The sequence below is a fragment of the Gigantopelta aegis genome, chromosome 2 (genome assembly GCF_016097555.1).
Source record: "Gigantopelta aegis isolate Gae_Host chromosome 2, Gae_host_genome, whole genome shotgun sequence".
In the NCBI taxonomy this organism is placed as follows: domain Eukaryota; kingdom Metazoa; phylum Mollusca; class Gastropoda; order Neomphalida; family Peltospiridae; genus Gigantopelta; species Gigantopelta aegis.
In genome coordinates, this window is record NC_054700.1 from 9,827,998 (window position 1) to 9,900,086 (window position 72,089).

At 38.4% G+C, this 72,089-nt stretch overlaps 1 protein-coding gene across 1 annotated transcript; it reads right to left on the minus strand.

Moving 5' to 3' along the window:
* Positions 1 to 2,999: 2,999 nt before the first annotated feature.
* On the minus strand, positions 3,000 to 58,939 carry LOC121379916 (neuropeptide receptor 15-like). Its single transcript, XM_041508595.1, has 2 exons — positions 58,597 to 58,939; positions 3,000 to 3,738 (listed from the first exon to the last, which is right to left on the minus strand). The coding sequence occupies exons 1-2, from the start codon at positions 58,923 to 58,925 to the stop codon at positions 3,000 to 3,002; spliced, it is 1,068 nt and encodes a 355-aa protein (XP_041364529.1). The 5' UTR covers positions 58,926 to 58,939.
* Between the last annotated feature and the right edge of the window lie 13,150 nt (positions 58,940 to 72,089).

Genomic DNA, 72,089 nt, shown 5'->3' on the forward strand with positions numbered 1-72,089 from the left:
AAAAAAAAAAAAAAAAAAAAAAATTATTGAAGATGGCCTACTTGCCGGATACGAGAACTCTAATTCCAAACTTTGCAGAAATTGATTTTTAAAAGCGTCAATTTTCGATGAAAATTGTTTACGAAAATTCGAGGTAAATATTAGCGCCTGAAAGTAAATGACAAAATTGATACAGAAAATATACCTAACAACACAAGTATCGCGAATATTTTAATACGTTTTTTTTTTTTTTTCATGATGAAATTAATTCGATAAATAGACTGTCCAAATGGGCCTAAAATAATTAAAGCGACAGACACTAGTTTTTAATCACTACGGCGTATTGATCATTAATAGAGTCGTTTACGATAATCGATAACATTTAATTGTTTAGAATATCCATTTCCGTACATCCGAAGTGTTTATGGTCATCCTGGTATTTGTAATATAAAAAAACCCTGTTTTTTAATTTTTCTAAAAAACCCCGCACGTGCGTCTGAGAAGCAACGGTTGTGGATATTAACTCTGTTTTATTTTGTTTAGGGAATTTCCCCTTTTCAACGTCACAGACTCTTGTTTCAATCTGTTGCATCGTTATTTACCGTCTTGTTGTCAAGGGTTTAAACTAGGGTATGCGGCTTTAAACGACATTGAAAGTTTTAGTATACACAAAAACGTATGGGCTTCGCGTTTCTTTTATTCTTGTGTATATAATAAATAACATTCACAATGGAATTAATACAAATTTCCAGAACAAAATTCAAACCATGATAAACGATTTACAAGACACAACGGAAATTAGAATCTACCTGAGATGGGGGGGGGGGGGGGAAGAAAAACAAAAGGGTCGAATTTTCGAAGCCTGTTTTTCCTAAACGCGGGTGTTTAAGCATAGTAAATGTGTGTATTTAAGCATAGTAAATGTGTGTATTTAAGCATAGTAAATGTGTGTATTTAAGCATAGTAAATGTGTGTATTTAACCATAGTAAATGTGTGTATTTAACCATAGTAAATGTGTGTATTTAAGCATAGTAAATGTGTGTATTTACACGCGTGTAAGTCTAAAAGAGACTTTGTGAATTCCGCCATTAGTGATTTTGCTCATCGACTGGGTGGCAGTCCCAGTTTTCACAGCCTGTTGACTAGAAATCGCATAAAGACAATAAATATTTGAAACGTAAACAAGAACAATTATATCACCAACAGAAATATGGAAAGAACACAGATTTTAGCGGTCACTGAATAGCTTGCAAAATGTATTGACATATTATGTAAATGGTTTAGTGCTACTGATGCCATATACTCTGGAAGACAAAGAGTCGAATTAACATAGTCTGTTTACCTCTTATTCGTGTATATCAACATAATATAATGCATTAAAAAACCCACAATCATTTAAAGGGAGTATCCTGTGTTTTTTAATTGTTGTTTGTTGTTTTTTGTTTTTTTGTGCAACTAAAATATTTTTACATTGCAAAAATTACAATGTACTTATATTATTACATGTTCTTGTTTAGAATATGAAGATCACTATAACCAATATATATCTAGATATGGAATATTCTTTAATGTTTCAATATCGATTTTTTGTTTGTTTGTTTGTCTAAACTAATTTCGTACATACAAATTTATTATATCTTCCAATGGCTAAACGAAATTTGAAACAATTCGACCAAAAAGCATTTCAAATGTATTTATCCGTATAATGCTTTATATTTAAAACATATAACGTAAGACAACTTTATTTGGTGGTGGAACAAACGGAAGTCTTGCTAGAATCGAAAACTCAGGATAGTCCCGTTTAGAAAACCGGGCTCTGTAAATTCGTCCCACTATATTTATTGACATAATAACAAAATTAATGAGAATGTAGTCCCAAAATCAGCCAGCTAACGTTCGCGAACTATTTTATTAGTTCCGAAGTGGTCATTTGCTTTACCGTGAAGCGCATAAACCAGACTAGTGGACGGTTTTCTGCTGAACGATTGAGTTTTTAGGTGTGCGCTAGACATTTGGGCTTTTTTTATTTTTTTATTTTTACAAAACAAAATATTAAATAAATTATATAGAAGTCTTAAATAATTTAGTAATCGAGATATCAATGATCTTGATTTGTTGACGTAGCAGACGAACATCTGGAAGAGAATTTCGAAATAAGCGCATATAATATCGTACAATCTGACATTTGCGGCATAAACAATCGTGACATTTACCAGAATCAATAAAGGATGTTAATTACATATTGTCACAATGCCACCGGATGTTTTAGTTTTAAGAATTATCGATGTATTTTCATACAGATATCTGTCTGTCCTTGATGAAGCAACTGACGTAAACACATACACACCCACGCCCAAGCCCACGCCCACGCCCACACCCTCGCCCACGCACCCTGGTAACACATCGTTTGTCTCTCCCCCTCCCCCCCCAAACCATCCCACCCGGGGCATATTACAACATACGTTTGTTCATAGAGGGATATTTATGTTGCATTCTACCAAATCAGAAACTTCCGCGTTAAATTTCGAGTTGCAAATATTTACGGAGTAAAAGCAGCTGTCGCTCTTATTGGTGTGCTCTATCTATTAATTATTAGTGTAAATACTATTATCTGTTGACACTAAATTAATACATCTGTATTTAGTATACAATTGTTATTCAGTATACTCTAAATGTTAAAACCAGTGCAAGGTACTGCTTTAAAAATGGAATTGCGATTGTCAACAAAAAAAGTGTTGTTAAAACAAAATATTCATTAATTCTCTCAAATGACATGTTCTCAAAACACAAAATAATAAATCGATAAAACAAAAAGCTTGGCACCGATAGTATAAAAGTTATTAGTTTGTGTATATCGGGTATTATTAGGCCCTTCATAAAATCGTTCGTCTTCAAACATTTTGTATCGAGAGTAGTTAACACGTTGTGTATGCCGGGCATTAAATCCTTGGTGGACTCATGCTTCCGGAAAATATTATTATTATTGTTCTACAGACAACAGTGTACAACAAATTCAATATTACACTCTTGACGTTGTTGTTTTGGAAGTACTGCTGCGTCGGGAAACTCCCTTGGAGTCGAACGAATCAAACCGTGTCCTCCTATAACGGCGCCTTTCCAGCCGGTAGCAGACGAAACAAAGGCAACGCTTGAAATTCCTACGAAAGTTCTGGCTGAAAATACTGTAGAGGATCGGGTTGGCGGCCGAGTTGAGGTGGGTGATGATCATGACGAACACGAGGAACTCCCAGTGTTCTGGGAGGGGCGAGTTGGAGAAGGCGTTGTACAGGAAGTGGATCTGGTGCGGCGAGTAGCTGGTGAAGTAGATGAGGACGCTGGCGACGAGCATCTTGACCACGCCCTTCCTGGCCCGTATCGTGTCTGTGGCCCGGCCGCTGCGGCAGTTGGTGTCGGGACGCATCTGGAACTGGGCGTGGAGTTTCTCCGTGCTGGCGTACAGACGTCGTCCTATGATGGCGTAGAGGATCACCTGAACCACCAGGGGCAGGAAGTAGAAGAGCAAGGATTCCATGTACTTGAAAACCATGAAGTACTTCTGGTGCTCCGATCTGTCCCTGGAGAACATGATGCGGCACAGAGACACGGGGTGGTTGGGCATCACAGGCACGACTTGGTTGAAGATGAGGGTTGGTAGTCCACACGCTATCGACAGAGGCCAGATGCAGGCAATCACAATCATTATCTTCTTCCTCGTGCACACGATGTGCGCCTTTATGGGAAACACAATGGCGACGAATCTGAAGAAAAAAAAATACATCAAGGATCAGCTTTAATAAATCTGATCGACACAACTGTTATGACAATCTAAAAATTGTATGTCTACAAATAGCAGTCAAAGGGAAACCCTAGTGGTATATGAGCACGCTAAACTAGTTACCTACCTACATACCTTAACAATGTGGTGACTCCTATCATGAATTTTGAAAATGTAAAAGTCGTATTCTTACACACAATATAATCAAAGGGATATTTTGAAAAGGTGGTGTCTACTATTATGAATGCTGAAAATGTGAAAGACGTATTCTTACACACAACATAATCAAAGGGATATTTTGATAAAGTTTTGACTACTATCATGAATGCTGAAAATGTAAAGGTTGTATTTCTACACACAGCAGAATCAAAGGGATATGTTTACAAGGTGGTGACTACTATTATGAACGCTGTAAATGTATCCATCACGTCAGGTCTTTGGTGTTGTTGTTTTTTGTTTTTGTGTGGGGATTTTTAATTTTTTTATTGGGGGTGGGGGTGTGTGTGTTGTTTTTGTTTTTTTGCTTAGCAAATAATTAATCTAGAACGACAATGTTCTCACCTTAAATACTGGTTGTAAATGCGTTTATTATTAAAGAACTGCTTAGGAAATATATGCGTAGATTGGTAGTTCGAGTGAATTGGATGGATAGATGGATGGATGGAAGGATGGATGAATGGATGGATGAATAAATGGATGGATGGATGCATAATTGCATGGATGGATATATAGCTGGATGGATGGATAGATGGATAGATAGATGGATGGAGGGAGGGAGGGATGGAGGGGTGGATGGGTGTATGGACAGCGTTTGGATAGATGGATGGTTGGTGTAAAGATGCCAGAAGAGACATGAAGGTTATCTTGTCTATCGATCACACACACACGACTAGACGTAATACATCAACAGATATATCAGTTACCGGATAAATCGCATATCCGGCTTCGACACTGAAGGAAGGAAATGTTTTATTTAACAACGCTTCGACACTGTGTCAAAGAAGTAGTGTTCAAACCATTACAAGAACTTTCTTTAACGTTTCTTCTATTTTGTACGACGACTTAATGCAAATTTAATTTTAGACAGACTGGCACGCTAAAGAACGTTCTTGCAGAAAACAATGATTCACGCAGACACATCTCCCCTCAGGGCGCATTGTCCCCATAGCAATACGTCAATAGTCACCTGCCTCGTTCGAAATGCCGAATGTAAAGACAATAGACTACAAAAAAACCAAGAAACAAAATGTCTAGGCACACCTGACGTGAGGGATACATCTGCAGCGTCCAGGATAGCTGTCACCACCTTTTCAAAACATTCCTTTGATTTTGTTGTGTGTAAGAATACGACTTTTACATTTTCGAAATTCATGATAGTAGTCACCACCTTTTTAAAACATCCCTTTGATTATGTTGTGTGTAAGGATACTTTTACATTTTCAGCATTCATAATAGTAGTCACCACCTTTTCCAAATATCCCTTTGATCATGTTGTGTGTAAGGATACAACTTTTACATTTTTAGCATTCACGATAGTAGTCTTCATCTGTTCAAAATATCCCTTTGATCATGTTGTGTGTAAGGATACGACTTTTACATTTTCAGCATTCATAATAGTAGTCACCACCTTTTCAAAATATCCCTTTGATCATGTTGTGTTATCATAAAATAGATGACCTGTGTTTTTCAAATGTAAGAGTAGACCAGCTGATTTTATTGTTGTTGTTAGTTTTCGGGTGTTTTTTACCCCAAATAATTTGAAATTTTAACCAGGGATGACTCATTACCTGTATAGGTATAGATAGGTATAGGTGTAGGTATAGGTATAGGTATAGGTATAGGTATAGGTATAGGTATATGTATATGTATAGGTATAGGTATAGGTATAGATATAGGAATAGGTATAGGTATAGGAATAGGTATAGGAATAGGAATAGGTACATGAATAGGAATAGGAATATGTATAGGAATAGGTCTAGGTATAGGAATAGGTATAGAAATAGGAATAGGTATAGGAATAGGTATAGGAATAGGAATAGGTATATGAATAGGTACATGTATATGAATAGGTATATGAATAGGTATAGGTCTAGGAATAGGTATAGGTATAGGAATAGGTATAGGTATAGGTATAGGCATAGGAATAGGTCTAGGTCTAGGTCTAGGTCTAGGAATAGGTATAGGTATAGGTATAGGTATAGGTAGAGGTAGAGGTAGAGGTAGAGGTAGAGGTAAAGGAATAGGTAGAGGTATAGGTATAGGTAGAGGTAGAGGAATAGGTAGAGGTATAGGTATAGGAATAGGTATAGGAATAAGTATAGGTAGAGTTATACAATTATGCATGTATGAGCGCACGCGCATTCATGTACGAGCGTATGTATGTATATGCTAGCTAAATATATAGATAAATAGATAGATATACAGATATATAGACAGACATAAATAAACAGACACACATACAGATGTAGATAGATAATGCCTTTTTCATACTATAGAATTTACTACAAGTTATTTATTTCTGAGGCGATTTGTTTTCTAAATGGCCCACAAAAGTGATATTTTTTGTTATTTCTAAAACACTTTTTACCTTTTTTCTTACTTCAAACCAAACTGAAATTATTTACAAATACATTTTTGTAAGAGGATGGGACGGACTATAGATAGATAGCTAGAAGGCTAAGATAAATAAAATAGATAAAAATAGACAGACATACATACAGACAGAAAGACAGACTAACATTGATTGATAGACTGACTGACTGACTGACTGACCGACTGACTGACCGACCGACTTGACTGAATGACTGACTGACTGACTGATTGATTGGTTGATCGATCGATCGATCGATTGAGTAACCGATCGATTGATCGATTATTCCTAGTGAGTGTCAAGCCAAAAACAGAGAATACGTGATCCAGACATTAGCAATGTTTGATTACCCGTTTCCAGAATAGCCCAGATGACACCAAGTGTGAATCACAGCCCTGTCTGATACTTCTCTTTTCATTTTCATTTAACCAAATACGGATTTTTATTGCGTAGGAGTTGCCGCATTTGTATTGCCACCGCTTGCGCACACACAGCATTAACTTTCTTTGACTTTAACGTAAACTAGGTTGAACTCAAATAAAAGTTCCCTCCGCCCACTACGAACCGGGTTAATTCTGTGAAGAAGGAATAAAAAGATCAATGGGGTCAAAATAAACAGCTTAGGGTGTAATTGATCATCAGGAAATTGGCATCACTTCAGCACATAGTGCAGCTTTGTTCTTTGGGATCCTTTGAAGAATGCAATCATGGTTTCATTTTCACAAACCATATTGACAACAAATCTATCCTGGAGGCTTACAGGTTAAAGGATCTAAAAAAACACCAATAGTTGCATGTCCTTGAAGGAAACAAAGTCATCAACAGAAGACAGGGGGGAAAAAAAAGAAAAAAAAGGAAAAAAAAAGGGCCTGGACTGAAGAAAAAAACCCAGGTGATTAACTTGGAACAAAAGCGATATATATATATATCCTATAACTTACCCATGATATCCATGTCATAAGCCCATGTGAAAATTTACTTTATTAACCCGGTTAATAATAGTATGCAAATTTGCAAGGTCTCTAGGTAATGTGTTGCTGTGGATGGGTCATTTGCTTACAAGCCAACAAGACCCGTGTACCTGAGCGTAAAGTTTTCAAAGATTTTTTTAAAATGCGTGACGTCAAACTAATCTGTGCTAATCGTGATGACGTAATATTATCGATGGCGGCGACTTTAGTACTGTGATTTACTAAACAATTAATTAAAATGTTATTTTAGAAGTGTTATAGGATAAATAGAATTCGCTACTCGTCTAGTTAATCGGTATTTGTCGAGGCTCAGCCGATTAACATAGACTCGGTTGATATTTTCCATATTAATAAATCCTCTATATATCTATACACATATATACTGAACAAAATAAGAAACTTCCGCTAACTTTGCTTGAACATAACTTGATGAAAACAAACCGGGGGAATAATTGTTATATATGCGTTTAAAGAGTGTTCCATGATACATCGTTTGGTGCAAAAATCATGGCCATAGGTTAACAGAAACTGGGAGAAATTTTGACCAAGTGTGGTAGGGGTTAAAAAAAAAAAAAAAAAATCCCACTTAATAACGGGTATGACCACCTCTTGAATTGACCACTGCATTGCATCGCAGGCGCATAGAATAGACTAAAGTGTTGATTTCTGCCTGTGGAATATTGTTCCATTCCTGAATGAGCGATTGACGAACTTCGTTGACGTTAGCGGGTGGGTTGGGACGACGCCTCAATCGTCTGTCCAGACTATCCCAGACATGCTCGATGGGGTTGAGATCAGGAATTTTGCGGGCCAGTCATCAATGAAATCAATGTTATTTGTCCTAAGAAAATTTACAGTGTCTCTAGCTGTATGAGAGGTGGCATCATCATGCTGAAAAATCGAGATGTTGGCGTTGTTATGGAACAAGAGGAATGACGTGATGAGCGAGAATGCCATCGCGGTAATGTTGAGCATTTAACTTGCCATCAATGACGACTAGTGGAGAACGATAACCATGGGCAATGACTGCCCAGACCATGACACAACCCCCACCCCCGAAACGATCTCGTTCAAGAACACAACAGTCAGCATAGCGTTCATTTCTCCTACGGTAGACGCGCACCTTGCCATCACCACGTTGTAAAGAAAATCTGGATTCATCCGAGAAAAAAACCGGTATTCCAGCTTCGCCGTATCCAACGAGTGTGTACACGTGCCCAAATAAGACGATTTAGACGATGACATTGCGATAAAACGCATCCGACGTAAGGACGTCGTGCATGTAAACCGTTCTCCCGCAGACGATTACGAACAGTTTGCCCACTGATTCGGTTATTAGCAGCAGTAGCAGTGGCAGTTTGGAATCGATTGCGCAAATGCTTGTTCATGGTATAGCGGTCTTGACCACGCGTTGTAACATGCAGACGTCCACGACGTGGCAAGTCGTTGGTGCTTCCTGTCGTTCGAAATCTTACGCGAAGATTTCGTATCGCTCGACTAGAACTCCCAACATGCCTTGCAACGTTTTCTATTGACATGCCAGCATCAAGCATGCCAATTGCACGTTCGCGTAAATTATTGGGTATTCTTGGCATACTAAAAATGCTACAATGTAAAAAACGTTAATTTGTTTACAAATTTTGAAGCATTTTCGTTCACTTGACAATGTCAGTAAGACAAGTAAAACAAATTGACCCAATACTACACGGGACATGTCGAACCATGCATGCACGTGCAAATTGAATTTCACGTTGTCGACGATTAACAGTGCAAAAATAATCGATAAAATTCATGAATCCTGATAATACAGCTCAAGGCTAATACTACCTATATAATTTCATTACACAATGAATTCTTTAACACAACAAATACTATATGTACAAATCGGAAGTTTCTTTTTTTGTTCAGTATATATATATATATATATATATATATATATATATATATATATATATATATATATATGTATGTATATATATATATATATATATATATGTATGTATATATATATATATATGTATATATATATATATATATATGTATATATATATATATATATATATATATATATATATATATATATATATATATATATATATGTAATTCTAGTCGTTGCCAAATGTTATTAGTCGCAAACATCTTACAATGCAGCAAACTTGGGGCAGTCCCTTTAAAATAATAGTGTCCTGCTTCTTTAACGCATTTGCTGCGTGTGTCCTTTTTCGGATTTACAGTCAGAATAAAATGCCCGTCTAAATCATCATCAATGATTTGAAAACTTGATTTTTTTCAGTGGGGTGCTGTTCAATAATTGCACAAATATAACTGGGTCTGTGTCGACAATTACATCATGCCAAATCGTCCCTTGAGAAAATAGTTCATGAGCCCTACAATTTTCGTGGGTCCAATGGTCTATTTTCCTCCATTCTATCAACCATGAATGTCTAACACTATGATGTAATACTACGCCTCAATGTAAATTGCCAATACTATCACAATTGCCAGTATATATGTAAATGTTCTTGCCAAAGTGAATGAAAATAGAAAGATAGTAAAGTAAAGTGAAGTAAAGTAAAGTTTGTTTTATTTAACGACACCACTAGAGCACATTGATTTTTTATCTTATCATCGGCTATTGGACGTCAAACATATGGTCATTCTGACACTGTTTTTAAGAGGAAACCCGCTGTCGCTACATAGGCTACTCTTTTACGACAGGCAGAACAGGATCTTTTAGTTGAGCTTCCCACAGGCAGGATAGCACAGACCATGGCCTTTGTTGAACCAGATATGGATCACTGGTCGGTGCAAGTGGTTTACACCTACCCATTGAGCCTTGTGGAGCACTCACTCAGGGTTTGGAGTCAATATCTGGATTAAAAACCTCATGCCTCGACTGGGATCCGAACCCAGTACCTACCAGCCTGTAGACCGATGGCCTAACCACGACGCCACCGAGGCCGGCCTAGAAAGACAGATGCCCAAATCTATAAATCACGAATTCTTCCAAATAGAAACTAAAACAAATTATAATTTAGAACGTCCATTATAAAGTCCTATATCAAAGTAAGGAGTTCAGTAGTCACTATCAGTGTAATTATTAATATGGATGTAAATGTAATTATCAAAATTCAAGGTTTTTTTCTTTACCAACACCACTAGAGCACATTGATTTATTACTAGATGTCAGACATTTGATAATTTTGACACATTGTTCCATTAGTAGCAAGGTATTTTTTATATGCATTTTCCCCACAGATAGGATAATGCATACCACGGCCTTCTGATACAGCAATAGTGGTGCACTGGCTGGAGCAAGAAATAGTCCAATGGGACCACCGATGGGGATCGATCCCAGACCGTCCAAGCATCAAGCGAGTGCTTTACCGCTGGGCTACGTCCAGACCCTCGCCCCAAATTAAAATTAGTCCCCATTTCAAAGTATGACACACTCTGTGTACTGGAAAACGCATTGTAATTAAAACAAAACAAATTAGGACTCTCTCAAAATCGTCGCACGTTGTAAACCGCCGTTGGAGAGAGAAAAAGAAGAGACAATATTTCTCTGATCAGATGGATCACGCGAAAGATGCGTTTTTTGAATAACCAAATGAGTTCTGTGTTCTTTTTTATTGGCATGTGATTACGACAGTTGAATACACTGTCAGGAATCTCATTGAGTTCCACGTACGCTGGCTGTGAAGAATGCATTCACTCAAGTCAATGAGCTCAAACTGACATGGGACAAATTGAATATGCACGTGTGGTTGCTTCTTTGGCTTTCGTTTTAAAATCCGAGGAATTAGATGACAAAATGCAATTCTGGTCAGGCGTGTAATCTCGCAATAGAAGATCAGGGCCGAATCCAGCCAGAAGGTAGTATTAAACGAAATAACATCCGGATGGGTCAATGTTCGAGGTGTACCTTAGTTTTGAAGGAGCAGTTATATATTGTTTGGTGTACTGCTACCTATAGATAAAAACAATTGACTGTTTACCAGTGTTGCGGTTTCACCGAAAGTCTACAGCATGCACTTGTAGGTAGTACTAAACCAAATAACATTCGGCTTGGTCAAATGTTCGAGGTGGATCGAAGTTTTGATAGAGCAGTTAATGTTGTTTGATGTACTGATACCTACAGGTAATAACAATTGCCTGCTTACCAGTGTTGCGCTTTGACCGAAAGTCTACAACATGCACTTCTAGGTAGGACTGAACAAAAATAACATCCGGCTGGGTCAAAGTTCGAGATGCACCTAAGTTTTCATAGAGCAGTTAATACCACAAGTCCTGCCATTAGTGATAAATGTGACAGTGTTTGTTGTGATAAAATGTTGGCCTATCTGACCAATAACTTCTTGTATTTTAATTTGAAATGGTGTCAATGTGCCAACTACCAGTATGCTTGAAACAGGCGAGGGGTCCTACTGAAAATAGCATGATATTTATGTGCGGAACTACATGTAGGTGTAGTCATAGACGCTACCCGTTATGTCTGGAATGAGCAGCTTAACCCTCATTTTTTCAAGGGTGAGTTGTAGTAGTATTTATATCCATGGTGCATATGTCGATTGATACGCTGCACATAGGGGTTTTAGCCACATGTGTTACTATTGTCGTTTGTGGTATTTGATACCCTGACCCAGAAAAAGGTGGAAAACGTCGGCTATACTGGTGTATGCGCTTAAAGTGATAGGCCTTAGTCTTTAAACACAACAACGTATTGTTCTCTATTAAAGCCGTTTTTAATATTTTAGATTAAAGTACAGTCGAGATTGTGTCGATATTGTGGGGACCACATAAAAATATCAAGTTAACCAAATATCGACTCAAACGTTAAGTTAAATATGTAACAAAAAATGTACAAACTGAAAAGGGGTGATATAAAGATGGAAAACGTCGGCTATACTGGTGTATGCGCTTAAAGTGATAGGCCTTAGTCTTTAAACACAACAACGTATTGTTCTCTATTAAAGCCGTTTTTAATATTTTAGATTAAAGTACAGTCGAGATTGTGTCGATATTGTGGGGACCACATAAAAATATCAAGTTAACCAAATATCGACTCAAACGTTAAGTCAAATATGTAACAAAAAATGTACAAACTGAAAAGGGGTGATATAAAGATGGAAAACGTCGGCTATACTGGTGTATGCGCTTAAAGTGATAGGCCTTAGTCTTTAAACACAACAACGTATTGTTCTCTATTAAAGCCGTTTTTAATATTTTAGATTAAAGTACAGTCGAGATTGTGTCGATATTGTGGGGACCACATAAAAATATCAAGTTAACCAAATATCGACTCAAACGTTAAGTCAAATATGTAACAAAAAATGTACAAACTGAAAAGGGGTGATATAAAGATGGAAAACGTCGGCTATACTGGTGTATGCGCTTAAAGTGATAGGCCTTAGTCTTTAAACACAACAACGTATTGTTCTCTATTAAAGCCGTTTTTAATATTTTAGATTAAAGTACAGTCGAGATTGTGTCGATATTGTGGGGACCACATAAAAATATCAAGTTAACCAAATATCGACTCAAACGTTAAGTCAAATATGTAACAAAAAATGTACAAACTGAAAAGGGGTGATATAAAGATGGAAAACGTCGGCTATACTGGTGTATGCGCTTAAAGTGATAGGCCTTAGTCTTTAAACACAACAACGTATTGTTCTCTATTAAAGCCGTTTTTAATATTTTAGATTAAAGTATAGTCGAGATTGTGTCGATATTGTGGGGACCACATAAAAATATCAAGTTAACCAAATATCGACTCAAACGTTAAGTCAAATATGTAACAAAAAATGTACAAACTAAAAAGGGGTGATATAAAAGATAATATTTATCGAATCATAATTTTTATTTTATTTAAGCCGATGAAAATTGTTATGCTATGAAAAGTAAATTAATCTATTGTACCGTTGTGCACGTTCTGAACAAAGTTAATCTTTTAAAATGTCTATACATTGTGAAATTAAAATCACTGTGGACGTTAGAACAATCTAAATTTTGTTTTAACAATGAATTTATAAGAAAGTTATACTAACAAAATACAGTTACACGAAATGTTTTGTAGAAGAACAAAATTAAAATTCGACACCTAACAAAGTATAGGAATACTATTTGTCGCGTATTGGTTTGTGGCACCAAAGCTGCAAAGTTCAAACGTTTACACATCGACGTCTCGTCATTTTCAGTGACAATCCTTACATCAACTTCAGATACAACAAGGCCACGGGCAGTTAACACCTCTTTGACAATGCTATCGTCCGGGTCATACCCAAATCTCTTGACTCAGTTGCCATAAGAAAATCACCATAGTGGAAACAGTGGTGTCACTTAATACACAACGAGATCGCTACCTTCTTTGTCAGTTAGCAACTAGTTAACCTATCAAGAAAAATTTGTCCATAATTTCTCAAAGCCACAAGTCATATGACTAGTTGCATTCCGTAACAATCGTCGTCTGCTAGCGTTTTCTTTTACGCTCGATAAGTCCATTTTAGTACCTTTTTCAATAGTTATGATATTTTTATTTGTTCATCTTACACGTGGACTGTTACAGCACTTACATGTACAAATCATGTGTTAACAGTCAGTTGTGGGCAACTCTTTTGATGGTTGGTTACATTCTCACAATACCGATAGGACAATGATTTCAGATCGCGCAATTCATATTTACCTTTTTAAATATTTTATTTATTTTAACACAAAATATGAATATTGACACATAGAGATATTTTCCCATATAAACGTCTACTTTGGGACCAAAAAATATATGGACACAAACGTAATATCGAATCAAACGTATCGAAGAAACCGAGATAAAAACATTATAATTAATACACATTTTACCCGGGACCGGCCAGTCATATCGACACAAGCCATATATCGACTCAAGCAAGTTCGACACAACGGTGCTCGATTGTACTTACATTTTATTATTTATAATATTTATTTTCGTACACCTGGACTGGTTCTGGTCATCTAGGTTTTTGTAATACCCCAAAATGCATTTTTCATAATTTTAAAAACGCTCGTTTGTCTGAGAAGTAATGGTTATTTAGACCAACTATAGTTATTTATAGAAGATATTTTCCCCGTTTAAAAAACACAGACTTTAGCTTCTGTCTGTTATGATCTTATCCAAATGAGTGTGTTGCAGGTTTGTAGATTAACTAAACTTAGTGTTCATTTCCTCGAGTTGAAACTAGAGTCTACTCCTTTAATGAGCAACGCTGGAAGCAGTTAAAGAGTTCGAGAACGCTAGTGTCGGTCGATCTCGCTGAACACAGGACTGAAGTGAAACATTATGATTAATAATCAGCATTAGGCAACCATAGCTTTAAGGTAACGTGCACGTTGAAATGATTCACATTAAATTCGAGCTTTCTGAGAACTTCATTAACTTCACGTCGTTGCATGTACTCGTAGGCCCACTTATCCTCCTTGGGGGAATTTCCACTTTTGTTCTGGAGTTGGTGATTAACTAACGTTAATGTATTTTTAGATGGAACTAACACGCTAATTATTCCATGCTTTGACATTTACGTTTGGAAACGCCGTTTTAGTGCTGCTATTCAACACAATGCATCGATCTGGGCAATGGGGTACGAACTCAGTACCTACCAGCTTTATAACTACATGTAAAATGTACTTTACCTTCTAACTAACAAATATGTCTGTCAGATACTTGCATTTCTATTCATGAATTATTATTCACTACACAGCCGTGCGCATCTTCAGAAGCCTGGCGCGGATTTAGCTCAGTCGGTTGAGTGATCGCTTGAGGTGCTTGCGTCGCAGGATCGAACCACCTCGGTGGATTCATTCAACTGATTTTTTTTCTCGTCTGTGCGCCACAGCTGGCCAAACGTCGTGGTATGTTCTTTTCTGTATGTAGGAAAGTGCATATAAAAGATTGCTTCCTGCATTAGGGACAATGTAGCGGGTTCCTTCTGATGACAACATGTCAGAATTACCTAATGTTTGACATCCAATAGCCCATGATTAATTAATCAGCCAATGCGCTCTAGTGATTTTGTTAAAAAAAAAATTTTTTTAACTTTAGCTTCAGACTCATCTTTGTTTACGGAGGCCAAAGAAAGTTTTTGACGTCTGTTAATGGCACGCACTATAAAGTGGCTGTCCTCCTATATTATGCAAACCTATATTAGCTCTGGAACTTACCTTCTGGCCGACCGTTCAAAATTGCGCCCAATTTCCTCAACCCAAATTGCGCACCTTTTCTCTTTGGCATAATACTTTGCTCCATTTCAAATTCAATTGCACCATCACCCCCCACCCCCCACCCCCCCCCCCCCCCCCCCGCCTCCGCCTGCTACCGACCACGGTCGGGCTGCTGGTGCTACCTTGCACCTGCCAGTGTAGGCGGTCCCTCCTCTCCCCCTCCCCCACCTTTCCTGTCCTGGACGGACAGGCGTGCGCTACAACAGCTTGCTCTGAATGTGCACGTAAAGCCCTATGACCTGACCTGACCTGACCTGACAGGCAGAGATGGAACCATATATCCTAGTGAAGACAGTTTATCCTCTGTAGACAAAAACCTGGCAGTGTGTACATACCCTCACGACTCTTATCATATATCAAAACATCTCTTGGAATTAATCTTGTGCAGAGATACGGTTTTCAATAATGCTCATGGCAGTCCCAATTGTCATACATATTGGGAATTATATACGCACTTTCAAAATATTATATTGTGTTTGTGTATTGCTGGGGAGTATATCGACGAATTTATCGAAATCACCCCCCCCCCCCCCCGAAAAAAAACAAAAAACAAACAAACAAATAAATAAATAAATAAATAAATAAATAATAATAATATATATATATATATATATATATATATATATATATATATATATATATATATATTTAAAATACAACAACAACAACCCCGCAACATCTTCTGTTTGAGGGTGTAAACCTTTAATGTCGATAATTGAACACTAAACTATTGAGTCCGGTAATTAGGATTCTAGGTTTTGTATCTGTCTGTCTTTCCGTCCGTCTGTCCCACAAGTACCGGGCTTTTTGTCCTTTTTTTTCAATCTGCATCAAGATACTGAGCTGAGATTTTGCATGCAACTTTAAAGGTATAGATGTGCTAAATGATTGCACATGGCATTGGAGACTGCGTTTATTCTAAGACGGTTGGCCCGAAGGAAGAACAATATTATTCAATATGAGCACATTGATCAATTCAGAGAGAGAGAAAGAAAGAAATGTTTTATTTAACGACGCACTCAACACATATTATTTACGGTTATATGGTGTCAGACATATGGTTACGGACCACACAGATTTTTAGAGGAAACCCGCTGCCGCCACTACATTTGCTACTCTTTCCGATTAGCAGAGAGAGAGAGAGAGAGAGAGAGAGAGAGAGAGAGAGAGAGAGAGAGAGAGAGAGAGAGAGAGAGAGAATGAGCGCGAGAGACAGAGAGAGAGAGGGACAGTGAGAGACAGAGACAGAGAGAGAGAGAGAAAGAGAGAGAGACTTACAGAGAGAGAGGGACAGTGAGAGACAGAAACAGAGACAGAGAGAGAGAGAGAGAGAGAGAGAGAGAGAGAGAGAGAGAGAGAGAGAGAGGGGGACAGAGACAGTGAGAGAGAGAGAGAGAGAGAGAGAGAGAGAGAGAGAGAGAGAGAGAGAGAGAGAGGGGGAGAGGGGGAGAGGGGGAGAGGGGCAGAGGGGCAGAGGCAGAGGCAGAGACAGAGAGAGAGAGAGAGAGAGAGAGAGAGAGAGAGAGAGAGAGAGAGAGAGAGAGAGAGGGAGAGAGGGAGGAGACACTATACACTCAGATCAATCGTGTCTTTGGTTAATCGTTTTGTATGATAAGTTTTGTAAAAACTAAAGACTGATGAACTCTAATACAAGTCTCTATGGTGTATACCACGAAATGAAATCACATATATGACAATAGTAACATATGTGGCTAAAACAACACGCAGTGTTTCAGTCAACAATTATTTTGCCTTGTTTCACCCTTAAAGTAAAACAGAACAAGAGTATAGGTGAGGTACATGATACGCCCGTCAGCAGTTTGATGGATAACCGTAGACAATCCGAACAAAAGTACCGGTGAGGTAGATTATAAGCCCGTCAGGAGTCTGATGGAAAACCGGAGATATTAATGAATATATTACGGGTATGTTGTTTCTGTATGCAAGATATGATCCGGACAAGGATTTACTGTTGTGTGCAGTAGACTGTAAAACGTAGGTCACACTGACCTAGTAATAGTACGCGACACACCGCCATCCCAAGTTGTTCCTACTTGTGATGTTTGATGGTCCTTTATGCATCTGTATGCAAGATATGGTTCGGACAAGAAACGGACGGACGGACGGACAAGGCCATACCATAATACGACCGATCATAAACTGGCGCATAAAAATGCTGTTTAGGCAAAGGTGTAGTGTCTTTGACTACTGTAGTTCCGCACAAAAACTCTCATCCTACTTGTAATAGAACACCGCACATGTTTTAAACAAAACAGTAGCTAGTACACTGACAACAGTTCAAATTTAATTACAGGAATTTACTGGCTAGATGAACCAATATTTTACGACAACAAACAATGTCACATTGATCAATAAAGGCAGGACTAATAGTGTTAACTGTGGCATGAAACGTTGGGCGCGCTTCAAAACCTCTGTGATACTATGTGGTGTACGAATTTAGAAAAAAAGATCACAATAGATCATTTATTTTAGATTCGATTAAATATTCAAGGCAGAGAAAGTAAGACTTGAGCGTCGTTGGAAGTTAGAATGGGATGTGAACGAATTCAATCTGCTTGGCATAACTTTAAAATAAATTTAAATAAAATTATAGAATCTAATTCCGACTCTTAAACAAATGGGGATAGTGATAAAAAAAAGAGGTCTTTTAGAAAACTTATAGCCTTAGGAAGAGTTATCATTCTCAAAACTTTAACAATGCCCAACATTTCTTATTAACTAATAGCATTACCAAACCCACCGAAACGTATTATAAATAAAATGTTTTTCATTAAAGGGACATTCCTGAGTTCGCTGCATTGTAAGATGTTTCGGACTAATACAATATTTCTACGATTAAACTTACATATTAAATATATTTTCTTGTTTAGAATATCAGTGTTTGTATATTCAATGTGTTTCTGATCGTGTTAATATTTGTAAGATGCCAAAACTGGATTTTGCCTTCAAATAATTTCGTACGTACGAAAAAAAATAATTTAGGAAATAAAATGAAATTTAACCTAGTACAAATATTAGAACGATCAGAAACACGTTTAATATACAGCCATTAATATTTTATGCAAACACATATATTTCATATGTAATTACAATCGTTAAAAAGTCTCTGTTAGTCGATAACATCTTAAAAAGTGCAGCGAACTCAGGAATGTCCCTTTAAATTAAGCGAAATGTATTAATACAAGACTGCAAATACGGTGGTATAAAAATGCCAAATATACAGCATGTTATCGTCGTGGATAAAAAATATTTTTTTCTAAATAATCAAAAATGTGTAAATGTATTTAAATCTACCAACAATCTTACTATAAAATATATTATAATTCATGGAGACTATTTTATCACATTAAAAAAACGAAAATATGCTAAATCGCTTTTGGAGAGACGTATTATTTAGTTGGGTGTTACTGCAGCAAAAACCAAAACCTCGACAATACTGAAGATATACAAGGATTGAATATTTGCTACAATACTAAAATATTGAAACATAATAAACCATTTCTGAACAGCAATTATATAAAGAAAGGTATTGTTTTCATAAATGCTTTACTTGATAATGAAGGAAATACTTTAGACTTTACGACTTTTAAAAACATATTTGATCTGAAGACAGACTTTTTAAATTACGCATCGCTAGTTTATGCCGTAAACTCATTCGTATTCTCATTAAACAATATTAACTGTACAACATTTATTCTTAGCAAAAGACCTATCTTGTCATTTAAAATGAAACTACTGTTAAATGAGGTTACTAGAAGTAAAGATATATACAATATTTTGAATAATAGTAATACTCATGTAATACCAAAGGCACAAGCAGAATTTGCATCTAAGGGTTTAACATTTGGTTGTTATATGTGGAATTATTTCATACTATACCCTTTTAATGTACAAACGATACTACCTTGCGTTGGTTTCAATATCGATTGCTCCATAGAATCTAGTTACTAATACCTTCTTGCATATGATTCACTATGTTGGTTCAAATAAAGGTAGTTTTTGTAAAAAAATTCTTGAAACCTTACATTTGTTTTATGATTGTAATAAAGTACGAAATATGTGGAAAGAGTTGGAGAAATGGATATTTAACAAAACTGGAGTCAGACTTTCACTTAATAAACATACAGTTATGTTTGGTATGATAAATATAGTGAGCTAAGCGATGTAGTTAATTGATTTTAATCAATATAAAATATTACATTTATAGTATGAAAATACTTAACAAGAGTCTTCATATTAATGTTATAAAAAACATATTGAAAAATAAATTTCAAATAGAAAGATATATTTATCTTTAAAATTGTCAACATGACAAATTTAATGAATGCTGGGAAAAGTGGTTTAACCTTTTCAATATTGACGCATAACATCAAGGAAGAAAGAAAGAAAGAAATGTTTTAATTAATGACGCACTAAGCACATTTTATTTACGGTTATATAACGTCAGACATATGGTTAAGGACCACACAGATTTTGAGAGGAAACTCGCTGTCGCCACTACATGGGCTACTCTTTCCGATTAGCAGCAAGGGATCTTTTATTTGCGCTTCCCACAGGCAGGATAGCACAAACCATGACCTTTGTTGAACCAATTATGGATCACTGGCCGGTGTAAGTGGTTTACACCTACCCATTGAGCCTTGCGGAGCACTCACTCAGAGTTTGGAGTCGGTATCTGGATTAAAAATCCCATGTCTCGAGTGGGAGCCGAACCCAGTACCTACCAGCCTGTAGACCATCTTCTTTAACAATAGGTTTGGACCCTTTCCTTTGGTTTCTTTGCTTATTACTTTTTATTTACATAAATAACAACTCTAGATTTATTTATTATATGAATCTTAAATCTATCTACCATATCTACTGGTAACTGCTTTTTCTGTGTATGACATTAAGTGTGGATAATAATTGTTGGACACTAATTTGCTTCACTTATTAAATTTTATTATTATTTTTTTTTTAATTAGCCTGAACCCCAGTAAACACATTATTTCTTTCTCCCCTTTGTCTATCGTGACTTCATTTCTTTTTCTTCCTTTCTTTCTATATGTTTTTTCTCTTTTCGCTTTTAGACACTCAGATCAAAATCATTTCAGATAATTATGGGTGTACATATACATTAATAGTATATGGCTATGTTTGAAAGTATATGTGAAGTATGGGTATATGTAATATGCATGCGTGCTGAGTGTGTGCGCGCATGCATATATGTATGTATATATGTATGTATGTATGTATGTATCTATTGATGTATAAGTATTTATATATTGTTTGCATGTCGAGGTTGACTGTTACATACATAGATATTAACGAACTGGCGCAGGGGATAATTAAATCCTTTCTGGCCTCACGAATCGCCCGCAACTTTGCAGACTTGCCACGATACCTTTTGAGCTACTGAGGCATGTATGTATGTATGTATGTATGTATGTATGTATGTATGTATGTATGTATGTATGTATGTATGTATGTATGCACTACGTATGTATAACTATTTGTAAATCAATGTAAGATAATAATTCATTGCCAGGTATCTGGGGACAATGAATCGTATAAAAAAAATACTTGAGCGTCGTAGCTTATTAAATATACACTACCATTAGGCAAATTGCACATGGATAGGGAATACAAATCGTTTGTAATCACGGTCCACAATATTTTTGTTACAGAAAAATGTGACAAAAAGGCGAGAGAAAAAAACCCCCACGAAAACAAATCGCGAAAAGTGAAAAAGAAAACAAACAAACAAACATACACAAAACAGGTGTTTCTCAATTTAACGTTTTTACAATGGGTAGCCTGTATATTGTGTGTATAGGTAGATATATATCCAGACAGACAGACATACAGACAAATACAAACATACGTAGCTTTTAGGCCCCACATATATAGTCTGTTAAAGAACATTCTTTATTAAAAATGCCTCAATAGCCGACAACGTATTGTGGCGTATAGTTAACCTGACAACCATGTGTCTGTGACGCGTAAGTCAGCTACAAGTGCAACAACATTTAGTCGAAAAAGATGTTACAATTTGTTTAAAACAGTGACTGCCGTTTGTAAAATCTTCAAGGGCTAAAAAAGAACTCCTGATTTTTAGCAGAAATTAGCATACCTTAAATGTTAAAATGTAAATGTCACCAAACCGATATTAATATTTCACTGTCATTAATAATTATACTAACCATCCTTGCTTTTCATTTTAGTCTTATTAACAAGTTTACCACTAATAATCATCAAACAAATATTAATTTAATCACTGTCATTTTGAAGTTTTATCTGCTCATTAATAATTAATTACTAACCATTCTCACTGATTAGCTTTACTATCACTATATAACCACCACTGTCAAACAGTTAATTATTAAACACTGTTCTTTTGAAGTTTTCATTGACGTCAGGCGTAAGTTTACGCGACAAATTCGGCAAACGCTAATTTCCGCCCCCAGGCAACATGCGAACATTTTGAAAGTAAAATTTTTAAAAGTAGATAATTAAATATAACAGGGAGTAAATAAACAAGTAAATGGACATAGCAATATAATTTTATTTTGACATTGGTTACAGTCAATTTGCGAGATTGCTACAAAAGCAACACACCTCGCCCGCCAGTTCTGCAAATTCGTGATAATTCGGAACACCTCGGCTGATTACGAATATAAATAGGCAATTTAGCAATATAAATTAACAATTACTCAAAACTACCCGCCTGTACATCCCTTGGATGGAAGAGCGACCTTAAGCACTCGACCAGGCACTCCACCCTGGGGATTTACGGCGGGACGGTAGCGAGTGATTAATAACCACTAGATATGCCAATGCCATCCAGACCTAACCACGATAACCATATTATTCTACTGTAAATATGTTCATGTTCTGAAGCTCGTGATTGACAACTGGCATACACCACCCGCTAACGACACGTTATTTATTTTTTCTTTTATTTTTTTTATTTTTTATTTTTTCTTTCTTTCTTTCTTTCTTTCTTTCTTTCTTTCTCACTAAGACAGGATCGAAGTCGCAGTGACCCAATTGGCTAATTAACCAGCCAATCAACATCGTTAGATAATCAACCAAGATAGGACACCACTAATTATCGCCTATTTTTTTGCAGCACTCTCATTGGTCCAATCCAGCCAATCACGGATCAAGAACCCCACTACACCTAACTGTAAATAAACTGCACGAATTTGTCTTTGCACCCACACCATGTTGTTTTTTTTCTTCTATTACTGATGCATTCCATCCTAGCTAACTAAGGTAAGTCAACTAGGGTTCCAGAAGCAAAGACATGCAGGAAAACCGATACCCAACTATCCAGATAGTCTGAAGACAAACCAAGTAAGCCTACTAAAATCCTAGGAGACACCACAGCATCGTAAAGGTCTAAAATGAACGAGCTACTCTCGATTCACTAATATCAAAACCTATATTAGCTCGGCCACTTACCTTTCGACCGACCGTTCAAAATTGCGCCAAATTCCCTCAATCAAAATTGCGCACCCTTTTCTCTTTGGCATTTAACTGCTCCATTCAAATTCCATAGCACCACCACCACCCCCACCCGCCTGCTACCGATTTGATCGGGCTGCTGGTGCTCACTTGCACCTGCCAGTGCAGGCGGTCCCTCCTCTCCCCTCCCCCCCCCCCCACCTTTCTTGTCTACAACAGCTTGTTCTGAATGTGCACGTAAAACCCTATGACATAACATGACGAATGATCAGAATATTCCGATAGGCAGTACGACTTCCGCTTACATACGTCCAATGAGAAGAGTTGATATATGTTATATTACGGAAGACACCACTGTTTTCGTTTTCTAAACGAAAGCTTTTGGTTTCAGTTTCAATTTCTCAAAAATTATATAAGTTAACAGTATAAAATTTTCACCTTGCAAATTTGTTAATTTTTTTTCTTTTTTCTGCGCGCCGAGATATGATTTACGGGCGCTATTCGGGCGTGGGCGTCAAACGACAGTCACTATTTAAAACCTGTTTTTTTTTTAGGATATATAAGAAATAGAATAATACGTTCGTTTCCGTTAGATACCATTTATCTCACAACTCGTTATTTAAAAACGTATCAAGCTCGCTTTCACTCGTTAGAAGCATTTTAAAACAACTCGTTGTAAGATAAATGGTATATAACGGTCACTCGTGTATCATTCTCTATGCACATAAGGTGAGATGTCAATAAATTATCTATCTGTCCGTCTGTCTGAAAGTCGCAGACCTTAGTTTCAACCTGTGATAATGGACACTAAATGTGCTTAATCTACAATCCTGTAACATATTTGGATAAAGTTACAACAGAGTTAAACAAGAATATAATATGTCGTTGAAACGATGAAATATCCCTAAAACTAGACCAGAGCTCGTCTCCATAACATACCACGGCGAGGTTACAGCACGCGCAGGGGTGTAACATTCTCTTTGAGAATGGCCAATACAGCACAAATTGAAATTTTGAGTAAAAGTCAGTATCTATTTGTGATATTTGTATTTTTGCAGTTCTTTACACTGTTTTTAGTTAAATCTTGAATGTTTATGCTGATGTTGATAATCACCTTATTTGTTTGCATTACCATAGTTTGACACCCAATAGCCGATGTATTTTTCGTGCTGGGGTGTCGTTAAACATTCATTCATTCATTCCATAACATATTGTAATGGCCGCCCCTTGACTGTCCATTGATTAATTGTATATTTTGAAAGGGCGCGCGTGTCGGCAGCCGCTGTCTTTTCCGTCCGGGACAAGTCAGGGTGGGGATGCCCTTGTGCTTTATGTTATACCCAGACATCAATATTCTGGATTCATGTTGCTTGGTCAAACACGACAATGTCCAGTACCGGATGACTCATTACCTCCTTGGTGCGTCTTACCCACAACAATAAGTCCAATTTGAGCCAATACTACCACGTGCCTCTCCGCTCGCACTGCTTCGCAATTAGGATCTTTAAATCCGAACGGCCGGAAACTGGACAACTTACGTCCGTATAATCAAACTAATATCGCATTCAAGTCCTGTCCGTATCTATTTCAATCACGAACACTTGTCTGAACATAATGACTCTTTGTTAGCCAACCGGCCTCGGTGGCGTCGTGGTTAGGTCATCGGTCTACAAGCTGGTAGGTACTGGGTTCGGATCCCAGTCGAGGCATGGGATTTTTAATCCAGATACCGACTCCAAACCCTGAGTGGGTGCTCCGCAAGACTCAATGGGTAGGAGTAAACCACTTACACCGACCAGTGATCCATAACTGGTTCAACAAAGGCCATGGTTTGTGCTATCCTTCCTATGGGAAGTGCAAATAAAAGATCCCTTGCTGCCTGTCGTAAAAAGAGTAGGCTATGTGGCGACAGCGGGTTTCCTCTAAAAAAACAGTGTCAGAATGACCATATGGTTGACGTCCAATAGCCGATGATAAGATAAAAAAATCAATGTGCTTTAGTGGCGTCGTTAAATAAAAGAAACTTTATTTTCTTAGCCAAAACTGACCTTCATTACAATGTACTGTTAAAATTCTGCCGAGAGGCGCAATAATCGAAATATCAACCAGTGCCCAACGACTGAGATATCAAAATACGGGGTATGTACTGCCCTGTCTGTGTCCATAAAAAGAACAAAGAATGTCGTCATGCTAATGGAGAAATGTAGCTTATTTCCACTGAAGATTAAGAAAGGCGGATGCAGGATTTTTAAGAAAAGGGGTTTTAAAATTCTAAAAAGGGCCCACCGACGAGTATCGATCCTAAACCGACCGCGTATCAAGCAAGCGCTATACCGGTGGGCTATATAGCGTCCCGCAATGGTAAAAGATGATGTTTTGACACCTGCCTCATCAAGACCAAAGATCTCGATTCAAGTCATACGGCCGTCTTAAATTAATGGGTTCTTTTTACATTTTGATTACCGAGACTCCAATTACTATCTAATGCACTGGGCATGTCCCAGGGCAGCTACTGTTAATCTGATATATGATGGGCGGACAAGCACTTGCACATTTGGAAGATTGAATTTCAAACTGATGGAACAGCTTGTTTCAGTTGATGTATGCGTGCGCACGAACATCTGGTAAATAATCTTGACAGGCCAATTTAGTTTGCGCCTAACGGTCTGTCAATCTACAATAAATATCACTACTCCAGTAAATTAGACCATACCTGGGGACTGTGTATTATGTGTTCATAGATGTTAGGGTGTCTAGCGCTGGGTTGTTGTTTGTTTGTTGTTGCTTTTCAAATTCATTTATGTTTTATGTTTTGTTTTTCTGTCCTCTTTTAGTTGCTGTTATAAGATATGACCTCTCCCTGTCATTGTCAGTGTGGCAAAATCGATGTCGCTTTGTAAAATAGTAGTGTTCTCTTACTTAATACACTGTTATGGATGAATGGTGAAGAGGTGGAGAAGTTTAAGAAAAGGTTTGTTTTGTTTAACGACACCACTGGAGCATATTGATTAATCTCCGGCTATTAGATGTCAAACATTTTGTAATTCTGATTCCTAGTCATCAGAGGAAACCCGCTCCATTTTTCCTAATGAAGCAAGATATCTTTTACATGCACTTTCCCACAGACAGGAAAGCACATACCACGGCCTTTGTTCATTTGTGGTGCACTGGATGGAAGGAGAAAAACCTAATCAACTGAATAGATCCACCGAGGTGGTTCGATCCTGCGACGCAAGCACCTCAAGCGAGCACTCAACAGACTGAGCTAAACCCCACCCCAAAGTTTAAGAAAGCCAGGTTTGAAAATCTTTTTGTAGTGTCTTTAAAGCGGCCTAGGTACTGGGTTCGGATCCCATTCGAGGCATGGGATTTTTAATCCAGATACCGACTCCAAACCCTGAGTGAGTGCTCCGCAAGGCTCAATGGGTAGGTGTACACCACTTGCACCGACCACTGATCCATAACTGGTCCAAATAAATGGTTTGTGCTATCCTGCCTGTGGGAAGCGCAAATAAAAGATTCCTTGCTGCTAATCGGAAAGAGTAGCCCATGTAGTGGCGACAGCAGGTTTCCTCTCAAAATCTGTGTGGTCCTTGACCATATGTCTGACGCCATATAACCGTAAATAAAATGTGTTGAGTGCATCATTTTATAAAACATTTCTTTCTTTCTTTCTTTAAGCGACACTATAAAAAATGTGAAATAGTCCGTGATAAGTCCAGTTTAGACCATACTAATGTCTGGTTCTGAAAGTAAAATGTTTAAGCGACTCAAGAAGCGTAATTCTATGTTAAGCATAACTGCCCAAAAAACCGTTTGTCCTTTTGAACGACACCACTAGAGCACATTTATTGATTAATCATCGGGTATTGGAGTAGTCATCAGCAGAAACCCGCTACATTTGTTCTAATGCAACACGGGATCTTTTATATGCACTTTCCCACAGACAGGATAGCACATACCACGGCCTTTAATAGTCGTGGTGCACTGGTTGGAACGAGAACTAGCCCAAAGGGCCCACCGACGGGGATCGATCCCAAACCGATTGCGCATCAAGCGAGCGCTTTACCACTGGACTACGTCCAGTCCCCCATAACTGTGCAAAGTCAAGTACTAGTGAAAGACGAAGTATACTAATCTACATTAGAAAACAAAACAAAAAGTAAATGATTTGGTAATTTGTATATTCTCAGATAGGAAACCCTTTTCCCATACCAACCAACCAAAACTCTATTTACTCGCCTGTATGCTCTGAAGGTTCAGGCACGTCCATCCCGATCGCCACCTCCGACAAATGTCGGTTGTATCGATCGGGACAGAATTTTTTCCATTAGTAGCAAGTTTTTTTTTATATGCACCATCCCACAGACATGATAACACATACCACGACCTTTGATATACCCGTCGTGGTGGACTGGCTGGAACAAGAAATAGTCCAATGGAAAATAACTCTATGTAGTGGTCATATACGTCCACATTGAGTCATGAGAACCAGCTCTGGGTTGGAGCCAGTCCAAGGATGCAAACCCAGTACCTACTACCCTTAAATCTGATGGCTTAACCATTACATCTATGAGGATGGTGACAACAAATTTGTGAATTATTCTGTATTTATCTTGTTTATTTTAACGACACCACTAGAGCACATTGATTAATTAATCATCAGCTATTGGATGTCAAACATTTGGTAATTCTGACTCGTAGTCATCAGAGGAAATCCGCCCACCGACGGGTATCGATCCTAAACCGGCAGGGCACCAGGCGAGCGCTTTATCTGTGACCTACCTCCCTCCCTTGGGGGAGGGGGGAATACGATATATGGTTATATGCAGCTCTTACCACTGTTAGAAACGACACTGAATGTTTTACGAGGGACAGCAGGATATGTGGATGGATATATATGTGTAGGATGAGATGCGAAAGAAATGAGACACGGATTTTGAAGAGAGAAAGGAAATATGTCTGCGTAATAAATAAAATTATAATGACAATAAAACGAAAACTGCCATTTTTATTTCCACAAGTACTAGGATTGAAACGCCATCCAACTTCCGGTCATGCGCGATACGGCCATTGTCACTGCTCCAGACTAACCAATTAAACGTTATTATCTAAATATGAAAGGAATATGAACCATCTGGAATCATTAAATGTCCATTTTTGGTGGTCATAAAACACAATGATACATCAGCACAATATTGTGTTCAGCATCTTCATTACTGCAAACCACCTAAGGGGGCTATATCGATGGAGTTTTAGCGACCCTAATGTGTGATTGTCAGTACTTAACCGCAGACATGGTCCATCTATTGTACGAACGGTCGTTATCCGAGGACATCCGCAAGTGTACCACTGCAAGTGTGTGCCAATCAGTTTTCATATTTAAAGCACAGTACATGCGTTTGAATATCGGGTTTCAAATTCGCACTTGCAAGAGTCTGACAATTACCTTTATGTCAACCTGTTACAATGTTTTGCTAAGTTTGATGACTAACTCGTATAAAATACATGGACAGCTAGTTGAATTGAAAAAAGGCCATTCATTGGTGACCTAATAAATGACGAGAACTGACATATTCATATACATATCTAACTAGTTACATAACAACAATATATGTATTGAATTAAATTTAATAATATTATCACTGATAAAATTGTCTTATCACCATGTCATCAGAAGTGTGAGCAACATTATACGCCGTAAGAATAATGCCATGTACTGTTGAATATTCAAATTAAGCGGAATATTAAAAACTCTACTAGTAAATACCAAAATTATACAACTTAGTGTATTGTGTGGGGTGGAGGGTTATCTAATGGAATCTTCGTTGATTAATAATAATTACCAATTTGTTTTACTTAGCAGCGCCCTCTATTAGATCTTTGATCAAAAACCATAACCGTTAGTTTCAAATGATGGGACGAGTTGTCTTTTCATGCTTAATTTTACATAAATAGATTTAACTGCATTAAATAACATTTTAACGGATATTACGTGCATGTCTATATAACATCTCAAAGTTGCACTTTATATAATAAAATTATGTTACACAATTGCATTTAAAGGGACATTCCTGAGTTTGATGCAATTTTTAAGATGTTATCGACTAGCAGAGATTTTTTAACGATTGTAATTACGTATCAAATATGCATAAAATATTAGTGGCTGTCTATTAAACGTGTTTCTGATCGTTCTACTATTTGTACTAGGTTAAATTTCATTTTATTTCCAAAAATATATTTTTTTCGTACGTACGAAATTATTTGAAGACAAAATCCAGTTTGGGCTTCTTACAAATATTAAGACGACCAGAAACACATTGAATATACAGACACTGATATTCTAAACAAGAAAATGTATTTAATATGTAAGTTTAATCGTAGAAATATTTTATTTTTTGAAAACATCTTAAAATGTAGCAAACTCAGGAATGTCTCTTTTACGCCTATTACATGCGTGTGTATATCGTGTCTCAAATTTGCACGTAAATTAATATAATAAACTATTTTGCACAATTGCATTTAACGCATATTACTTGTATATCGGGTTCGCAAATTCGCAAATGGTAAAGTCAGACTATTTTGCTATTACGTTAAATGTTTGGTCTTTCTGACATATAATCTTATACAGGAAGCCCACTACATTTTATTCATTAGTAGCAAGAGATCTTTGTTTATGCATCAACCAACAGACAGGATAATACATACAACGGATTTTGATATACCAGTCGCGGTGCACTGGCCAAAAGGCCCACCCACCGACAGGGATCCACCCTAGACGTTAGAAGCGAATATGATAACACCGGGTTAAAACACTGGTAATGTAGACCAATTTATCTCCAATAGTATTTTACATATGTAAATAGTACAAAACAATGGCTTAACAGAGCTTATCGGGACCACACCTAGTGATCCCCCCCCCCCCCCCCCACACACACACACATACAACACCCCGCCATGCCCGGAAAATGAGCAAAAAAGGTGGTATTTATGATTAGAGGAAACTTGGCAAAACAGTGTAATATATATGTTGAGAAATGTCGCTTTGACTAGCTGAATAAAGCCCTCTTTTACTTTTAGTGTGCTTTAATTCTTTTTAAGGGGCAGGACGTAGCCCATTGGTACAGCGTTCGCTCGATGAATGGTCGGTGTGGGATCGATCCCCGTCGGTGGGCCCATTAGGTTATTTCTCGTTCCAGCCAGTGTACCACGACTGGTACATCACAGGCCGTGGTATGTACTACTCTGTCTGTGGGATGGTGCATATAAAAGATCCCTTGCTGCTAATCGGAAAGAGTAGCCCATGAATTGGCGACAGCGGGTTTCCTTTCTCAATATCTGCGTGGTTTTTAACCATATGTCTGACGCCATATAACCGTTAATAAAATGTGTTGAGTGCGTCGTTAAATAAAACATTTCTTTTTGATTCTTTTTACTACCTCTCCGTTTGAGTCTTAATATCAGATCAGGGTGTCTCCGAAAACATTCTAGCAGTCAAACCTATGTTAAAACGCCAGTCCCTAGTTTCAACCCAAGAACATTGGACACTAGGTTTGGTTAATCTTCAACCATAGTTATTAAACAAGATTCTGTGACGTTGAAACAGGAAGATACTCCCGTAAATGGACTAAAGAGCCCATCTCTATCATCGTACTTCTCAGATGTACGTGCATTTCGTGCTTCCTCTTCTGTTTTTGAAATATGAAAAATGCATTTCGCGCAGTTAGAAACACCCGGATGACCAGGCACGGCGAAAGAGGGGTAGGTGTGTGTGTGTGTGTGTGTGTGTGTGTGTGGGGGGGGGGGGGGGGGGGTCTATAGAATGCAGGAAATTGCATTTCAGGGCATCTATTTTTCAAACTTTTACGGGAGAGCATACCCCCGAACCCTCTAGAAACTTTGCTTAGCGCCCCGATCTCAGTCACAACCCTCCTCCCCTTCCCCCACACACAAATATCTACTCGCTTCCGCCGTGCCTGAAGATCAGAAACACTACGGATGTACGGAACTGAATAATCTAAACAATCAACTAATACATGTCTGATTTCAATTAACAATTTAACGGCCCTAATAGTGACAAATATACGTCATGGTGTTTAAAACGTAGGGTCTGGGCTTTAAGCATCTACTAAAGTGCTTATATTGATGACTCTAAATTGAGATATATCAGTAGCAAACGTTGGAGAAAACAAACCCAGTAGCCGGAAGTTGGCGCCGCAATCTCCGCTCTGATTACCCTGTGATTAGGCACAGAATCCGATGCCGGGAACTTTATAGACACGGCGCATTACTGATCGGCTGTTTGGTTTTATAGCGCGCGCCGGTTCAGGCGCCGGGAACCTTTTTACAACTTCCGGAAACAAAGGAGCACCTAAATGCGAACTCGAGTGTGCATATATAAATAAATAGTTTAAGCAATAAACTCTAAGGGCTGTATTTACCAAGCCTGGTGTCTGTCTGTCTGTCTGTCTGTCTGTCTCTCTCTCTCTCTCTCTCTCTCTCTCTCTCTCTCTCTCTCTCTCTCTCTCTCTCTCTCTCTCTCTCTCTCTCTCTCTCTCTCTCTCTCTCTCTCTCTCTCTCTCTCTCTCTCTCACTCACTCACTCACTCACCCTCTTTAACATGCCCCTATACCACTAAGGTTTTCGGGCATGTCGATCCCGGGTCCGTCCTCTGGATAGCCAGTGGTCCGGAAATGAGTTCACTTCTCAATAGATTGTGTAACACCATTCATCAGACGAAGCTTTCTGTTAAAGACAGCTACCAATTACCGTCTGTCCTGGACAGCGGTGTCAGATTACTAAATTGTGTACCGGTTACTCCATCTTTGAAAGATAATTCAATATCAGAACAAAAAAGAAATCAGTCCAATCTGCGTTTAGTTTCAAACTGAGACGGTCATCTGCATTTTCCTGTCGCCGTACACGTCGCATCATCTTGGCCATGGTCCGTTTATATAATTGAATTACGTGCATTTCTCTCTCTGTGGTGCCTACATCGGGCACGGTGGAAGCAAATAGACATTGGGAGGCTCACTGTGATCGAAGGTGCAAAGCAAAGTTTGTAGGGGGTTCGGAGGGAATGCTCCCCCGTACACGTTTGAAAAATTAGATGTCCTAAAATGCAGTTTCCTGCATTCTACAAGTAAAATTCATCTCGGCCTTAAAATTTACTACCAACAATATTTTTTTATTCAGAATTACTAGAGCCCGCCAGAATCCCCCCCCCCCCCCCCCCCCCCCCCGCCCACCCGCCTGCTCCGCCAAGCCTGTACTTCAGCTGGTACAGCATGGATATCAGTTTTGGCATAGTATAATCAAGATTATGAGTGAACATGACATTTCCACTTTTACATGACAGTTTAAAGTATTACGCATCTTTTGATGACCATATTCGTAGCATATGTAATTGAGTTTACTGCCCTGTACGATGGGTGGTAGCGTCTTCAGTTAGTGGACGTCTGGTGCTTTAAAGATATTTATTTGCGAAAGACAGAGCTGGACCCCCCCCCCCCCCTCCCCCCAAACAAAAAAAAAAAAAAAAAAAAAATAATAATAAAAAAATTAGATATGTTTTAAAGACAACCACAAACATACATGTATAGATGACTTTCATTCCTGGATAATCAAAAGTTAAGTCCGGTGGTATGCATGAAAAATTAAATTATAACGTAAACAAAACGAAACTCGGACATTTAAAAATAATGTCACAGTTTAGACTTTCTTGAATGTCCCAGCGTTGTCAATTTTGCTAATTTTCAAAAAAACAAAAAAACAAATTGGTCTAACATACGACCCACCATATCATCGGTAAAAATTATGTTCAATGGTTTTCATTAACGTTTATTAATTAATAGAAATAATAAAGGTGCGGGACATAGCGCAGTGGTTAGTCTAGGATCGATCCCCGTAGGGTCTCCACGAGTACTCGAGTACTCGGGCACGGGTCGAGTCTAGCAAAGACTCGAGTCCGTTCACAGGACTCGAGTACCCGTACAAGGTGGAATCAATTATAATACACTGGACAATGTAGGACAATAATTTCAGGCTTAGATAATCAACGATATAAGTGACACAATAATTTAAAATCATGAGCTAGTTTCTTTTTTTAAACTGGCCGTCCATCCACCATAACACTAAATATATCAACCGGTTTCTAAATGCAATACAATGACATGATTTGGCATCCATGTTCAGCCCTGGAATTAAGATGCATAATTCTATTTAACTTTATTCTTTAATCTCATCATCATCTAGTGTAAGTGTCGGGTACTCGGGTCCGGGTCGAGTTTGACCCTCGAGTACTCGAGTCCAATATTATGGACTCGTGGAGGCCCTAGATCCCCGTCGGTGGGCCCATTGGGCTATTTCTCATTCCAGCCAGTGAACCACGACTGGTATATCGAAGGCCATGGTGTGTGTTATGCTGCCAGTGGGATGGCGCATATACAGGTATTACCATATGTTTGACATCCAATAACCGATGATTAATAAATCAATGTGCTCTAGTGGTATCGTTAAACAAAACAAACTTTCACTCTGGGTTGAAGCCGGTAATGAAATGAATCTGCCCCACATCTCGGGTGGGACACGAACCCAGTACCCATCAGATTCAAGTCCGAGAATGTAATCACTACATCACCGAGGCCAGTTAGAATTAACATATTAAACTCAGCTGAGTACCGGCCTCGGTGGTGTCGTGGTTAAGCCATCGGACATAAGGCTGGTAGGTACTGGGTTCGCATCCCGGTACCGACTTCCACCCAGGGCGAGTTTTAACGACTCAGTGGGTAGGTGTAATAGAAAGAAACAAAGAAATGTTTTATTTAACGACGCACTCAACACATTTTATTTACGGTTATATGGCGTCAGACATATGGTTAAGGACCACACAGATTTTGATAGGAAACCCGCTGTCGCCACTACATGGGCTACTCTTTCCGATTAGCAGCAAGGGATCTTTTATTTGCGTTTCCCACAGGCAGGATAGCACAAACCATGGCCTTTCTTGAACCAGTTATGGATCACTGGACGGTGCAAGTGGTTTACACCTACCCATTGGGCCTTGCGGAGCACTCACTCAGGGTTTGGAGTCGGTATCCGGATTACAAATCCCATGCCTCGACTGGGATCCGAACCCAATGGGTAGGTGTAAGGCCACTACATCCTCTTTTACACACACACCACACACACACACACACACACACACACACACACACACACACATACATATATATATATATATATATATATATATATATATATATATATATAACGGCCGTATATAGATATATATATATATATATATATATATATATAAATGATTAAAAAAAAAAACATGTACAGTATATATGTATTTTTAAAAAACAATTTAAAGAAATAATTATCCTTTTACATGTTTCAGTCTTTAATTATGACGTTACTGTAGTAGAACGGGATTGATTTAATTACGTCATTGTTGCTTTTATCTAACGAAGAGCATTAAGAAGTGGACAAAACTTTCTAATAAAATACATTTCCTTTGTATTTCTTTTCATTTCATCATTGGTATCTATGTGATAAAATGGGAAAATGGTGAATTTAATATCTTTTTGTGCCGCACATATATTTAAATGTGAACTCAAGGGTATGCATCTTCTTTCAGGTTGTTTTATTTGCTGTTTGTATGAGTGGTATGGCCAATGTATTGTTCTTTGCAACCTTGGCATGTAATTACATAAATAACATTATTAACCGAACAATCCATATCCCTGTGTACCCAAAATAAACCTTTGTGGTTGAATTCTATATGTGTGCCTTCTAAAATATGTTGGCATGTACCACAGTTACTTCGGTTACACTTTTTGACACTGCATTTATGTTCTACTGCTGTAGATTCAAATCGTACTTTTGTCAGTATCTGTTTCAAGTTTTTGCTTTGTCTCTTACTATTTATAATTGAAATAGAGTCTAGTACGGATGACATTTTTTCATTTTGATTTAAAAGGTGCAATTCTGACAAGATCTTTTTATATATATCGGGGTTCTGCGGGTTATGGGTGGCTACAAATGCCAGTGGCCTTTTCGCTGAAACGATTTTTCGATACTATCTGATATTAGCTGTTTTGGATAACCTCGCGTTTTAAAATACATGTTTAGTTCCCGGAGACGTTGGTCACGTGTTTGTATATTTGACACAATCATACAGATACGCCGTGCTAGGTTATATGGTATACTTCTTCTCGTATATATATATAACCACTAACAAGTTACATTTAACAGCCCAGATAGCTGAGGCGTGTGCCCAGAACAGCGTGTTTGAACCTTAATTGGATATAAGCACAAAAACATCTTTACGTGAAATGTTCAGGTTTTAAGATAAGGCAACCGGGTTGGTACAAGCACGGCATATTTCGAAATACTTCGTTTGGTGTCGGATGAAATTTGAATAGCCGATGATCAATATATCAATGTGCTCTGGTGGTGTCGTTAAACAAAACAAACAATCAAATAATTTCGTACGTACGAAAGAATTAAATTTTTGGAAATGAAATGAAATTTAACCTAGTACAAATATTACAACGATCAGAAACACGTTTAATATGCAGCCACTAATCTTTTATGGTAATTACAATCGTTAAAAAGTCTTAAAAAGTGCAGCAAACTCAGGAATGTTCCTTTAAGGAACACGTTATATCAAATCTAGATATATATTTTAAAGTATTTTTTCAGCATTATTCTTCATTGAAATGACACCGGCCTCGGTGGCGTCGTGGTAGGCCATCGGTCTACAGGCTGGTAGGTACTGGATTCGGATCCCAATCGAGGCATGGCATTTTTTAATCCAGATACCGACTCCAAACCCTGAGTGAGTGCTCCGCAAGGCTCAATGGGTAGGTGTAAACCACTTGCACCGACCAGTGATCCATAACTGGTTCAACAAAGGCCATGGTTTGTGTTATCCTGCCTGTGGAAAGCGCAAATAAAAGACCTCTTGCTGCTAATCGGAAGAGTAGCCCATGTAGTGGCGACAGCGGGTTTTCTCTCAAAATCTGTGTGGTCCTTAACCATATGTCTGACGCCATATAACCGTAAATAAAATGTGTTGAGTGCGTCGTTAAATAAAACATTTCTTTATTTCATTGAAATGACAATCATGACGCTTAAAGCGGAATTCCTGATTTTACAGACATTTAAACATGTCCCCGGCTAGCAAGGCTTTTAATGAATAAAATATTAATTGCATTTTCTTGCTTAGAATATTAATGTTTGTACACAATGTGTTTCTGGTATTCCTAATGTTTATAGTAGCCGGATTTGTTGGTTTGTTTTTTTACATGTACAAACTTGAAGGTAAAATCTAGTTTGAGCTGCTAATTTGAATGTTTGGACCTGGTGTTGACCACTTTTGAAATATGTTCAGCAAGAATGCACATTACACCAATTGATCTTAAAGTCTCATCACGAGGAAGAGTTTTTTTCTGATGACTACGAGTCATAATTACAAAATGTTTGACATCAACTAGCCAATGATTAATTAATCAGTGTGCTCTAGTGGTGTGGTTAAACAAAACAAACACCAAGAGGATGCTTACAAGTGCATGCTGTAGACTTCCGGTAGCAGTAGAGCAAATAGTAATAACGGTTCTATCAAATCTTAGGTGCACCTCGAACTTTGACACAGCCGGATATTATTTGGTTTAGTGCTACATGCAGGTTGCATAGTACCAAAGAAGAGAGTTCCGTATCACAGTTCGAGGTGCACCGTCAAATATTTACGGAGTAAAAGCAGCTGTGGGTGTGATTGGTAGTAATATGAGACATTGATTATTTGTGCAAATACTATTATCCATTGACAATAAATAAATACACTTTTATTTGTTATACAGTTGTTATGCAGTATATACCAGAGGTTGAAACTAATGCGGCGTACCCCCAAAAATGGAACTGCAATTTTCAGCACAAAATGACGGTGGCTATTAAAAACATTAATTAAATCTCTTAAATGATACGTGACCCCCCCCCCCCCCCCCCCCCCCCCCCCCATTTCCTTGCAGGTAGATTAGATGTGAGGTGCCACACTTTCTATTGCTGTATTTCCTGAGTGTATTGATACGCTGCTTATATCAGTTTTATTAGTAAACGTTAACATTATCGGCAATAGGAATTGATTTCGTCTATTAGAACCTGTAGACTTTCGGTCAAAGCGCAACACTGCTAAACAGGCAGGTGTTATTATCTATAGGTAACAGTACACCAATTGTGAATGGCGAACTGAATAAGTCCACGTCTGTCATTGGTGACATATGTTGCAGGATTGGTTCTCATACAATGGTATTTCATCTGGCAAGTACATGCTCATTCATTCACACTAATAAGTTAAGTTTGTTTTGTATAACAACACCACTAGAGCACATTGATTTATTAACCATCGGTTATTGGAAGGAAGAAAATGTTTTATTTAACGACGCACTCAGCACACTTTATTTACGGTTATATGGCGTCAGACATATGGTTAAGGACCACACAGATATTGAGAGAGGACACTCGCTGTCGACACTTCATGGGTTACTCTTTTCGATTAGCAGCAAGGGATATTTTATATGCACCATCCCACAGATAGGATTGCACATACCATGTCCTTTGATATATCAGTCGTGGTGCATTGGTCGAAACGAGAAATAGCCCAATTGGCCCACCGACGGGGATCGATCCCAAACCAACCTCACATTAAGCGAGCGCTTTTTCACTGGGCTATGTTCCGTCCCTCCATCTGGTAAGTACATGCGTGTAAAGTAATTTAAGAATGAGTGAATCGGCTACTATTATGCGTGAAGCGAGTGCTACATTATGTATGTATATATATATATATATATATATATATATATATATATATATATATATATATATATATATATATATATATATACGGATCTATTGTAGTCAAATCTGAAAGACAAAACCGTATCTCTGCACAAGGCAGTCAAAAGGATGTTCAGCAAAGCCGTGATTGCTTCCATGATCCGCTGTCAGGCGCTCGTCTTTAGGAGGACCGCCACTCCCTTAGTAGATCCATAACAAAGTCGTTTTCCGTCATATCTGAAATTAGCAGCTTAACCCATTTTTGTTTCTTATTTACTTTAAGAGTGGAGTGTTCTAGTGTTTATATCCCAGGTGTATATGTTGATTGTAACGTTGCATGTAGCAGCTTTGGCCACATGTTACAATTGGTCCCTACGGAAATTGATTTGGTGGTATAACATGCAATCTCGTTTCGCCCATATTATAACAACATTTGCTGATGCAAACTATAAACACGCCAAGAATTTTAACAAGCCTGTACCTTATCGCTGTCAACAGTTATTGCCGTTTATTGTTATACGGCATGCACTTCTGTCAACACAATACAGTGAAAACGCGCCCCGATTGTGGGGCATAAGCGAACGAGACAGTAAAATAAAGTTTGTTTTATTTAACGACGCCACAAGAGCACATTGATTTTTTATCTTATCATCGGCTATTGGACCTCAAACATATGGTCATTCTGACACTGTTTTGTAGAGGAAACCCGCTGTCGCCACATAGGCTACTCTTTTACGACAGGCAGCAAGGGATCTTTTATTTGCGTTTTCCATAGTCAGGATAGCACAAACCATGGCCTTTGTTGAACCAGTTATGGATCACTGGTCGGTGCAAGTGGTTTACACCTACACATTGAGCCTTGCCCAGCACTCACTCAGGGTTTGGAGTCGGTATCTCGATTAAAAATCTCATGCCTCGACTGAGATCCGAACCCAGTACCTACCAGCATGTAGACCGATGGCCTAACCATGACGCCACCGAGGCCGGTCGAACGAGACAGCGGGCATGGCAGGGAACATTTCGTTCAGTATCGCGTCGCGATTCGCTACGCAAGTTTCAGAGATCGTTACATAATCATAAAACATTAAACAGTAGTTGCTAATGAATGTTCAATTCACTTTATATATCGCTAATCAAGATTTTGAAAACGAAATGTTCCCTGCAAAGCGGGGGTGGAGGTGGGGGACAACTGGTCCCCTAGTCCTGGAGCAAAACCTCAAATACGGACAAAAATGATACACATATTTGGGCAAAATGTGCTAACCTGAGACCTTTTCTACCATGTATTTCCAACATTCTACCCGCAAAATGCTGACAAGTTAGCGAAAGAAGAGGTATCAACGAAAGAACAAGTCAACAACAATATATCTTTCCAAGAAGCTAAATCTACCATAAAGTCTGCCATGAAAACAAAATGGAGCACACATCACCCACTCTATGATAAACATGATGCCTATTATCAACTCAGCCGTAGAGAACAAGTAATAATCTGACTAAGATGCGGACACAACAGACTGAGACATCATTTGCACAGAACCTTCAAAATTGGTGATTCCGAAGACTGCCCTTGTGGACAAGCGGCTGAAACGCCCGAACATATCCTACAACACAGCAGCCTACACAACACATCGAGACAATTAATATGGCCAAACACAACAACACTCGCCACAAAACTGTATAGAACAGTCACTGAAATAATGAACACCGCCTCTTTTGTGGGAATGACTGGTCTGATGATTTGACTAACGAGGAACGAGAAAAAAAAAAAAGAAGACCCGTAAAATTATGTGTAATCCATGCAAAAAAATGCGTAGTGATTCGTTTGCAACCCTTTATAGCTGTTTGGTAGTAAAAGAAAGAAAGAAGTGTTTTATTTAACGACGCACTCAACACATTTTATTTACGGTTATATGGCGTCAGACATATGGTTAAGGACCACACTGATTTTGAGAGGAAACCCGCTGTCGCCACTATATGGGCTACTCTTCCGATTAGCAGCAAGGGATCTTTTATTTGTGCTTCCCACAGACAGGATAGCACAAACCATGGCCTTTGTTGAACCAGTTATGGATCACTGGTCGGTGCAAGTGGTTTACACCTACCCATTGAGCCTTGCGGAGCACTCACTCAGGGTTTGGAGTCGGTATCTGGATTAAAAATCCAATGCCTCGACTGGGATCCGAATCCAGTACCTACCAGCCTGCAGACCGATGGCCTGCCACGACGCCACCGATGCTGGTGTGTTTGGTAGTAATACTAATATCAATAAATGTTGTTGTTTTTATCCAGATTCGGACATATTCGTTTAATTCGGGCAAAACCAGCCTGCCCCTCTATAAAATGGGAGCCCGTATGCATATGCGCTTAATTTAGTGAAAGCAAAAATAGGAATAAAACGTTTTACTTGTTACTGGGAATACAGAGTATACAGCAAAATATATTTAACCGGTGTAGTTTATGGTTAGCACATTAAATATTATAAAGTTAACCTGTAGGCATTAGATATATGTTGGATTTTCTCAAATCTTGTGACACAAACTTTCAGTGTGGGGCGGACAGTAAGATGGATTCCATATCGCACTGATAGACTTGAGTCTACCTCTTCTATCATACGAATATTGGCTTAATAATGAGCTGGTGTCTGGAACTGATAAAACAACATCAAAACCGACAACTAATTCAGGGCCGTATCCTCCGGGAATCTCACCTTTTTGTTTTACTCCAGAAAATAGCATATACATCTCAGGGATTAATTTGTATAGTGTGTCATTTGTTTATTAAAAGTAGTGCTCCCCCTTAGGATTTTGATTAGGGTACGGCCCTGTAAATGCACTCCGAAATTTAGGACAAATTTGAAACTTCCTCCTTCTGTTAGGAACATGATCTATTCTTTTGTCATAGTTCAGTGGATTATTATAATGTTCCAGTTCGGACTCATCATCATAAGCCCCATTCCACGAATCGATCTTAGCGTTAAGACCACCTTAAGTACATAACTACCTAATGCACTTAAGATGATCTTACCTAAGATCGCTTCGTACAGCGGGGCCCTGGGCTAGGCTTTAGACGACTCCTACACTCTTTTCCAGGATTCATCCCCAATTCGATGTTACATTTTGTACCAATGTCGAGGGGGCGAGACGTAACTCAGTGGTAAAGCGCTCGCTTAATGCGTGGTCGCTTTGGGATCGGTCCCCGTCAGTGGGCCCATTGGGCTATTTTTCGCTCCAGCCAGTGCACCACGACTGGTGCATCAAAGGCCGTGGTATGTGCTAGCCTGTCTATGGGATGGTGCATATAAAAGATCCCTTGCTGCTAATCGGAAAGAGTAGACCATGAAGTGGCGGCAGCGGGTTTCCTCCCTCAATATCTGCATGGTCCTTAACCATATGTCCGACGCCATATAACCGTAAGTAAATTGTGTTGAGTGCGTCGTTAAATAAAACATTTCTTTCATTCCTTCCTTCTAAAGTCGAGAATCGGAGATACATTGACTGGCAGAATACTCCGACGACGTGTTATCCATAGTGACAAAAAATAGATATAAATATTAAAGGGACATTCTCGAGTTTGCTGCATTGTAAGATGTTTCTGACTAATAAAATATTTCTACGATTAAACTTACATATTAAATATATTTTCTGGTTTAGAATATCAGTGTCTGTATAGTCAATGTGCTTCTGGTCGTCTTAATATTTGTAAGAAGCCCAAACTGGATTTTGTCTTCAAATAATTTCGTACGTACGAAAAAATCTTTTTTAGGAAATAAAATGAAATTTAAACTAGTACAAATACTAGAACGATCAAAAACACGTTTAATATACAGTCACTAATATTTTATGCAGAAAAAAATATATTTGATATGTAATTACTGTCGTCAAAACATCTCTGTTAGTCGATAACATCTTCAAAAATTGCAGCAAACTCAGGAATGTCGCTTTAACTGTCCAAAAATTGTCTTTTTTGGCTTGATACAGTTGAAAAATGAATTGCATTTTATTTTCACATGTTCATTGTATTAAGAATCAAATATCTGCCAAAACATACAACTGTGAACCTAATAGATTTAAAAATTAGATAAAAAAGAAGAAGAAAGAAGTGTTTTATTTAACGACGCACTCAACACATATATAAAAATTAATGATTATCTTTCTGAATACAAAAGTAATGTTTATAAAATTAAAATTAAGTAAATTTGTTTGTGATGTTTGAGAGCTCGGGATGTATTCTGTCATAATAACGCCCTGCTAGTAACATACATACTAAGTTGAACTTTATTAGTAAATAGCTAAATTTAGTAATAATCAGAAAATCCAAGCACTTTACTGACTTTTAATGGGGGTTTGTTTATTACCATATTGGTGCATTGGAACATGTTTTGGGATACCGAGCAGTAAACTAGCAAAGGATCTTTTTTTATATACACCACTCCATAGACAGGATAGAACATACCACGACCTTTGATATACCAGTCGTGGTGCACAGGCTGTAATGAGAAATAGCCAAATGTAACCCCACCGACGGGGACTTATCCCAGATCCATCAAGCGAGCGCTTCACCATTGGGCTACATCCAGCCCCTAGGCGAAGGGGATAATTAAATCTTGCTGGCCTTACAAAGTGTCTCATGCCGCTGCTGGGACTCGAACGTGTAGCACCGAACCCTCTGCCCCTTGCAGGCTTGCCATGATAAAGAATGCTTTGTATATGTGTGGGGCCTACAAGCTATTTTTTATATGCATCATCCCACAGACAGGCGTGCGCTTTACCACTGGGCTACGTCATAGGGACATAACCCAGTGGTAAAGCTCTCGTCTGATGCGCGTTCGTTCTGGGATCGATCCCCGTCGGTGGGCACATTGGGCAATGTCTCGTTCCAGCCAGAGCTCCACGATTGGTATATCAAAGACCGTGGTATGTGCTACCCTTTCTGTGAGATAGTGCAAATAAAAGATCAGTTTCTACTAAAGAAAACAAATGTAGCGGTTCTCCTCTAAAACTATATGTCAGAATTACCAAATGTGTGACATCCAATAGCCGATGATTAATAAATCAATGTGCTCTAGTGGTGTCATTAAAACTTTGCAGATTTAACGCACAAGCATTTGAGTCGACATCTGAGTCGACAACTGGCTGCGTCGATGTATATCCAATACAGATTTTAATGGGAACCAGCGGCATGTTCAGGAGACCGTGCGGTCGCGACAAATTTGACTGGTACAATCGTCTTCCATCATACAATATTCATTTAACATTAGGCGCAAAAACCCAGTGTAGCGAGATTTCCCCCCCCCCCATCTCTCTCTCTCTCTGTCTGTCTGTCTGTCTGTCTCTCTCTCTCTCTCTCTCTCTCTCTCTCTCTCTCTCTCTCTCTCTCTCTCTCTCTCTCTCTCTCTCTCTCTGTCTCTCTTCTGAACTTATCAAGGTTTTATTGAACCCATCGACTGAAACTGTCATGCTGAATCATACAAACACTCGGTACAAGCGGGGGGGGGGGGGCACCCGATGTAGTGACACCGGTATCAGATAAAATAACTAGCGTTTGCCGGTCGCATAAAGCAAGCCCTTGTGACAATCTGCTGATCCCTATCTCGGTAATGACAAGAATGACAGTAACAAATGATTTAATTAAAAAGTTCGAGTCACTTCAAACTGTGACCCGGTGAGATACTACTTGACAGGATGTTTGGAAAGCCACAGCCACCACAGAGGGTGCTGAGTTACATTAACGATTAGCGCCAAGGATTGTCTTAGAAATGTAGTTCCTTTGAAATGAGGGACAGATGTCTTTACTTTCTTTTGTTCAACTAAATTGATTGTTTGGCTATGCAATCTTGAAAGATGGAGAGTTTGCAATTCAAATAATTAAAAAAGGGTTGATTCGTGCCTCTAGTTCAAACTGAATGTCATATCATGTATACTGTGATTTAATCAAAAATGAGAATTGCTTCCCTTTTTTGACCCTACGAAGTAAAGAGTGGTAACATCCGGTTACGAATTTATATTATTATTATTATTATTATTATTATATATATATATATATATATATATATATATATATATATATATATATGTATATGTGTGTGTGTGTGTGTGTGCGCACACACACACACACACACACACACACACACACACACACATACATGCATATATATATATATATATATATATATATATATATATATATATATATATATATATATATATATATATATATATATATATATATATAGTATAATGAAGTTACAATATCTATTCTCTTCTTCTAAGATACAAAGTTAACCATTGTTTTCCTGTTTAATTGCTACATATACTAATATTTGTTTGTTCGACTATGTCAAAAGAATGCGTGGTCATAGCACTGTTGTTGTTGTTATATTATATCATTATACGCACCGTAGTCTTTGATGCACCAACCGCCAGATATTGAGTAGATGCAATATATATATATTTAATATGTTATCGCTAAATACAATATTTGTGGGTGTTTGTTTTTTTACTGATATCACTACGCGCCGTGGATAAAATACGAACCGTCAGAATCTGAACATACAATGCCGTGCGGCATTGAGTGTAATGAGAAATAAACTAGAGTGCGCCCTGACCTGGGGTTAATCCTGCTGACCAGCGCACCTCGCGCGGTATCGCCAACAACAGATTGCATAGCACTCGAACAACGTGCGCCTCGGTCATACAGAAGTCGTCAGGACTAATCTATGATCTACCAATATCCTGTGGTCATTTAGCGACTTAGCGTTTCGGATTAGCCAAAGGTCAGTTAGTTACTTTTGCAGTTTGATATCCTGACGAGTGCGCGATTCATTTCATTTCAACTTATTTTCGTGCTTATATCCAATTAAGGTTCAAGCACGCTGTCTTGGGCACACGCCTCAGCTATTCGGACTGTCTGTCTACAACAGTGGGTTAGCTGTTAGTTGATTAGTGACAGAGAAGAGGGTGTAGAGGCCTTATACCTAACCACTGAGCCCCTAAGAACTCGCTCTGTGTTAGAGCCGGTACCGGGCTGCGAACCCAGTACCTACCAACCTGTAGTCCGATGGCTTAACCACTGCGCCACCAAGGCCGGTAATGCACGATTAATTTCATGGCTGAGGTAACAGTAAAGAAAGCGGCTCAATCAATCAATCATTTGATTCGTTCGTACATCCGCTGAAGGTTCAAACACGACTGTCTTGGCACAGTATCCGAGATTCCCCGGTGGATGTGTCCAAGACAGCGGGGTTAGTGGGGAGGGGGGGGGGGGGGGGGGTAAATAAGGCTATGGAATTTACAATTTGAATTAGAAGAGAAAGATTTGTTTCAATGCATAATAACTAAATTTACATTTAGAATATATATGTGTGGGAAGAGAAGCATAAAGGGTCTGGTGGTCAAAATAATTAGATCCTTGTCCGTGAATGTAAGATGGAGTAAACAGGCTATAAAGAGTTCATTATTTGCGATATATTGACGTGCAGTTTATTGACGCAGTGTGCATGCAGCTGATACTATAAGCGATCTGCACAATGCAGAGTCGAATTGGCATTTGGCATAATAGTGTATGATTCCATGAATCTCTAGTAAGTGCCTCGTCTGTAGGAGGACAGCCACTCCCCAGGAAATCCTTTACTGAACAATACATCCTTCCCGTACGGGCTCCTATATGCGTGGGGGGGGGGGGGGGGGGGAGAGACAGGCTGGCGCTTGCTCCAATTAAATAAAAGTGACCGAATCTGGATAATAACGGTTTGTTGTTGTTGTTGGGGTTTTGGGGTTTTTTTTTTTTAATCTTACCATTACTCCCAAACGGCTATATAAGGTTGCAAACGAATCGTTACGCATTTTCACATTAATTACAATTAATTCTGCGGATAGAATACTGAAAATACATGGTAAAAAGGTCTCAGGTTAGCACATTTTACCCGAATATCTCTAGCGTGTTTTCCCGAATTTGATGGGAACACACTGGGGACAGCTGACCCCGCTCTCTGTCTCGTACGCTTATGCTTGCATCTAAGATACTGCAACTGTCGCCACTTCATGGGCTACTCTTTTCGATTAGCAACAAGGGATCTTTTATATGCACCATCCCACAGACAGGATAGTACATACTACGGCCTTTGTTACATCAGTTGTGGAGCCCTGGCAAGAACGAGAAATTGCCCAAATGGCCCACCGACGGGAATCGATCCTGGCTTCTGGTATCACACAACTATATCACACGTATGGGAGATATATTTAAACACATCCGATTGGCCACACAGATGAATGAATACCGACAAAAATGGCTTCTCTGTGACGGGCATAAACTGTTCGAGAGCGAATGGGCTCTAAATACGTTGTAGTTGGAAAATGGTTGACACCTCTTTATTTGTTGGGTGGGTTTTCTTTTGTGGGTGGGTGGGTGGTCGGATGTATTATTATTTGTTTTTGTTTTGTTTTATTTTATTTATTTTTATTTTTTATTTATTTATTTTTTTATTTATTTTTTTATTTATTTATTTTGTGGGTGGGTGGGTGGTCGGATTATTATTTTGTTTTATTTATTTATTTATTTATTTATTTATTTATTTATTTTTATTTATTATTTATTTATTTTATTATTTACCTTTTCTAAAAACCAATTTGAGAATATGTGTGAAATCGAATACCATACTCCTGTCCATTAGATATCATTTATCACGCAGCTCGTTTACAAACGTATTCGACGCGTTTTCGCCCGTTAGATGCATTTTTAATGCAACTCGTTGTAACATAATAGTAGCTGACGGCCGTTAATGTCGTATTTTCTATTGAAGACTCGACCTATCCTGACAGAAAGCTGTCTTGAAATTGGCCATTTGGAGAAGATGGATTCATTCATGATCATCAATCGACCTGAAAGTAGATTATTTCTTGTATTCGTCTGCTTGGGAATCTAGGTCTTAAAGCCGTCTCCTTCCGCAGGAACTACTTTGTATAATCACTTTAATATTGCACATGTAGTTTTATCTGCACTTTGTCTGACAGCTTTTTCATATGCTATATTACGTGTGGGGCATTTAGATTAAACCAGAAAAAACCCTCAAAACAAGTACAAAAGAGTCTTGATTCCACAATAGTTAACACGTAAGAGCTAAATTGAACTTTCCTATAAAACCGAGGATCACGGCAATATATTTGGAGAAGGAAAGAATCGAATTAGAATAATCTCCAAGAGAAGAACCAACAAATTCTGAATTCTACCACCGCCCTCACGTCAGAGCTAAATTGAACATTCCTAACACTGTGAGGATTACGGAAATATATTTCGAGAAGAAAAGACTGTAGCTAAATTCTGCCCATTAGAAGCATTTTGCAGTTACGTAAAAACCTCAGATTAAGGCAGTGTAAATCCCATGCGTCGGATGCTTCCTGGTTGTCAGTCTAATTCCAGCTAAATGGAAAACAAGGTCATCGTGGCACACACTGCCAAACATGTTCAAAATACACGAACTGTTAGAAATGCAAGAATTGTTGGAAGTGTTATAAATACACGAACTGTTAGAAAAGTGTTAAATACATGAACTGTTAATAATGTTCCAAATACAAAAACTGTTAGACATGTTCCAAATACAAGAACTGTAAGAAATATTCCAAATACACGAACTGTTAATAATGTTCCAAATACAAGAACTGTTAGACATGTTCCAAATACAAGAATTGTAAGAAATGTTCCAAATACAAGAATTGTAAGAAATGTTCCAAATACACGAACTGTTAATAATGTTCCAAATATACGAAGTTACAATTTTTAAAAATACACTAAGTCTTAGAAATACATGAACTGTTAGAATTGTTAAAAATGCACAAACTGTTAGAATTGTTAAAAATACACAAACTGTTAGAATTGTTAAAAATACACGAACTGTTAAAATACACGAACTGTTAGAATTGTTAAAAATACACGAACTGTTAGAATTGTTAAAAATACACGAACTGTTACAATTATAAAAAATACACGATATGTTAAAATTGTTAAAAATGCACGAAGTGTAACAATTATTAAAGATACACGTTAGAAATGTTCAAATTAATGTAAAATCATTCCAAGCTAAGACAATATTCATTTGTTTTTCGACTCAATTCAAACAGGCATGTCTTGTAGGAATTTCAGACAATTTCAGACAACTTCGACATCTGTAGAGAGTTCTAACGTCAGCTCTGACCTAGGACTCCACCTACTGATATCAGCTACTGAATTAAATAAAATATAGTTGTAGATAGTGATGTCCCAAAGATGGATTAAAACCGAACATCTGTCTGTTGGGCTCAACATGACATTAAGTAGTTATAAAAGGTAAAATTAGCGATGTGTATGGTCTATCCCGATTGGTCATTATAATTCAAATCCTTCTTGTCGTCATATAATTTTAACGCTCGCTTGATGCTAGGTCGGTTTGGGATTGATCTCCGTCAGTGAGCCCATTGGGTGAATCTCGTTCCAGCCAGTGCACCACGACTGCTATATCAAAGGTCGTGGTATGTGATATCCTGTCTGTAGGATGATGCATATAAAATATCCCTTGCTACTAATGGAAAAAATGTAACAGGTTTTCTCTCTAATACTATACTTTAAAAAAAATACCAAATGTTTGACATCCAATAGCCGATTATTAATATACCAATGTGTTCTAGTGGTGTCGTTGAACAAAACAAACTTTAACTTTAGGTCTTACTAAAATAAGGATGAATTTTGAACGACCAAACCGTATTCCGATATCAAAATCGTATCAAATTCGTAATTGTTTCCATGATCCGCTATCGGGTGTTCGTCCTTCAGAGGACCGCTGATATCTAGTGGTGTCGTTAAACAAAACAAGCTTTAGCATTGTAATGCAGCCGATGAGGAATTGGTTGAATGTCTGTTCACTGTCGACGTTTCCCAAAGAGTACATTCATCACACAATCTCCAGACAAAACGTGTCTGTACAATGTATAACTTACTGGATCCAGCTGATTTATTTAGCCAGGTACTTTCTTCTCGGTGGAATGAATGAATGAATGAATGAATGAATGAATGAATGAATGAATGAATGAATGTTTAACGACACCCCAGCACGAAAAAATACATCGGCTATTGGGTGTCAAACTATGGTCTCGGTGGAAAGACAAACTGGATTTATTGCCACCCAGGGCAATGAGGCGGTCGGTCTGGGATCGATCCCCGTCGGTGAGCACATTGGGCTATTTCTCGTTCCAGCCAGTGCACCACAACTGGCATATCAAAGGCCGTGGTATGTACTACCCTGTCTGTGGGATGGTGTATATAAAAGATCCCTTGCTGCTAATCGAAAAGAGTAGCCCATGAAGTGGCGACTGCGGGTTTCCTCTCTCAATATATGTCTGGTCCTTAACCATATGTCTGACGTCATATATCCGTAAATAAAATATGTTGAGTACGACGTTAAATAAATCATTTCCTTCCTTCCCAGGGCAGTGTAGCTGGTCTTGCACCTTCTGTCTATTATAATACTCTGTTGAACACATTTGTGTTATATGCAATTCTGTTCTTTCTAAAATCTTACTGTTTTGTGTCTGAGTCAGCCACAATGTTTACACCACGACATAACATTCCATAGATGATTAAAATGAACGAACGAATGAATGATTGATGACAACCCAGCACGAAAAATACATTGGCTATTGGAAGTCAAAATATAGTAAATGCAAACAGTAAGTGATGAACCATATCAATATAAAATGTTATAAAATGAATGAAGGAAGGAAGCAATGAATGAATGAATGAATGAATGAATGAAAATGTTTAACGTCACCCCAGCACGAAAAATACATTGGCTATTGGGTGTCAAAATATAGTAAATGCAAACAGTAAAGCCTACATCACATTATACGACGCGACCCAACTCAACTCAACAGTTGAGTCGCGTCGTGTAGTGTGTATTGAAAAATCAGCCGTCGGCGACTGATTTTCAGTCGGCCCGACTGCATTTGACACGACCGAACATGTTCAGTCGCAGACGATGGCCGTCGTATAGTGTGAACGGGTCTACGACGCGGCGCGACTGTCGCGTCGTGTAGTGTGAACGGTTTACACGACGCTATACAACTGATGTCTACCGGTATCCAATGGAATGTCTACATTTCATCATGTGACATAAAAGTTACAATGGCGGAATTATTCTGGACAGAGGAATAGACCCATTCGCAGTCACCACCGTAGCGCCACCTGCATAACTATGAAAACAGGCTGGGCGATGTAAACAAACGATTTTTGCCATTGATTAACATGGTATGTGAGATTTTTTTCCTTCTAAAATGAAGAACACAATTCAGAATGGTTCGCAACATTTGTTCTGTCTTTAACTGTGGTCACCAGAGGAGTCGTAGAGTGAACTGTACTGCTTTTTATACATTTTCTAAAGATATAACATTTTAGGCATATTGAAGCTGGTATTTACGCCGTGTTGATCAGTATTATTAAAACATTATTTTAAGCGTCCATGGAAACCATAACGGAATTCTGATAAATATAAATATCATGTTGTCGTTATTTTTCGAAACCATCACATTTGAAAAGAAGATGTTATAGGTGCAGAACGCGGGAGGGGGCGGGACCCATGCCTCTTGCCCGCATTTCCCCTGTTATTGTTCTCTGGCTGAGAATGCTGTGCTAGAACGCCTGAAAGTCAAACTTTTGTTGAGGGAGCATGCCTCAAATTCCCTATAGCCCCTTCCCCCTTCAAATACTCTCCTCGGACCCTGAGTGGAACCTTTTTATTCCAGAGCATTGCTAATAAACAGAAAGCATCTGAACAGAAAGCATACCGTAAGTCATGTTACTAGACAATTTACAGTGTTTTGTTTTGTTGTCTTTTGGGGTTTTTTCCTTCTTTTTGTTATTTTTTTTGCTACTTTTCTGTTTGGAATTTTGTGTGTTGTGTGTGTGGGTGGGTGGGGGGGGGGGTAACCTATTTGTGGATAAGTATGCAATTAGTCCTGTCGGAAGGTGCCAACAATTGGATATTCCAGTAATGTATTAACTGTCCCTCGTATTATTTTCAGATTCCTGCCACTCACTTAAGGCGCCTGTGACTGACTCTCTCTCTCTCTCTCTCTCCCCCCCCCCCCCCCCCCTCCGTCTCTCTCTCTCTCTCTCTCTCGCACACAATGTAAATTGTACATTATTTCGATTTGAAACAGATACAGGTACCTGTGTTAATGAATTGTCGCTGGGGACAGGCATCAATAATGTATAACAAAACACCATTCACAAGTACCATGTCACTTTAGACGATGTCGTTTTAACATCATCATGTCAACTACGGCAGTCCGAGCTCTTCAGTGACTTGTTGGACTCATCTTAGATTTTTAAAAGAGGGATAATTAACAAGACTTTTTTTCAGTTGAGTTGAGTCGCGTCGTATAGTGTGAACGGATTTCAGACACGACCGATTGGTCAGCGATCGTGGCCCACGACGCGACGCGACCGTCCAGTTGAGTCGCGTCGTATAATGTGATCTAGGCTTTAGTGATGAACCATATCAATATAAAATGTTATAAAATGAATGAAGGAAGCAATGAATGAATGAATGAATGAAAATGTTTAACGTCACCCCAGCACGAAAAATACATCGGCTATTGGGTGTCAAAATATGGTAAATGCAAAAATGTAGTAATGAATCACAGTATAAAAAATCAAGAGTTAAACTGAAACACAGGGTTAAGAACTGTACAAAAATTCCAAAGATCACAAATGGGCAAAATTAAAATTTAGAATAAAATTCATTATCACGAAGAAATTGCAACAAAGGTTCAGAATGGAATCGAAATGATTCCATCGCATTTCTTCTACCAAATATATATTTTCTGGTTTCCTTCTCCATAGACGAGCATAACTAAAGCTCGCACTTTGATATTTGATACATTTGACATAATATAGTCTCTTATAGGAAAGCTGCTACATATTTCCGTCGATAATTTTGTGCAGCACATACCACGGTCTTTGATATACCAGTCGTGGTACACTGGCTGGAATGAGAACATGGGGGCGGGATGAGGTACCAGACATTTCGTCCCCATGGCCAGTTCGCCCCCCTGTCAGTTCGCCCCCAATTCTGTTCGTCCCAGTCAGTTCGCCCCGGTCTGGGATCGATCCCCATCGAATCTGCGGTACTGAATCGCTCGGAAATTGCAGACTTGCCACGATCCACGATGTATTTATGTATGTACAGGGCCGTAGCTAGCAGGGAGGCAATTCTTTGATTTGGTTTGTGTTTGGTGTATATAAAACACACATTCAGGCACACATACACGCACGCACGCACGCACGCACGCACACACACACACACACACACACACATATATACATACATACATACATACATACATCAGGGCTGTAGCTAGGATGTTTTGTTTGTTGGGGGGGGGGGCGAACATTTCGGAAAGCACTATAGAAACTTAAAGAAAAGAAGTTTTAGACTATTAACTACTCAGTTACCCACCCCCCCCCCCAACAAACAAACAAAAAATCCTAGCTACAGCCCTGATGTATGTATATATGTATGTGTGTGTGTTTGTGTGTGTGTGCGTGCGTGCGTGCGTGCGTGCGTGCGTGCGTGCGTGCGTGTATGTGTGCCTGAATGTGTGTTTTATATACACCAAACACAAACCAAATCAAAGAATTTGCGGTGTAAGTAGTTTTCTAAATTCTGATACACCGGTAACAGGACACTATCTTGAATTACCTTAGTCTCTCACAAAATAAATTACCGTGCTAATTTGATTGGCACTCAGCACGATTCGAGAACAATAGTACCTTGTTGTACACTGATAGCCATTCAACTCCAATTACAGGAATGTACTGGCCAGATGGAGCAGGTCTTTGTATCGAGCACTATCACATAAATCACCAACGACTGGCAAATGTCTGTACTTCATGATTTACTTAGAGTTTAGAACGATCCGACCCCCTGTGAGAAGATCGTTGATATACTGCTACCTACAACTGGGAATAGATACTGAATGAGCAAAACGTATCGTTGCCTTCTTCCGTGGTTAAAATTTAATAAACTCGAATATCTCTGTGGGACGAGTGTTTTACAAATGAAGGTCTTAATAACAACACTTTTTAAGACCTGACCGGTCTCGGTGGCGTCGTGGTTAGGCCATCGGTCTACAGGCTGGCAGGTACTGGGTTCGGATCCCAGTCGAGGCATGGAATTTTTAATCCAGATACCGACTCAAAACCCTGAGTGAGTGCTCCGCAAGGCTCATTGGGTAGGTGTAAACCACTTGCACCGACCAGTGATCCATAACTGGTTCAACAAAGGCCATGGTTTGGGGTATCCTGCCTGTGGGAAATAAAAGATCCCTTGCTGCATGTCGTAAAAGAGTAGCCTATGTGGCGACAGCGGGTTTCCTCTTAAAAACAGTGTCGGTGGCCCCATTGCGCTCTTTCTCGTTCCAGCCAGTGCACCACGACTGGTATATCAAAGGTCGTGGTATGTACTACCCTGTCTATGGGATGGTGCATATAAAAGATCCCTTGCTTTTTCTAATCGAAAAGAGTAGCTCGTGAAGTGGCGGCAGCGGGTTTCGTCTCTCAATATCTGGGTGGTCCTTAACCATATGTTTGACGCCATATAACCGTAAATAAAATGTGTTGAGTGCGTCGTTAAATAAAACATTCCTTTCTTTTTTTCTGATGACTATGGGAATATGTACGTCTCAACTACCGTTGAAAACGGTGGGGTTAGCGGCGTGTGTTTGTGTGTGTGTGCGTGGTTGGGGGGGTGGGGGGTGGGGTGGGGAGCGGGTCATTAATAATAAAGATACTAATATTTCAAACAAATTGATACATAGACGAGTATGATAAAATATTCATGTGATTTTGTATGGGGAAAAAAGTTCATAAATAATGCAGTTGAGTTCCTAGGAAGGATCCAGGATGTTTAATTTAGAAAGAAGTTGAAATCAAAGCCACTTGTCATTTAATATGTTTTTACAAATATTTTACCTCTGTGCACTTAACCACCTATACATTAGTACGGCATTTAACAGGAGCCGATTACTTGCTTATATCCCCAACCAGTTGGAGTGGAGTGAGCTGCCAGCTATTTTGACTATCCAACAGGATGTTTCTTTGTTTTTGTTTGTTTGTTTGGGTTGGGTTTTTTGGCGCTTTTGTGTGTGTGGTTTTTATGTTGTTGTTGTTGCTGTATTTGTTTTCTGTTTTGTTTTGTTTTTTCGAGGGGTTTGTTGTGGGTTTTTTTGTTGTTGTTGTTTTGGTGGGGGATTTTTCTTTCTTTTCATTTTTGTTCTTTTGTTTTCATTTGGTTTTGTTTTATTTTAGTTTTTGTTTTGTTATTTTGTTTGTTTGTTTGTTTGTTTATTTGTTATTGTTTTATTTTGTTTTTTATTTTGTTGTGTTGTGTTGTGTTTTTTTTTTTTTTTTTTTTTTTGCTAGCTTAGTTTAGTTTTCTTTATTGCTTGCTTTGTTTTTTGTGTCCTTTTTGTGGTGGGTTTTGGGGTTGTTGGTTTTGGGTGGGTTTTTTTGTTTATAGCTGGTGCTGTTGTTTTTTTAAACGATATTTACAAAATATAAAAAGTATCATTATTAAGTCTTGCGCGCACCAAACATTCACACCATCCCCATGTACTGAACGTCTTCTTTGGACATTCGAAAATATAAAAAAACACTAAATTACAGAACTGAATATTCTTTCTAAGAAACTGTAAATTTCAACCATACAGCACCGTGTGATGTTTTAAAAGAATATGCCCTTTAACATTTGAGAAATCTGTCATTCCTTAGCCATCAGCGCTATGTTACTCAGAACGTAGCCCAGTGGTAAAGGACACGATCGATCTGGGATTGATCTCCGTCGGATGGCCCATTGGACTAATTCCAGCCTCTGTTCCACAATTGGTGGCAACAAAGGTCGTGGTATGTGCTATCCTGATTGCTGCTAAATCGGAAAGAGTATCCCATTGGTTAGCGGTAACGGCTTACTTCTCTCATGATGAGACATGCATTCATTTCATTTCAACTTATTTTCGTGCTTATATCCAATTAAGGTTCAAGCAAGCTGTCCTGGGCACACACGTCAGCTATATGTGCTGTCTGTCCAGGACAGTGGATTAATTGTTAGTTGTTAATGGTTAATGACAGAGAAGAGGGTGTAGTGGTCTTACACCTATCCGTTGAGTCGTTAAAACTCGCTCAGGTTGGGAGCCGGTACCGGGCTGCGAACCCAGTACCTACCAGTCTTAAACCCGATGTGGCTTAACCACGATACCACCGAGGCCGGCCACGGTGAGACAATGATTGGTTTGAGACAGAGATGGTCATTCTGGTGTCTCGAATACAACAAAATGCAGTTATCATGTGTGTGTGTGGGGGGGGGGGGGGGGGGTGGGGTGGGGGGGGGGGGGGGGTGTGTGTTTAAAACCCGCACGTTCGTCCGAGAAATAACAGTTATGGAGACAAGCTCTATACTATTTTAAAGAGTATTTCCCCGTTTCAACATCACAGATTCTTGTTTCACTCAGTTGTAAATTTTTCCAAATATGTTACAGGTTTGTAGATTGAAAGTATAAATTTAGTGTTAATATTTACGGACTGAAATTAGGGTCTGCGACTTTAACTACAACATTTTTGAGAGAGGATGAGAAAGAAATCAGAGTTATCGCTGTAGTGATGTTATGCCATCCCATTTAAAACAAAACCTTGAAAAAACGCCAACCCTTAAACTAATAACTATTTACTGTTACTGCAATGAGCCTACAAATACATTTGCACGCTTAATTTAAATTAATGCCTCTATTAATTACAACGGAACTGATGATGTCTAATGTTCAAGGATGTGCTCTGCTCTGTAAAATTTTAATTTAAAAAATGCCAGTATTGGTGATGACGTGGAAAATACTAGTGTTGCCCAATTAATGCAATTTTTTGAAATCCATCAGCTATGCTGATTTTCAAAATAGACCATCAAAACCATTGGCAGCCATCCTGGTTGTAATAAAAACACATGATTCACCTCCTTTTGAAACATGTATGTTATCTGTATAGGTACTGGTAGTACTAAACCAAATAACTTCCGACTGAATCAAAGTTTGAGGTGCACCGAACGTTTGATAGAGAAGTGAACACCACAAGTCTTGTGATTGGTGATAAATGTGTGTTGGTTATAAAAACAAATAGTTTCATCTCGGCTAAAAATGTAAAGCAATTTTATTTCATCTAGTACCACTGTGTCAAGTAGCCTTGTGCTTGGAACATGTATGGGGTACCTGTAAAAAAAAGTCTTCAAGTTACCAGGTGCGGGAATTTGAAATCCATCAGCTATGCTGATTTTCAAAATGGACCATTAAAACCACTAGCAGCCATCATGGTTGTAATAAAAACACACGATTAACCACCTTTCGAAAAATGTATGTTATCAATATAGGTAGTACTAAACCAAATAACTTCCGACTGAATCAAAGTTTGAGGTGCACCGAACGTTTGATAGAGAAGTGAACACCACAAGTCTTGTGATTGGTGATAAATGTGTGTTGGTTATAAAAACAAATAGTTTCATCTCGGCTAAAAATGTAAAGCAATTTTATTTCATCTAGTACCACTGTGTCAAGTAGCCTTGTGCTTGGAACATGTATGGGGTACCTGTAAAAAAAAGTCTTCAAGTTACCAGGTGCGGGAATTTGAAATCCATCAGCTATGCTGATTTTCAAAATGGACCATTAAAACCACTAGCAGCCATCATGGTTGTAATAAAAACACACGATTCACCACCTTTCGAAAAATGTATGTTATCAGTATAGGTAGTACTAAACCAAATAACTTCCGACTGGGTCAAAGTTCGAGGTGCACCCAACTTTTGATAGAGAAGTGAACACCACAAGTCTTGTGATTGGTGATAAATGTGTGTTGGTTATAAAAACAAATAGTTTCATCTCGGCTAAAAATGTAAAGCAATTTTATTTCATCTAGTACCACTGTGTCAAGTAGCCTTGTGCTTGGAACATGTATGGGGTACCTGTAAAAAAAGTCTTCAAGTTACCAGGTGCGGGAATTTGAAATCCATCAGCTATGCTGATTTTCAAAATGGACCATTAAAACCACTAGCAGCCATCATGGTTGTAATAAAAACACACGATTCACCACCTTTCGAAAAATGTATGTTATCAGTATAGGTAGTACTAAACCAAATAACTTCCGACTGGGTCAAAGTTCGAGGTGCACCCAACTTTTGATAGAGAAGAGAACACCACAAGGCCTGTAATTGGTGATAAATATGAGTGTGTTGGTTGTAAAAAATATATATATAGTTTCATCTCGGCTACTTAACACGGTAAAATAAAATTGCATACATTTTTTGCCCAGATGAAACTATTTCTTTTTACAACCAACACACTTACATTCATCACCAATCACAGGATTTGTGGTGTTCACTTCTCTATCAAAAATTGTGTACATCTCGAACTTTGACCCAGCCGGAAGTTAATTGGTTTAGTACTACCTATAGATGTTCCAGAAATACAGGATGGAAAGTTAAAAGTTAACGTTTTCTTTGTTTAACGACACAACTAGAACAAACAACACATCACATACAATGGCCTTTGATAAAAGCTGGAGAGGATCAGATAAAATGAAGTAAAATGAAGACAAACGAAAACAGACATTCTGAGAGTAGAAGTAAATCAACACATTTTTGAATTCCCTACATTCAAAGGTCATAACTCTGTCAACAATGAACAAATCGCCATAAAAGTCAAACTTGATCTGTAACAGTACATTGTAAAACGATACACAAAATTCCAGGTCAGTATCTTGAGGCATAGCAGTTAAAATGTCCGAAAAACAAATTCTCGTATCTCTTAAGTATAAGTGCCAATTCTGAGACAAATTAGTAAAGCGCCATTAAAGTCAAACTTGATCTGTAACAGTACATGTTAAAGCTATACACAAAATTCCAGGTCAGTATCTTGAGGCATAGCCGATAAAATGTCCAGAAAACAAATTCTTGTATCTCTTAACTTTAAGTGCCAATTCTGAGACAAATTAGTAAAGCGCCATTGAAGTCAAACTTGATCTGTAAAAGTACATGTTAAAGCTATATACAAAATTACAGTTCAGTATCTTGAGGCATCGCAGAAATTAAAAATCTGGAAAAGTATACGCGGGACAGACCGACGGTTAGGCAGACAGATAGACAGACAGACACACAGACAAAAGGACGGAGATAATACCTATAGCTCATCTTAATACTTAGCGACACTTCCCACAATTAGCCAGTGTGTAAATCTAACACGCGTCTTCAACTTGCTTAGCTTAGCTTAATTGATTTAACATGCTTATATATACCACTAAGGTTTCAAACATGTCTGTCCCGGGTCTCGCTCCTGGATAGCCAGGGGTCTGATCCGGGACAGATTCTACTTGCTAACCTTATCGAATAAATGGACTGGTTCTCGGCAAGGTCATTCGGTTTGAATGTGTGCGAGCGTTTTCTTGTTGTATTTTTGTATTTGGCTGAACTCGGTCTTGGCATTTTATGACATGTTTCTAGTTTGTCCGAATTAAAAATAATATATATTATTATGATTTATTATTATTATTATTTATTAAATTTGTTAATTTATTTTGTACAAAATTTAAAATTATTATTTAGAAAAACATTAAATATTAAAAAAGGAGAACAAAGCGAAAAAATGTCACCAAAACAAAAGCTTACCTTTCTATGCACAAACACACGAGAGACAAAACCGACGTGTAAAGGGACACAACCAGAATAAATCGGTTCATTTTACACAAGAAAGGTTCCAGTATCCAGCCCCTGTTTATAACGAACTGCACGATCTCCGGCACGCCGAACAGCATGATGAGGAGGTCCGCAATAGCCAGGTTCATGATAAACAGGTTCGTCACCGACTGTCGCATCTTGACGTCCAGCAGCACCACCAACACCACCAAGCCGTTGCCAATGACGCCGACGGTGACGATGAGACAGAAGATGATGGACAAGACGGCGATGGTGGCATCACTGGCAGACGGCGGCTCCATAACGACGGCATTTCGGTCGTCCTGCTGCAAGGAAGTCGGCCCGTAGAAATAGGTGGAGTAGTTGTAGGCCGAGAGTCTGCTGATGTTTTCAGAATTATTCATGGTACCTCGCAGAATCTTTATAAAAAAACAAACAAATTCCTGTACACTGCTACGGCTGGCAGAGATAACGATTTTCCGATATCTTCTAGAAAACTACAAAATCCTTTTGCTTCCCCATGTACGCACCTACAGCGAGCAGTGGTAACAATTTTCCAATATCTTCTAGGAAACTACAAAATCTTTTTTTCAGCTGTACGCACCTACGGCGAGCAGTGGTAACAGTGTTCCAATATCTTCTAGGAAACTACAAAATCTTCTTTTTTCCCCTGTACACACCTACGGCGAGCAGTGGTAACAGTGTTTAAATATCTTCTAGGAAACTACAAAATCTTCTTTTTTCCCCTGTACACACCTATGGCGAGCAGTGGTAACAGTGTTCCAATATCTTCTAGGAAACTACAAAATCTTCTTTTTCCCCCTGTACACACCTACGGCGAGCAGTGGTAACAGTGTTCCAATATCTTCTAGGAAACTACAAAATCTTCTTTTTCAGCTGTACGCACCTACGGCGAGCAGTGGTAACAATTTTCCAATATCTTCTAGGAAACTACAAAATCTTTTTTTCAGCTGTACGCACCTACGGCGAGCAGTGGTAACAGTGTTCCAATATCTTCTAGGAAACTACAAAATCTTCTTTTTTCCCCTGTACACACCTACGGCGAGCAGTGGTAACAGTGTTCCAATATCTTCTAGGAAACTACAAAATCTTCTTTTTTCCCCTGTACACACCTACGGCGAGCAGTGGTAACAGTGTTCCAATATCTTCTTGGAAACTACAGAATCAGTTTTGATTTTCCTATACCTTTCTACGGCTGGCAGTTGTAACAATGTTCCAATATCTTCTTGGAAAACTACATAATATTTAATTATTTTCCTGTACACTCCTAAAGACTTCAGAGGTTACAATGTTATAACATCTTCTTGAGAACTAAACACTCTGTTTATATTTCCTGCACACTTCTACGGCTGGCATTGGTAAACATGTTCCAATATCTTCTTGAAAACTACAGAATCTTCTTTTTTCTCCCAGTAAACTCTTACATACGGTAGAGGTAACAATGTTCGAATATCTTCATGAAAACTGACACATTTAAATTACCACCTCGCAGAATCTAAATTGTTTTGCTGTACTCTGCTGCACGGTAGTGGTAACAATGTTCCAGTATCTTCTTGAATTCCAATATCTTCTTAAAGACTAATACATTTAAATTACCACCTCGACAATTGGGAAGAAGTGTTCGGTCCATGTCGTTGATGTATTATGATGTTATAAACTTTCTGAAAACAAGTTTCCACATTAACGTATCATTTAAACTCTTCTTTTTTTGTCAATTCCATGCACCGAGTGTCATCACTTGAAGACTGAAGCCAAGGAAACGAGACACATATCAATAATGAAGAAGAAAAAAAGTTTGAAAATCCAATCGCCCAATCGTTGAGTTGCAGCTAACCAATGTCAGCGCTTTCGGTTTATTTCGCTTTGAATATTAATCATATCTGACTTTGATAGACAGAACCTGTCCTCCGAGGCTATTTTACGACAGGTTGAGTCCAGTTCTCGCGAGATCTCGTTTACAAACACCTGCCGCGCGCGCGCGAAGCCGATAACTTGGCGTGTGGGGCTTCTCAGGTAGTTTTTCCAATTATATACATCGCTCGCGCGTCATCGATCGATCCAAGGATATCTCTCCGGCCCGAGACGGACGATTAACAAAGATGTTTTTCCCTCTTCGGCTCAGGCGAAATCTCCGAGAAGTACACCCAAGTCCACGCCTGCTGTTCTGTTAAGATATGACTGGAGAGGGATTAGCCGGCTTTGGTCGATCCCAGTGTGCTAAAAATCTGTCACCACGATATTGATATTTTGGAGACATTTTCACAAACCGTCAACTGCTGAAGAGAAATTTGTTATCGACACATGTTCAGATACACGTGTTGGCTATTTTCCTAGCTCGAATGTAACAGTACGTTGTTTGTGATTGCTCGCCAGTTGGTGCAGGAAAGGTGATTGGAAACGAGAGTTGATCGTCCGGTTGGTCGAACTGTATTCAGTTAAAGCTACTGTCCTCAGTTTGTTGCTATTGTAACACGTTTTTTAACCGATCGCATGAGAGAGAGAGAGAGAGAGAGAGAGAGAGAGAGAGAGAGAGAGAGAGAGAGAGAGAGAGAGAGAGAGAGAGAGAGAGAGAGAGACAAAAAGACAGACAAAAACAGACAGACAGATGGAGGGAGAGAGAGATAGATGGAGGGAGAGAAATAGAGAGACAGAGAGAGGGAGTGAGAGAAAGAGAAATACAGAGGGAGGTGGAGAGAGAACGAGAGAGAGAGAGAGAGCGAGAGGGCGGTAGAGAAAGAACAGGAGAAAAATCACGAGAGAGAGAGAGAGAGAGAGAGAGAGAGAGAGAGGAGAGAGAGAGAGAGAGAGAGAGAGAGAGAGACACACACACAGAGCACAGACCGAGAGACAGAGAGACAGAGAGAGAGAGAGAGAGAGAGAGAGAGAGAGAGACATACAGACAGAGAGAGACAGACAGAAAGACAGACAAAAACAGACAGACAGATGGAGGGAGAGAGAGATAGATGGAGGGAGAGAAATAGAGAGACAGAGAGAGGGAGTGAGAGAAAGAGAAATACAGAGGGAGGTGGAGAGAGAACGAGAGAGAGAGAGCGAGAGGGCGGTAGAGAAAGAACAGGAGAAAAATCACGAGAGAGAGAGAGAGAGAGAGAGAGAGAGAGAGAGAGAGAGAGAGAGAGAGAGAGAGAGAGAGAGAAAAAAACCAGGGCAGGACAGAAAGAGAACAGAAACAGAATTTTAAAACATCGGTTTCTTTGAATAACACGTTAACATCAAGACACACAACACACTAATAACAGATGTACATCGATGTCATAAACCTAATTCAGGAAGATGTAGAGTGGAGCTTTTGTTTACAACATGGGAGCAAACGTCCGTATCTTTAAGACAAATATTATGCCGCGGCAACAGGCGGTTTTCTAAAAATGAGAGTTGATATCAGGAAATCTGGAGAATGATGGATCAAGTTGTTGGAGAACGTATTGCCGTGCAGTTCTCCTTGTTTTGAAAATGGCAGACGCGAGCCTTTGTTTAACCCTACGGCGTAGTTTTCACTGGGCCCGTGCTTATAAAACTTTTAAAGTCCAGACTCAATATCTAATGACGTCACACGCATACAATTTGTATTGCGTCGCCGTTCCGTTCTCGTCTCAGACTCTATTAGTCTCGAGTCTAGACTCTAAATGTTTTATAAACACCAGGCCTGGGGGTTTTATAATTGAAACCAGACATTATTTAGATTTTATTTTTTAGTTTATCCATTTTCAAACAATGAAGTGTTTCTAATACCACCAGGAAATGCATTTTTCATATTTTTTAAAAACGCAAGCACGTTTAAAAAATAACGGTTAATGAGATGAAATCTAATGTATTTTTAAGGGTATTTCCCCGTTTCTAAAAGTTAAAGTTTGTTTTATTTAACGACACCACTTGAGCACATTGATTAATTAATCATCGGCTATTGGATATCAAACATTTGTATTTCTGACACGTAGTCATCAGAGGAAACCCGCTATTTTTTCTTAATGCAGCAAGGGATCTTTTATATGCATTTTCCCCTGAGATATGAAAGCACACACCACGGTATTTGACCAGCTGTGGTGTACTCGTTGGAACGAGAAAACCCCCCAGCTGAATGGACCCATCGAGGTGGTTCGATCATGCGACGCAAACACCTCAAGCGAGCACCCAACCGACTGAGCCAAATCCCGCCCCCTTCCCAGTTTTTATGTCACATACCCTCCCTCTCCCCCCTGCCCCGCCTCACCCCATCCCCGTTGAAAGGCAATCCAAATACAAGAATATAGGCCTAACTCATAATTCTGCATGTTATTAGAAACTATTTTAGTACGGCCAGAGTTCATTATAGACAATCTATATTGGTTTATAACAATTATATGTGTACATATTTTGTGTATAATTATGTAACAATTACAACAAACACAACTGCGCATTTAATAACTGATTCCTCTAGTTTACCACCCCCCCCCCCCCCCCCCCGCCCTCCAGTTACCAGCCTCACCCGAAACTTATGTTTTCAGGACTTGTTTATATCCAACCTCCTAAACTGGATCAGCAAAATGATGGAGTCATGCCAGACCTGGCAATGACATGCCAAAGATTTGCCTCCAACATGAATGATATTCATTTGGTATATTATTATTATTAATCCCAAGTTAACCAATATCAGATATATGCCCACTTTTCAACCTCTATACCTACAATGGTAGGTTCACACATCGTTATCAACTACATTTATCTGACTTCACAGGAAATGTTCAGGTATATATGAAATATGGATAGAGATATTTGGCCCTGTAGATGTTAATCATGAATTGGCAGGAAAGCAATACATGAGAGAAATGAGAGCTCATAATCTAGCATCGCAATTACTCCAAATTTAATGTGTTGGCAATTAATGTTTTTCATAGAGCAGAAATACAGAAACCTTCACGAAAGACTAATTAAAATAAAATAAAAATTGTATGACAACGGTGTATGTTCTTATTGCTGTTTCACAAGTTACTTCACAAAATGTAATATTAACAAGAATGCTGATTTCAAATTTTGATTAATGGTTTCATTCTTTACAAGGGCAGTGCTTGATGATCACTGGGATCAGCACCTGTGCTTGTTCTTGGTATATGATGTCATGGTTTTATAGATGCATTTGTTTGATCGCATTAACTGCAGTCGATGGTGCACTGCCTATAATGCAGATGCTACATGTGGTAATCTTATGGTCTAAAGGGCCAAAGCGCCAAACCACAATATACAATGTAGTGCAATCAGGTACAATCCTTGAATTGAATACGATATTTTACACAGACTATTTACAGCATAAAAAGCCGGCCTGGGAGTGAATACTTTGCTGATCATAAAGAATGACTTGCTAGCAATATACACTGTTGAAACAAACTCAAGATTCAAATTTAATCGGGAAGTCAGTCTTCGTTGTTGATGGACAGGCATTGATTCAAAGTCCAAAACACAAAGGTAATAAAGATTTGAGAAATATGCTGACATGCTGTATTTGATCGCTTCAAGTCTCTGTTAATCAAAGTAAATACACAAATTAGAGATACACAAACCCGTAAGAAGAATGCCAATGCCTCATACTGAACAGAACGCAATGCAAATACACAAATTAGAGATACACAACCCGTAAGAAGAATGCCAATGCCTCATACTGAACAGAACGCAATGTAAAATTAACTAATTTCCTCTTTGAAACCTTTCCTTTCAGCAGTGGATGGCCTCGTATGAATGAATAACCTATGAATGCCATCTGATTTTGCTTCCAGTTTGTGTTAAAGTATTAGAAAGGTTGCTGTTGTTGTTAAACAACCCTTTCACTAAATACCCATACATGTTAAACGTCTCTTAGCATAATATTTGATGTAATAAATAAAAAAATACAGTAATGTATTATTAAATAGACTACTTTTTGGACGATATATTTCCACCCATTACAAATAGTTATGATATGGCGGCCATCTTGAACCTTACTACACATATGTTGAACTCATTTGTGCGATTCATTCTTGCATTTATGGCAGCAAATAACGCCCTTCATAAGACTTGAATGTTGATTTTATGTCAAATGGCCGCCATGTTGTTTTCCGCCATTTTTTTCTACAACGTTTTGACACAAAACTATATGTTCAACATAGATTTTTATAAATTAAATGTATCCACACACATGTTTTTATAAATTAAATGTATCCACACACATGTTATTGTCAAAACAAATCCTATAAAGATCGTTGTATATTTGTATTAGGCAATGTTTCGGCGTTTGGTTATCCCACTATATTATTTTTGTTTGGATTCAGCATACCAAAATTAGGTTAAAAATATATGTTGGACCAAATCCTAAAATAATGTCCGTACATATCACATTTCTGGAAAATGGGACCTGACTATAAGTTTAAAAGTGTTTTCTAGATCACTCTCGTTCTCGTTCCAGCATGTGCACCACGACTGGTATATCAAATGTCAGTGTTATGTGCTGTCCTGTCTGTGGGGAAAGTGCATGTAAAAGACCCACTGCTAATGGAATAAAAAAAGGTACCGGATTTCTTCTAGTACTACAAGTCAAAAATTACCAAATGTTTGACATCCAATAGCCTATGATTAATAAACTAATTATGCTCTTGTGGTGTCGTTAAACAAAACAAACTCTTTAACTTTAGCTTCAAGCAGCGGTGACCTCAAATAAAACAGTTCATACTAGTATCCCTTCTTGTTTGGGGCGGGACGTAAGCCCAGTAGTATAGCGTTCGCTTGATGCGTGGTCGGTCTAGGATCGATCCCTGTCGGTGGACCCAATGGGGTATTTCTCGTTCCAGCTAGTGCTTCACAACTGGTGTAACAAAAGCCGTGGTGTGTACTCTCCTGTCTGTGGGATGGTGCATATAAAAGATTCATTGCTGCTAATCGAAAACAGTAGCCCATGAAGTGGCGACAGCGGGTTTTCTCTCTCAATATCTGCGTGGTCCTTAACCATATGTCCGACGCCATATAACCGTATATAAAATGTGTTCAGTGCGTCGTTAAATAAAACATTTCCTTCTTCTTCCCTTGTCTGTTCCTCATTACAGGTTACCGGCCTCGGTGGCGTCGTGGTTAGGCCATCGATCTACAGGCTGGTAGGTACTGGGTTCGAATCCCAGTCGAGGCATTTGATTTTTAATCCAGATACCGACTCCAAACCCTGAGTGAGTGCTCCGCAAGGCTCAATGGGTAGGTGTAAAACACTTGCACCGACCAGTGATCCATAACGGGTTCAACAAAGGCCATGGTTTGTGCTATCCTGCCTGTGGGAAGCGCAAATAAAAGATCCCTGGCTGTTAGTCGGAAAGAGTAGCCCATGTAGCGGCGACAGCGGGTTTCCTCTCAAACTCTGTGTGGTCCTTAACCATATGTCTGACGCCATATATCCGTAAATAAAATGTGTTGAGTGCGTCGTTAGATAAAACATTCCTTTCTTTTTTTTCATTACAGGTTTGTCGTGAGGCGAATCATAGTTTTGTCAGTCACCTTTCGCCGGCAGGTGGTCACCATTCACCGCGTGTCATTTGTAACATGTCTATCTGTAATGTGTTTCCGGCCAGCGCTTAATTGGTTTGATTGCGTTTGGCAACCAAAAATAATAATCTTAATATTATTCCAAGAAATTTTTCCATGATTGGTCATGACCACCAAATGACCCTGTGAGAGTAAATACAGATGCGATAGCATATGTCTTGTAACGCACGCTAAGTATTATTCCGGGGATTTAGCGATGCTCTAAACAGAAATCGTCCTTTTAATATTTAATGTGATGATAAAAGCGGCGAGCGTAAATGAGCAGATGAGAGAAATCAAATAAATGTTTAATTGGTGTTTGGTCCTTTTACAATAATATATAATATATAGCTATATATATATATATATATATATATATATATATATCTATAAGATATATATTATAGATATATATATATATATATATCTTATATATATATATCTATATATATATAGAGAGAGAGAGAGAGAGAGAGAGAGAGAGAGAGAGAGAGAGAGAGAGAGAGAGAGGGAGAGAGAGAGAGAGAGAGAGGGTCATTACCAGAGTGTTATTTTTATTCCTAATATATGATATTGACGATACCGAAATACACGAGGGGAATAATCTCTTTATCATATAAGCTCAAGCTTAATACAACGTGTTTTTGTAAACTGTACACGCAACTTTAATTCCAGTCCGCCATTACTAGATATTCAAATGACATAAGAATATGTGGCGCAGTGTATTTTTGAATGGAAATGACGTCAAACTCGAATTACGTCATTTTGGATGTCCTTACATCAAAATAAAGTTATGCCTAACGTTTTTTGTTTTCTGAACGCTGGACAGCTTTCAGTGTCAAATTTCCATTGAAACGTTTTTTTATTTGATGACTTTGAATGCATACGTCAATCATGGAGTGTCACCCAAGTACGTTTGCTTAAATGCCAATAAACCTAGTGCCGAGACCTCGACTAATTTACATCTAATTTGCAAAGTTATCAAATTCTTAAAGTATGTGATCTGAAAAAAAATATCACATACTTTGATTGCACTGAAAATGTAAGATATTATATTATATATATTATATATATATATATAATATATATATATATATATATATATATATATATATATATATATATATATATCGGGTGGCAAAAAACAAAACGATGACTCTACTGACTATGAATTACTTAAAAAGTATGGGCACTGTATCTTTGATATTCCACATCCATTAAAGGGACAGACCTTAGTTTTTAAACACTACAGCATATGTCTCACTATTAGAGCCGTTTATATCTTATTCTTTAAATTATCCATTTCCGTAGAACCCAAGTATTCCTGGGTTTTTTAAAAACGCACGTGCGTCTGAAAAGTAGCGGTCTGATATGATTGCAAACTTCACGAGATGTGATATAAATCATATTTGACAAAAAACGTGAAATTTTCTATTTATTATATAACTTTTGGCAATTTACCTTTGTTTTTAAAATGCCAGCAGAAAAATACTTCTCTAGTGAAGATAACACTTTCTAGAGTGACGATAACACTTTCTACAGTGACGATAACACATTTTGCAGTGAAATATTGAAATCTTCACTCTAAGATGTGTTATTGTCACTGAGTGGCTGATAACACTTTTATTTCACTGATATTTTAAGATATTTCACTAAATGTTATATGTTATCTGTCCTTTCATCTATCTGTCATCGCTTTCAATTTCCTGCTCATATTATTCATTCTAAAGAGGCGAAAGAAACCTTACAATTATAGATATCTAAGGGTGTTTTTGTTGGGTTTTTTAATTTAAGACTGTTACCCAATAACAAACACAGACTTCAAAGTGAGCATTTGTTGCATTCGCACACCAGAACACGAAGACAATAGGATGTTTTGACGCTCTTAGCTGCAATATCTGATGCAATAGCCTATTTCCAAAGCGACGATGTTTGTTTTAGTCACTTCAGAGAAGAACGGACTGTCACAAAGAGCAGTGGCCTTTCCGTGAGCCACTTCGTTCTTGAAACTTGATAATGCGAAACCCGACTTCTACAGACACACAATAGTATCACTGATTTCCAGTGGGTGCTTGAAAGGAAATGCAAGTAAAAGAATCTTGGAAATGTTTGATGACTCCAGCAATCTCCGAGTACTGCATTATGATGAGGCTGGCGTTTGGTTGGCAGCAAAGGTTTAGAACTGTAATGAAACATTCTACTACAGAAGACGACCTCATCATTAAAAAAATTAAAAAATAAAACAAATATGGGGAGTGGCGTCTGTGTGTGTGGGGGTGGGGGGGGGGGAGGGGGCAGGATTTAACTCGGTCGGTTGCATGTTCACCTGATGAGCTTGCGTCGCAGGATCGAACTACCTCGATTGATCCATTCAATTTAATGGGTATTTTCTCTTTCCAGACAGTGCACCACAACTGACCAAATGCCGTGGTATGTGCTTTCCCCTCTGTGGAAAAGTGCATATAAAAGATCCCTTGCTGCATTAGGAAACCTGTAGCGGCTTTCCTCTAATAACTACGTAATGGGTATTTCATCGTTCCAACCAGTGCACCACAACTGGCCAAAGGCCGTGGAATGTGCTTTTATTTCTGTGGAAATGTGCATATAAAAGATCCCTTGCTGCATTAGAAAAAATATGTAGGGGGTTTCTTCTGATAATAACGTGTCAGAATTTCCAAATGTTTGACATCCAATAGCCGATGATTTATTAATCATTGTGATCTAGTGGTGTCGTTAAATAAAAACAAACACACTTTGCATTAAGGAGTTCAATTTAAAGGGACTGTCCTGAGTTTCCTGCATTGTAAGATGTTTCCGACTAATAAAATCTGTTAACGTCTAAAAATACGTATTAAATATATTTTCTCATTTAGAATATCAGTGTCTGTATATTTAATGTTTTTCTGATCGTTCTAATATTTGTAAGAATGAATGAATGTATGTTTAACGACACCCAAGCACAAAAATACATATCGGCTATTGGGTGTCACAAATGGTAAGTATATGAACATATTATTTATTTATATTTTTGTAAGAAGCCCAAACTGGATTTTGTCTTCAAATAATTCCGTACGTACGAAAAACATATTTGGAAATAAAGTGAAATTGAGCCTAGTATAAATAATAGAACGATCAGAAACGCGTTTAATATACAGCCACTAATATTTTATGAAGAAAACTATATTTGATATGTAATTACAATCGTTAAAAAGTCTCTGTTAGTCGATAACATCTTAAAAATTGCAGCAAACTCAGGATTGTCTCTTTGAGATATCACCACATTTAGCATTGCTATTTAGTACTCTTCTTTTTGTAATGACATAGTAAGGAGAGTTAATAATTTGTATCGTTGAACTAGCATCAGGGGATTGATAAAGAAGTATACTGATAGCTGCCCTGAAACACTTCCCCGTTGAACCGGTAAAACTCGCTTTGAGTGGGAGCCGGTTCCTGGGCGCGAACCACTTCCTTACAGTCTTGGGTCTGGTGATTTATCTACTAGGGCTGTAACTATCTTAAACTCACGAGGCTCTTTTTAGGTGTGTGTGTGTGGGGGGGGGGGGGGGGGGGGGGGGGGGGGGGGGGGTCATTGTTGTTATTGTTTTTGTTGTTTGTTTGTTGGTTTCTTTTTTGCTTGTTTGTTTGGGGTTTTTGTGGAGGGAGGTGATGGTAATTGGAGAGAGAGGAGAGAGAGAGAGAGTGAGAGAGAGAGAGAGAGAGAGAGAGAGAGAGAGAGAGAGAGAGAGAGAGAGAGAGAGAGAGAGAGAGAGAGAGAGAGAGAGAGAGAGACAGAGAGAGAGAGAGAGAGAGAGAGAGAGAGAGAGAGAGAGAGAGAGAGAGAGAGAGAGAGAGGGATGTTGACAGAGAGAGACAAAGAGATATAAAGAAGGAGAGATTGAGAGACAGACAGACAGACAGAGACAGAGAGAGAGAGAGATAGACAGACAGGTAGAGAGACAGAATGATTAGCATAATTAGTAAAACTATAGCCGTCTAAGTTCGAGGCGATAGCGTTGTCGTAAAAGTGGCTTTGCAATTACGTTTCCGACAAAAACACATCAGTGATTTATCGGAGCGGAAATTATCTTAGCGATGGAGCTGTAAAACATGTCTCCCCAGTTATCTAGCGCAATACGACAGTAGGTGCACACCAAACCCACATCTCACAGAGACGTTACGCACAATGTTCGTACCTCGTACAGTAACGTCAAAATTATGCCATCTGTTTATAACGTTGTTAAAACATGTACATTGTATATTAAAGGGACATTCCTGAGTTTGCTGCAGTTATTAACATGTTATCGACTAACAGAGATTTTTTAATGATTGTAATTACATATCAAATATATTTTTCTGCATAGAATATTAGTGGCTATATATTAAACGTGTTTCTGATCGTTCTAATATTTGTACTAGGTTAAATTTCATTTTATTTCCTAAAATCTACTTTTTTCGTACGTACGAAATTATTTGAAAACGAAATCCAGTTTGGGCTTCTTACAAATAATAAGACGACCAGAAACACATTGAATATCCAGACACTGATATTTTAAACAAGAAAATATATTTAATATATAAGTTTAATCGTACAAATATTTTATTAGTCGGAAACATCGTACAATGCAGCGAACTCAGGAATGTCCCTTTAATCGATCATCACTTGCGTGTGCCAACTGTTAATCGATGACATGTTTCATTCGATAGTCAACGCGAATTGCCGCTAATACATATTACCAACCCACAAAACCACACAGCATTTTTCTTTCTTTCTCATTTGTCTTTTAAATGTTTAAATGCTATTATTAATTTGTACTTTATTTAAAAAAAAGTCTTTCGTAGTTCATGAAAACCCCCTCAGCTATAGGTGAAGCTTCTGACGTCATTGTCCCTAGTTTAGTTACCGATTCGGACATAACTTAATCACGGTTCCAAACCGTCTTTATTAGGGATATTGGACGATTACTAGCCAGAACCGGAAGTCTTAGACGGAAGTCGGGGCTCAACACGTAGATAGGGAATGGAATGAATGCATGTTTTAACCGTGTTCCTGATATTTCGAGATTGTTTGGATTGCCACTTCCGTCAGCTGTTTTCTCTAACGTTCATTTGATACGATCATCATAGGTTTGAGATGTTTATAAATATTAAAGGGACATTCCTGAGTTTCCTGATATTTTTAAGATGTTTTTATATATTTGTTTCAATAAAATATTAGTGACTGTATATTAAACGTGTTTCTGATCGTTCTAATATTTGTACTAGGTTAAATTTCATTTTATTTCTTAAAAATTATTTGAAGACAAAATCCAGTTTGGGCTTCTTACAAATATTGAGATGAACAGAAACACACTGAATATACAGACACTGATATTCTAAACAAGAAAATATATTTAATATATAAGTTTAATCGTAGAACTATTTTATTAGTCGGAAACATCTTACAATGCAGCAAACTCAGGAATATCCCTTTAAGACGACCAGAAACACATTGAATATACAGACACTAATATTCTAAACGAGAAAATATATTTAATATGTAAGTTTAATCGTAGAAATATTGTATTAGTCGGAAACATCTTACAATGCAGCAAACTCAGGAATATCCCTTTAAGACGACCAGAAACACATTGAATATACAGACACTAATATTCTAAACGAGAAAATATATTTAATATGTAAGTTTAATCGTAGAAATATTTTATTAGTCGGAAACATTCTACAATGCAGCAAACTCGGTAATGTCCCTTTAAACTTAGCCCTAAGATCACCTTAAGTCCATAGTTACCTTATGCACTACGGTGATCTTAGCGCTAATATCGCTTCGTAAAACGCAGCCCTGTTTCGCTGTTTTCTTCACTTCCTTCAATTAAAGAATGAGTCTCATTCTGAACTGTCACTGTTTTTACTGTTCCAATCGT

Coding starts and splice junctions, on each gene's coding strand:
- LOC121379916 (XM_041508595.1), bottom strand. CDS start 58,925: ATGGAGCCGCCGTCTGCCAGTGATGCCACCATCGCCGTCTTGTCCATC. Junction 3,739..58,596: donor GTGTGTTTGTGCATAGAAAG/GTAAGCTTTTGT, acceptor TTTTTTCTTCAG/ATTCGTCGCCATTGTGTTTC.